The sequence below is a fragment of the Mus musculus genome, chromosome X (genome assembly GCF_000001635.26).
Source record: "Mus musculus strain C57BL/6J chromosome X, GRCm38.p6 C57BL/6J".
Lineage (NCBI taxonomy): Eukaryota > Metazoa > Chordata > Mammalia > Rodentia > Muridae > Mus > Mus musculus.
Genome location: NC_000086.7, coordinates 102781782 through 102852658, shown reverse-complemented (window position 1 = coordinate 102852658; position 70877 = coordinate 102781782). Strand labels below are relative to the sequence as shown.

Sequence of the window (70877 nt, the reverse complement as noted above, 5' to 3'; positions counted from 1 at the left end):
TGGGCTGCATCCTTTTGAGTATGGTGTCCTGGAGGGTGAGGGGGTCAGGTTCCCTTTGCACATGACTAGCAGGAGTCCTTCAAACCCCTATTGAAGGGACCACGGCGAGGCCCTGCTGGCTGTGGGTTCTGAGCAAAAGGGGTATAGTGCACGAGGAAAGAGACGCCAGATTCGACTACCAAGAACGACTCTCCCCCGCAAACCCTTCGATCAGGCCAAGAAGACCCCTACCAAAGGAAGAGGTCGCCGTGAGTGTCACTGGCTGGGGAGGGAGCCTGAGTTTGGTTGGAGAGAAGCAAGGCATGAGTAACCCTGTGACCAGCTCTGCCACAGAATTGCAGTGGGACCATGGGCAAGGGTAGCCTGGACCTCAGTGGGCCCAGGTAGGGGTTAAAAATAAAACCCAAAACATCCTATCAATGGTAGACAGCACTTGTTTGCAGGAGGCAGAGATCTGGGAAGGGGTGCATTCAAAAAGGTTTAAGGTGGGAAGTCCTCAAAATGGTGTTGAGTGTCTTCAGATGAGGCTGTTGGGCAGCCGAGTGGGAAAGAATTCTTGGTCTTTTACAGCTGCAAAGGAGAACCCTGTGTCCCAGCCTGAAGACCTGCCTCAAGCAAGCCCCCAGGAGGTAAGGAGAATCTGTTGCTAGAGTGGGAGGCTCCCACCAGTTACTGTTAAGACCCCTTTTAACTGTGTCTTCAAGTCAGGGCTCTCACCTCTGACAGGTCAGCACATTGTCTTGTGCGGACATTGGCAAATGGCACTTCCTCTTGAGCCTAAGTCTTCTCAGCAGCAGTTGAGCACGAGACTGGAGGGGAGGGGGTCTGGAGAGGTCCTCAGAGCCCTGACATTCTAGATTCCTGCCATCAGACTATCATTTGCCCATCCCTCCTCTCTTCCTGGGCCGGCCTGGAAGCCAATCCCCTACCTTCGCTCTCTGTCTCCTCAGGAGAGCCCCCACGGGTCTCAAGTGTATTGCTGGCCCCCAGCACTTTCACCTCTGCCTTACATGTCAGTGCCCCCAGAGCAGCAGTTGGTGGCTCCTCCTTCCACGGAGATTCACGGGGCTTTTGCTGAGTCCAACCCGTGAGTAGAAAGGGACCTTGCAGTTGACTGTGTCTTGTGTCTCTGTGAGTCAGGACATGGGCTTACTGCCACAGGAGCAGGAGGAGGGGGATGTTCGGAGGGAGGAGGACAAGTGGAGGTGGGAGGAGAAGGCTGCAGGTCAGACTGAGGGGCAAGGACAGAGGGCCTCTCCAGCTTTGGCCGTTCCCACTCCAGAGACTTGGTACAAGTGACTTTATTTTTTTCAAGTATCCATTTTCTAGAGGTCATTTTGGCAAGAGCACTCTATACCTGCCACGTTGTTAAAAGCACCAGCACGAAGGCCTGCTGCTACATAGTGGGCCTTCAACACGTGGGCACTGTTTCTCTACACACAGCAGATGAGTGCAATGGGAGGGTCCTGATGAAACCTAGGGTCATGGTGGACAGGGCCAGGGAGGCCCAGGGCAAAGTCCAGAGGTCAACAAAGAAAGCCTCCTAGAAGTGCTCCGGGCTTGTCCCTCATGATCCGTGGTGGCCTGGCAAAGTGCTGGCAAGAACCAGTCCCTGGAAATGGAAGGTCACTGTATCTCTTTAGGGACTTTGCAGTATATTAAAATGCAGATACCCGTTGTTTCCCGATACATTCTTCACTGCATATCTGGGAGAGAATTAAAAAGGAAAACAAACACTTGTATGGATTAATTTCTCAGGAAAAAAGTTGTGTTGCCGGGGAGGGAGTTGTTTAAAGGAAAACAGACTGTGCGGGACAACGGGCATGTCCAAGCCACAGGGCCTAAGGTCTCCACAGTCCTTTGAATGCCCACCTTCTGGTATTGCAAAACCCTGTCAGTCTCCCTCTGCAGGTGCTACCTACCCACCCAAGTGTTTAATTCCCTTACTACCTCTTGTTTCCAGATGCTCAAGTATGGTCCTCCTGCCACGTACCTCCACCGATCACCACCATCCACTGGAGTCACAGGTCCCCACAGAGAAGCAGGAGGGTTCTGGAAACGTGGGTGGGAGGAGCTAAGTTGATGTGTAGGGCAGACCGTCGGGTCATTGAGAGTGGGCCCTGGAGGCCGCTGGGTACTGAGCGGGCATTTGTGCTTCTGAGAAGAGGTGTTGGATGCACAGCTCCTGGTCTCCTCACACCTGTTTCTTTGCAGGGCTCCGGTGCCTCTGACCAGGCCTCGGTTCCTGCCTCCTTAGAGTGTCAGGAAATACTGGAGGCTGCTGAGGCCCTGATGACTCTGAAGAACTCTTCTTGGACCTGGCACCAGACCCACAGCTAAACAGGTAGCTGACTTCTTGAAAAGGAGCAAGGGATGGAGGTAGTTGGGAGATGGGAAGCTCTGTGGTAAGTTGGTCATGGCTGGGTACATGGGGCTAGTTTGTGCTTGGAATGACTTCGGGACTGGGTACACCAGTCTTCTGAGGCTGACTTCAGAGAGGGCACTTGGAGGCTTATTCAGAGAATGCTAAGCATCTCAAGTTTTAGCCTAGCAGTAATTGGCTAGTCGCCATGACATCAAAAGAGAAGGAGTCTGAGGCCCCCGGGGAGTTGCAGGGACTTGCTCTAGGGCAGGCCGCATATCAAGTGCAAGAAATAGAACCGGGCACCCTGATTCCCCACCCAGCCCCGTGTTCCCAGTCTATTGCTCACTGTTGTTGTGGAGTTTCTACCCTGCCTTTGACCATTTAGTTCCCAGACAAAAGACACACACAACCTTTATATTTACAAGAAGCCTTAAACAGCATAAGAATTGGACAGATATCTACCCCCTAGCCTATTAGAGAGTCTACTTTCCTGTCCTGTTGATAACCCCGAGTTATTACTACGTTTTATCTGGGCTGCTCTTAGCTCTAATTGACCAGCCCTCATGGCCACGATTTCATGACACTCACTCTTAACACATGACGGCTTCTCCTTCCTCCTTCACCTTCTTCTCCTCCTCATGGTTCTCCTCCAACTCCCAAGTCCAGGAATCCTAAACCCCACCTATGTCTCTTCTGCCCAGCTATTGGCTGTTGGCATGGCAACTTCATTTGCCAATCAGAAATAACTTGGGGGCAAGGTCACGCAGTGTCACTTGGTTCGACTTGCAGATTCTCTCCTCTCTGGGACAACCAGGTCTTGGAGGCCCTGTACGAGCATTAGAATACAAGCAGCATCCAGCCAACCCACTACACACTGTGATGGTCTGGGGAAGACAGAGAGATTTAGAATGAGGTTTAGAGCCCGATCTTAGGGCGATTTCAATTCAGATGTTCAGCCTGGATTCTCTCATGAGGTGTATTTTGCAACCAGATCTCAAATGACCCAGGGCAAGTGTTTATGAGCTGAGGAGGGAATTAAACTTCTAGTGTGTCTGGGCAGCAATGCTGGACCTTGTTGTGCACAGAGACAGATAGGGCCTAGGGTATATAGGAGGAAGCCACCCTGGAAAGAACTGCTGGAACACAACAGGCAGAATGAAGCTTGGGAGGTGGCTGATCACAGGGGTCTGGCAAGGGCGGGAGATGAATCCCAGGCCAGGGCTTCTTAATGTACAGATAATAAACTGTAAAGAAACTTACTTTAATACAAGTCTTTGGTATACATGTAACTTTACCATTTATTAAAGAAAAAACTGTGCATGACAAGGAACAGCATGTGTTTGTTTGTTTTTACTGCAAGAGTTAGATCTTGACTAAAGGTTTGGCACTGAGGAGCATGAAGCATCTTCCTTGCTTCTCAGGGTTGATCTGTCCTTCTGTTTATACTTCCAGTTCCAAGGGTGCTGCTCCAAATAAATACATAGTACAAGATGGCAGAAGTACGCTCAGGGTCATTTCCGAAATTGTTAGAATGACTGTACAAATCCCAAACCAAAATTCATCTGACAATTTTTCACAAGCCTCAACTCAGCAGCTCAAACAATAGTTTTTAAAGTCAAACATTTTACAACATGTTTAGGAGCGACAGACAGAAAATATTAAAAGGTTTTGATATCCACAGTTAAACCATCATGTTTCTTTTAGAGCTCTCAAAAAGGGCCCAAAACAACACTCAAACAATAAGGGAAAGACTGACACCTGAGGTTGTCTTCTGACTTTCACATACCTGCACATACTCACAAACACTGGTGTATAAGCACACATGACAGTGCACGGGCACTCCCCCCCCTCCCCCAGTGTGGGACTAGGCCAGGAGGAGCAGGTAGTGGAAGATCAAGGAACTTTCCTGAAATCGGGAAGGATATATTGAGAGATCATGAGCTTCATCACCACAGTAGGTTTGTGTGGATGATAGAGGAATGAGGGAAGGTGAGGCTGGAGGCAAGGAATTCCGACAGGAATAGGTCTGTCCACTGGTCTCAGTGACAGATGTTCACTTGTGGGAGACAAAGACATGGGGGAGAGTTGGGAAAGGGACTCGTGGTCATTAGTTGGTCCTCATACCATCCTTTCTGCCTTCAGGTCTTGCTTGAAGTTGGAGCAGTGAAGCCTCCCCGCCCATCCGTGTGATTCAGATCCACTGGCCAGCTCCACTTCACTTCCTGTTGAGTGCACCTTCTTCTTGGACTTAAGGGCCCAGAGGTGGGGGGTGCGGACTTCTTCAAGCACTGAGTTGATGTTATGTGTGGTTCCTGTCTGAAATGCTTAAATGTGCTTTGTAAGCCTTCGGGCATTTAATAAGCTTTCAGACTCTTCTCATAATGTAGATCTGTTCCTTAGCTTGCATAGTATGTTCTTGTACCCCCATCCCTTATTCCTTTGGAAGCTGATGCTATTCAATGTATCTTCTGTGGATAGCACTGTGCAATTTAATGTGACCAGTCTGTCGGTGGGGCTCTGAGTGGGTTAGTATACCATTGTTTGCATTTGTTCTGTGATTGCATATGTGCCCAGGCACCCCTGTACTTGTATGTGGAGAAGTTTCAACTTGTGTCTAGGCTTGTATATTTGAACAAATAATAAAGCATTGGTAGGAGACACTGCCCAGGTCTTCACTGTAACTGGCTACACCTTCCCCAGTGGTCTCTCTTCTGGGACTCTGAACCTGCCACATGTTCCAAACCTTAACCACGCTACCTCACTCCTTCATGTATTCAAAACCTGTACCACAATGGAGACTCTTACACCTTACCAAGCTGGACTGTCAGCATGAAATTTAGCCTTGGCATCCTCTGGACCACAGCTTCGGTGAGCTGGTCCTGAGGAAATAATCCCAGAAGATTTCACCTCTGTGAGGCTGCTCCCCTTGGTCACAGGTGCTTTTTCAGCCCCATCTGACCAGCATCAATTATTCTTGTAAAGCAAAAGTTTCACTTTAGTGGTACTTTTGTCTTGTAAAGTACAGTTCATTAATCAATTCCAAACGACTATATAAAGCCCATATTGTCAACTCAACATTTTGCCTATGCAGCCCCAATTGAGGGTTTCTGAAGAATCATGTTGGTTTAGAGGACCTTGTTTTCTTGGTGTGTACAGTACCTCTGTCTCTTACACTCTTTTTGCCTCCTTTTAAGCACAGTGCCCTGAGCTCTAAAAGGAGGAAATAGATAAAGACAGCCCATTTACATCTGAGTGTCCCAGGGTCTCTCATGCTGTGGATAATGTCTAGATGTGGGTCTCTGTACTTGTTCCCATTTGCTGCAGGAGGAAGCTTCTCTGATGATGGACAAGGAACTCACTGACCTATGAGTATAGCTAAATGTAACTAGGAGTCCATACACACACACACACACACACACACACACACACACACACACACACACACACATATGGCAATAGTATTTGGATTCCCCCTAGGTCCCTAGGCTATATAATCTCAGGCTCTTTTCGCCCAAGCAGTATCCAGTATGGGTTCCATCTCGAGGAGTCAGCCTTAAGTCAAATCAGATATTGGTTGGTTACTTCCACAAGATCTGTGCCACCATTGTCCTAGCATATCTTGCAGGCAGGACACTCTTACAGATCAAAGGGTCTGTGGCTGGGTTAGTGTTTACGTTTCTCCTTTGGTGTCATGGAGAGTACCTTCCTGTACCAAAGACACTAGAAAGTATGGGTAAAGGCTCTATGTGTTTTGATTCTCTGATTTCTTTCTCCATCCACTTTCAGGTGTAAGATCTCACCCGTGTACTTAGATTTTGTTTTTTAATATAGGTACTTAATGTCATGAACTTGCCTCTTAGAACCGCTCTCAGTGTGTCCCATTAGGTTGGGTATGTTGGTTATACATTCTTATTCAGTTCTAGAAAGTCTTTGTTTTCTTTCTTCATTTCTGCCTTGACCCATTTTTCAGTCAGTAGAGAGTTGTTCCATTTCCACAAGTTTGTAAGCTTTATGTTGTTTCTGTTGATACCAGTGGTGATCAGATAGGATGCAGGGTGTTATTTCCATTTTCTTGTATCTGTTGAGTCTTTGTTGGTGTTCCAGTATAGGGTCAGTTTTGGAGAAAGTTCCATGAGGTGCTGAGGAGAAGGTGTATTATTTTGTGTTTGGATATAATGATCTGAGGATATCCTTTTTATATCATAGGTCCTTTTGATTTATAACATCAGATAGATCCAACTTTTCTCTCTTTAGTTTCTGTCTGTATGATCTGTATGTTGTTCAGAATGGTTTATTCAAGTCTCCCAAACTCAGGGTGTGACTCCTGGAGGGAGGCCTTTCCTGTCTACTGGTGCTCACCGAAATGGTCCTGCCTGCACTGAGGGACAGACTGAGCTTTGGATCCTCCCGTGGTGGTTCCGCAACCGGCCTCCATTTGGAGGCGACATGGTGTGGGGTGCGGGGTGCACGGTGCACACACTCTCACCTACATCTACTTGCTAGGATCTAATGTGTCCTTTCAGAAACAAGCGACCCAGTTCGGCATGGACCACCCTCCATCCTCACATCGTGTTGTCTCATTCAGCAGCCATCTTAAACCCCACAGAACACTTGCCAATTTCTGGGAACACTGTGTTCCATCTTTTGGAGACTGGCTCTGACTTTTCTTTTCTATCTCAGGGATAAAAAGTCTCTCACTTTCTCTCACAGATCTACATTCCGTTATTTTATTTTTCTTTCCTTATTTATTGATTTATTATTTTCTTTTTTTATCTTTATTTTTGTCACTCCAAAGCAAGACGGACATGGTTTCTGCTAGGCAACATCTGTGAATCTTGTTTCTCAGACCCACATGTAAGTCGCCTGTCCCTTGTCTTTTGTCCTTCCATGTATATGTGAGAATCTGCATGCCAGTTCCTCAGTAAACTCGGTTTAAAACCAGTTTGGATTGGGTTATCATTGATTCGGGACATTGCCTATCAGAAAACCAGCTATCCACGGGATACCAGGCCTTCCTAGTGCTCAGCTCGGCATGTCTCTCTCCCTTTACATGGAGCTGACAGTTTGGTTGTTTCTGCATTTGCTTCTGGTTTCATGGTTTGTACCTTCCTACCCGTTGCACTGTGTGTCGTTTTTCTATAATCCCAGAACACCCTAGAGCCTTGTTGCCCTTGTGTCTGATATCTGCTTGGCAGTGGGGAGAGATGTTGGATGATTCACTTGCAGCTGACTTACAGAAACGCACATGACTCAACTGATGCACTGCTCCTTAATTCAGGCACCGTATTAAATCTCATTGTACTAGGTGATGCACACATAAGTTTGAGGCTTTTCTCTGCCTCTGAGTTCATTAAAAAACAATTTTGTGTTGTTTTTGCAGGGTATTCTCGGCTCCCAGAAGGCAGTCTAATAAGGACTGCCATTGAGGGGCTTCTTTTGAGTTGTTGCTGCTTTTAGTAAAGTCTCACCAACATTTTTAGATGAAATGCTCTTTTTTTCCCTTTTTGGCTTTCCCTCTCTGTAATCACTTTCGCCTTTCCTCCAACCCTTCATCCTCCCAGCCTACCTACTTTTTCCCCCTACCTACCTGTCTCCTTCTCTTCCTTGCTTCCAGCTCTCCTTCTTTTATTCTGTTCTTCTTCGTTCCTTCCTTGCCCATTTCTATTAAAAGAATAATAAACAACCCTTCTGTAGATTTCAAACATCTATTTCAAAAAAGAAATCACAAATATACTGTGCCTCCATGGAAGGACTTGTGGCTCTGTTCACTCCTTCGTAAACACAGTTCCTGGCATTTATAGATCCTTCCAGACATGGATAGCTAAGCCTACTTTTTCTTTTTTTTTTTTTTAAGGGTGTACCACCTGGAAGATAAGATATGTTTTGGCATATTCTAAAATTAAGTACACAATGCTGTTTACAAGTTAGATCATACAATTGAATGTGTTTCCAATGCAGACCTCTTCCTCAAGTCCCCCTTTTTCTCAGAATTCTAATATGAATTGAAGTTTGTTCTCCTGGCCAGGAATATTTCTTTACTCTATTTTTTACTTGTGGCAGATTATCTCTAAGTACCAGAACCTTTGTTCTACTCAACACCTGCCTAGCAGTTTTATATCATTCCCTCGTGGGGGCCCTGGCATGATGTCTCTTTCCCCCATGTTAACTTTACCTGACTCTAAAATATGGAATTCATGTAGATCTATTTCCAGCTTTATGAGGAACCTTCAGACTGAGTTCCAGAGTGCTTGTACCTGTTTACAATCCCGCCAGCAGTTGAGGAGTGTTCCTCTTTCTCCACATCCTCGCCAGCATCTGCTGTCACCTGAGGTTTTGATCTTAGCCAGTCTGACTGGTGTGAGGTGATGTCTTAGGGTCAGTTTGACTTGCAGTTCCGTGATCACTAAGGACTTTGAACATTTCTTTTTTCTTTCTTCCTTTGTTTCTCTCTTCCTTTGTCTCTGTCTGTCTGTCTGTCTGTCTTTCTTTCTTTCGATGGACCTTAAAATATCACAGTTTTTTTCTTTTTTTCAAAAACAATTTTTACTAGACATTTTCTTTATTTACATTTCAAATGCTATCCTGAGAGTTCCATTTACCCTCCCTGGTCCTGCTCCCAAACCCACCTACTCCCTCTTCCTGGCCCTGGCATTCCCCTGTACTGGGGCATATAATCTTCGCAAGAGAAAGGGCCTCTCATCCTATTGATGGCCTACTAGGACACTGCTACATATGCAACTAGAGACACAAGCTCGGGGGTTGGGGTGGGTACTGATTATTTCATATTGTTCTTCCTCCTATAGGGTTGTAGACCCATTCAGCTCCTTGGGTACTTTCTCTAGGTCCTTCATTAAGGGCCCTGGGTTCCATCCAATAAATGACTGTGAGCATCCACTTCTGTATTAGGTGCTTCTCAGCCATTTGAGATTTCCTTTGTTGTGAATTCTCTGTTTAGTCCAATACCCCATTTTTAATTGTTTTGTTTGGGTTTTTGGAGGTTATCTTCTTCAGTTCCTTATATATTTTGGATATTAGCTCCCTATCAGATGTGGGGTAAATGAAGATATGTTTCCCCAATCTGTAGATTGCTGATTTGTCCTATTGACTGTGTCCTATGAAGCTTTCCAGTTTCATAAGGTCTCATTTATCGATTCTTGATCTTAGAGCTTGAGCCATTAGAATTCTGTTTAGGAAATTCACTCACAGCCCCCCACCCCCGAACACTGAGCACATGAGTTCAAGACTCTTTCCTACTGTACTGGCTAGTTTTGTGTCAACTTGACACAGCTGGAGTTATCACAGAGAAAGAAGCTTCAGTTGAAGAAATACCTCCATGAAATCCAGCTGTAAGGTTTTGCTCAATTAGTGATCAAGGGGGAGAGGCCCCTTGTGGGTGGGACCATCTCTGGGCTGGTAGTCTTGGGTTCTATAAGAGAGCAGGCTGAGCAAGCCAGGGGAGGCAAGCCAATAAAGAACATCCCTCCATGGCCTCTGCATCAGCTCCTGCTTTCTGACCTGCTTGAGTTCCAGGCCTGACTTTCTTGGTGATGAACAGCAATATGGAAGTTTAAGCTGAATAAACCCTTTCCTCCCCAACTTGCTTCTTCGTCATGATGTTTGTGCAGGAATAGAAACCCTGACTAAGACAAATTGGTACCAGCATAGTGGGGTATTCCTGTGACAGCCTGATCATGTTTTGGGGAGGACTGGGGAAGGACTTTAGAACTTCGAGCCAGAAGATCAATTCGGTGTTAAGAGCTCTATCGAATGTTGTGTAGGAGCTTGGAAGACAATGTTGAGAACAGTGCAGAAGATGGAGGCCTGGCTTGTGAAATTTCAGAGGAAAAATTAAAGACCCTTTTCAGGGCCATTGCTATTTTGGAGTTTGATTATTCTGTAGTTCTGGTTAGCTGGGGCTGAAGAATCAGCTGTGATTAACAAGATACCAGAACTACTAAAGCAAAACCTTTGTATTACTGGGACTATTGATGCTGGTTAGCTGGAACTAAGAAATTAGCGGTGATTAAGAAGAGACCAGCATCGTTGAGGTGACATCTTCTGGGAAGTGTTTTCTGAAAGCACAAAGATGCTGCATTCAGAGATAGCCAAGGTTGTACTCCTGCTGCAGCGGGACTTGGTAATGTGTAAGGGTCACCCAGGTGGTACTGGTTTTGAAGGCATGAAGGGGTTATGCAGAGCACCTGAGGCTCGGCACTGTGAGAGGCCATGGAAGGCCATTGGTGAAGGTGCAGCCTCAGTTGCAATTGACGGCCCAGGACTGAAGGGGTCATGCAGTGTTTTGGAGATGCCAGTACCATGAGATGACCACCAAGAGCAGCAGCAGTGGAGTACAGGCATCTGGAGCCTAGAGGACGATGCATGTGCTACAAAGGGCATGGCTGGAGAAGTGACCCAAGCCCTTGGAGGAGCCCAGAAGATCGTGAGTTGGATTCCAAACATTGGATGGTTGGAGATTGATTTTTGCTTTTGATTGTGACTGTGCCCTGATATTTTCCCTCTTGAAGGAAGAAATTATTTTAGTGGAGCCCACAGTTAAGAGACTTTTAATTGTAAAAAGACTTTGGATTTTAAAAGAGATGGATATTTTAAAGAAATATGTAATTTTAAGAATATGTAAAATTTAAGAATATGTAAAGACTGTGGGACATTTAAAGTTATTTAGATCTTGGGGATGAATAAGATTTTAAGGGTTGAGGCTTATTAGTGATGTGTTTGTGTGTCAAGTTGACAAGGGGTCAATTGTACTGGCTAGTTTTGTGTCAACTTGACACAGCTGGAGTTATCACAGAGAAAGGAGCTTCAGTTGAGGAAATGCCTCCATGAGATACAACTGTAAGGCATTTTCTCAATTAGTGATCAAGGAGGAAAGGCCCCTTGTGGGTGGGACCATCTCTGGGCTGATAGTCTTAGTTATATAAGAGAGCAGGCTGAGCAAGCCAGGGAAAGCAAGCCAGTAAATAACATCCCTCCATGACCTCTGCATCAGCTCCTGCTCCCTGACCTGCTTGAGTTCCAGGCCTGACTTCCTTGGTGATGAACAGCAGTATGGAAGTTTAAGCTGAATAAACCCTTTCCTCCCCAACTTGCTTCTTGGTCATGATGTTTGTGTAGGAATAGAAACCCTGACTAAGAAACCTACTTTCTCCCCTATTAAATTCAGTGTATCTGGTTTTATGGTGAGGACCTTGATCCATTTGGACTTGAACTTTGCTCAGGGTGACAATTATGTATCTATATTCATTTTCCTACATAAAGACTGCCAGTTGGACCAGCAACATTTGTTGAAGATGCTTTCCTTTTTTTCCCATTATATATTTTTGGTTTCTTTGTCAAAGATCAAGTATCTGTAAGTGTGTGTGTTTTTATTTCTGGGCCTTCAGTTCTATTTGTAATACTACTCAGCTATTAAGAACGGGGACATCCTCAGTTTTGCAGACAAACGGATGGAACTAGAAAATATCATCGTGAGTGAGGTAACTCAGACCCAAAAGATCATGCATGGTATGTACTCGCTAATAAGTGGATATTAGCCAAAAAACGTACAGAATACCCAGGATACAATCCATAGAACTCAAGAAGGTTAACAATCCAAAGGGCCCAAGTGAAGATGCCTCAGTCCCACTTGGGAGGGAGAAGAAACCAATCACAGGGGAGGGGTAGAGGGAGGAAGGAATCTTGGTGGGAAAGGGGACAAGGATTGCAAGAGGGAGACAGAATCAGGTATTGGGTTAGGGGAACAACATTGAAGCCCTGAGGGCCAGCAAATAGAATGGAAACAGGAAACCTCGGGAGGTAGGAAATGGGGGGGGGGGCTTTAGAATGTACCAAAGAAAGGGGAGGTGAGTCTCAGAGCTCAAAGTATTGGGGGCCTTAGAGGAAATGCCCTACAGTGGGGAGAGGGAACTTGTAGAGTCCACCTCCAGTAGAAAGACATGAAGTGGAGGCATCAAGTTGTCATCCTCCAGTCAAAACTCTGACCCAGAATTGTTCCTGTCTGAAAGAATGCAGGGATGAAAATGGAGAAGAGCCTGAGGGAAAGGGTGTCCAGTGACAGGCCCAAATTGAGATCCAGCTCAAGGGGAGGCCCCAATGCCTGACACTATGTATCACCGGTGTGCTTACAGACAGGAGCCTGGCATGGCTGCCCTCTGGAGGCCCAACAAGGAGCAAAAAGAGTCAGATGCAGATCTTACTCCCAACAAATGGACTGAAGTCAGGGACCCCTGTGGTGGAATTAGGGAAAAAGCCTGGAAGAAGCTGAGGAGGAAGGTGAACCCATAGGAAGACAAGCAGTATCAACTAACCTGGACCCCAGAGATCTCTTACACACTGAAACACCAACCAGGCAGCCTACACCTGCTGATATTAGGCCCACAACACATGTACAGCAGAGGACTGCCTGGCCTGTCCTCTGTGAGAGAAGATACACCTAACCCTGGAGAGACATGAGGCCACAGGGAGTGGGGAGGCCTGGTGGAGAGCAAGGAAGGGAATGAGGAACAGTCAGAGAGCAGACCAGGAGAAGGATAAAAAGACTGGAGTGTAAAAAAGAGTTAATGAGTAAAACCACAGGAAAGAAAAAAATTACAACTAATACTGGCATGTATTTAGAGAGAAGCCTATTCAGTGTTTGGTAGGGGGCAGAAATGATACAGCCACTAAGGATATTATTGTGGCAGTTTCTCAAAGAGTTAAGAGAACATTTGTTTACTATCCAGCTATGCCACTGCTGTTCCTATACAATAAATTAACAAACACATAAATAATCAAACACATGAAAAACTGTGTTCAAAAACCTCTTCCACTCACAGGAACTGTGGCTTCCACCATCAATCACTTAAGGTCCTTCTATTGTGCCTGGAGAGCAGGCAAAGACAAGTGGGGGCAACAAAATTGGCCAGATGCCCTCATAGACCCCAGAGTATAGAGACAAGTTACTGTTGGGGATGAGTCTCCATATACTCGCTCCTTGTGCCTGACATCCTGCAGACGCTAGATACTACCATATTAGTTTAATTCTGGAGTGAGCTATTACTATCATTATGTCCCACTTTACTGGTGAGAAAATCAAAGCCTGGGTATCAAATAGGACTTCTGCTTACATGCTCAGTCTAGCCATTCTCTACAGTTCAGAAGGGGCAGTCAGGCATTCTAGGAAGTGTGTCAGTACTGGCACTTATTACAGAGTGATGCTTGTTTCATGCTCTGCAAATCAACTTTCTGGTGTAGACGTCAGGAAGATGGGAGTGCTCCCCGTCTCCTTCTAAAGTGCCCAAGTCCCTTTTTAGTAAAATCCCTGTCATCTAAGTTGGAGCCAAAGGAAAACATTTTTCCTTAAAAGTGTACCCACAGGATACTTTGTCTAAAACAGTACTGGATCCTTGACAATTCCGCACCTGGCAATTCCTCTAATAAGTACAGGCATTTATGCTTGGTACAACCTTTCCTCATTTCCTGGGGTTGGAAGCAGTACCATGTCAAGTACCTAAAATGCATTTTTTCCCATTGAGTACACATATATTCACTTGGAGATGTCTCCTCAAATTCACTGAGTCCCAACTGGTCTGGGGGTGGGGTTCCATAGCTAAACCACTTGAAAAGCAAGTAGGAGGATGTAAGTTTAACCACCTATATGCCACAGGTAAACAGGGCCTGGTGGCACGAGCTTCTAACTGCAAAACAGCCAATCTCTACTCCCCTTTGCCTGATTTTGTATTGTTTTGTTGGGGGGACTCTATGTTTGGGCTGTTAATTTATTTTTAGTGAATTTTTCTATAGGCTATACAGTGAACATAAATCTCCTTCCACTGAGTGAAAGTACAAACAGTCCCTCAGAATGTGCAGTGGTTCGTCTGTAACTTCAAATATGCACACATTCACGACATTTAGTGGGACATTGCATCAGCACTGAACACATACAGACTTTTGGGACCCATGTCCTTCACAACTTCCTAAATCCTTCTCTGATAAACAGAACTTTTTTTTTGTTTCTTCTTAATTTTTTTTTTAATTTTTAAAGTCAACAGCATCCAGTATTCCCAGGCAGTCTCCCATTCAAGTAGTGACCAGACCCCCTCTGATCAGATAGATTGAGCACATTCAGCCTAGGACTATAAGCACATTTGTGCACATAACTCATTCGTTTGTTTTCAAACATGTATTCAGGGCATTTGTCTATTTTCAAGTTAAGTAGTTTGGTGTTGTTCTTGTTCTTGCTGCTGCTGCTGCTGGTGCTGCTGCTGCTGCTATTGGTGCTGGTGCTGGTGCTGGTGGTGTTGTGATGTGGGCTCAGTTACATGTACATATATAATATGATCTATTACCGAATACATTGTCAGGAAATGTCTCCCTCTAGTGTAGACCTTGTCATGGCTCCTGGTTGATTATTCTCTTACTCACAATAGTACAGGATTCTCAGGTTCAAATGAAAACTATGCAGGCCTCTAACCATCATTGGCATCCAAACCCACCACCGTACAGTCAAAGACTGTTGCAGCAACAATTTCACCTGTACATTTCTATCCTCATATGTTTTCTGATACCTAAAACTGGGTAATTTGTGAATTAAAGACATTTATTTGGGCTTATGTCCAGGAGTCTATAAGACAAAGCATGGTCGGCAACCTCTGGATGGGGGCTGGTGCCACTTTTGGCACAGTTTAAAATGCAATTACAAAGGGACACAGATAGAAGGCACAAAGGCTCACTTCCCAGCAACCCACTCTGATAAGTTTGCCTATTTCTTTCTCCTCTCACTGAGCAATAATACAGGAGGCACAGAGCTTCAGAAACAAACAACAAACAACCAAACAACCAAGAATGGAAGCCACCCCCATGCCACAAACAAGAGGCAGGCCACAAGGGGGAGGCAATAGCATGGGAAAGAACCTCAGGCCTGGAGACTCTTGGTGACCTTGCTTTCTTTATGGTGGGCAGCACTGGCTCTGCGTTTCTTCAGAGCATCAGTAGAGGACTGAAGGTTTAGGACAAAACCATCTGATGGAGGGGGGGGAGACACTGTCTCCTCCCCAGGTTCACTGGAGCAGTCTTGGCAGGGCTAGAGCAGGTTCTTAGAGAGGCATCTCAGTGGTTGGTGCACTTATGACCACACAGAAGGACTGTGAGGCACTGCCCACAGCAACCATACTCCAGGGATTTTGCATTGGTACCTCTGACTTCTGATGCCACAAGCTTATTTGCACCAGAACTGTCCAGCACAGTTCCCCAAACAAGGTATTACTGCTACATGTTGTGTTAGGCCGTGTGACCACAACTGAAGACAGTATTCCTTAGTTTCTGTAAAAGATGAAAATCATGTGGTTTGCCATGTATTGGGTGATGTTGACCAGCAGACAGTACCTTGTGATGGGATTTTTGTAGTGAGTTCTGTTGCTGACTTCCTCTTTAGCTAGATTTGGGGGTTTGCTTTTTGGTTAGTTTGGTTTGGTTTGGTTTCTGGGTTTGTTTGTTTTTTTTCTCTGAAAACCTTAGGTTCAGGAAGGTTTTGAGTCACCTCAGGGTCTGGTCTTCCTCTGATTATGTGAATCCTGCTGGACAGGTTTCCCACCTGTCCTCTGGATACTTTCCTGGTCAGGCCTGGCTCCTTGGGGTTTCTGTATTTTAGGTTTCTCCTCTTTCTTAGCTTCAGAGGAGGCCATACACGTTCTCACCTCTCACCTGGATGAGAGTCATCTTGCTTTATGCAAGATGTTTCGAGTAAAAAGCTCCCTACATTACTTAATTTTTCTCAAGAAGCCAGGACACATGTGCAGGAAGCTATTCGAGATGCAGAATCCCGAAACATCTGCCTTCTTATAAGTTAAAATGCTGTTCCCAGAGATAATTCCCCTCCCAATTCCTGCAAAGACTGGCGATTTTACTGGTTAATACACCATCCTGCAAACCTAGTCCTTTCTGCTTGTGGTCAAACAGCTCTTGCAGTCATTTCTGACGCGCATTACCATATCATGACTTAACAATTTTTGTTTCTTGGGTTTCTGTGGCTCTTTGCTTCTTTGTTTGTTGTTTTGTTATTGTTTCTGTCCTTTCCTTAGTCATTTCAAAGAGGATGAAGCAGGTTCTGGGTGTCAGGGGGAAGCAAGCTTCTTTTCCATACCCTCCTCCTTTAAGCCAACTTAGACATAATATTGTATTGGAAGATATGTATGTGTAAAGGCTAGCAGTTTCCAGGAACTTTGTAGAAGAATTGATTTCTCTGATAGGACTTTATTTGTTCATGAGACACACGGTTCCTTCTAAAATTGAGGTTAAAATACTCTTGGCTGTGTTGGGTGTAAACAAATGGCTGCAAAAACACAGTGCCAAACAACATCTAAGCTGTGTGTGGTCAAAAGGTTTGCTGTTGTCACCCTAAAGTTGAAAAAGTTTTGAGTTTGGTGGTATATTAGCAGGGAAGTCTAGAATGATAATCAGTGTGCACATTGAAAACACAATGACATACGTAGCTGTGCATTAGTGGAATGTGATTCTTGCCACTATATGATTAGAGTTGCAGAAGGCTACATCCTAAGAGCAAAAGCAAGGTGTGGTTGCAAGTTTTGCAACACACCCTCAGACACAGTACTAACAGCTCTGAGGATGTGTTACTAGACACCCAGGCAGGAATGATATGCTTTCTGCCCAAGTCTCGACTGTCTCTGCTCACGCACGTAGTCAACACAGAAATGGCATGGCACAAGGAAAATCCCTTTTTGGAGGTCTCACAGGATCAAGTCAGTAAGCAAGGAAGGGGGCCATGCACGTCCAACAAAGCCTTCTACCCAAAGTCTGCCGCTCTTGGTGCCTTAATAACTAACACACTGAATAAATTATTAGCCAGCTTAGCGCCTGAGAAAGAAAAGCTCTCTCCCCAATATCTGGCCTACATTTTCAAAGAAGCAGCCAATACTTCTCAGTGTTATTCCACAGGGTTACTTTATTCAGGCTCTCATGTACAGTATCCGAGGCACGGGTGAGCATCCTGATGTATCTAAAGGCATGGCTACACACAAGAATAGCCACGTATGCAAACCATGATGAGACAAAAGAAAATAAAAAAATAGAGAAGAAAAGAAATGCTGCCTTAGGAATAAGCTCAGAATCTTGTGAACAGACAGTTCAAAATATGCTATGTGGTGCAGCAGTAATGACACCCAGAAAGATCCAAGTCTTCCAAGGAAAAAAATTAATGCAATGTTGAGAGCCACAGTTAGAACATTTTCCTACCTCGAGCTAAGGTGTTGAAGACCCTACAGTGCAAAAGCATGAAGGAGGAGTTTCTGATTTTGGCCAGGAACTACATTACAAGTTAAGAAACAGAAACAAAGCAGGCAGTCCTCCGTGAGGCCACCTTTTTGGCTCTCTTAGTGACAGCCTCGGTTGTGAACCTGAAGACCAGTTGTTGGTCAGTGAAGCTGAGCTTGTGGCCTGAGGTGACAAGGACAGGCAGGATAGTCTCAGTCTTCACTCTCCATCAGGACCTGCAGACAGTAATGCAAAGGCCATGTCAGATCACAGATATGTCCTTACATGGCTCTGCAGGGGTAACATTGTGTACCAAGCCAACTAAGATCTTCATTGTGACCAACGACCACACCTGATCCTACCTGAATTCCTTCTCTCTAATACTGGCTTCTCCAACAGTCCCAGCAATAAGTATCATTTTTTCAAGCCCAGGGTCCCTGAGTATGATAAAGGACTCTTTGCCTGGAGTCTGTTATTGTTTCACAATGGCAGGCACCACACGTTCTGGCATAGCATACATTCCCCACCCAGATAGACCCCTGAGAGAAGCAAGTTTCCTGGCTCCACTCAGCATCCTTTGAACCAGGATATCCAACCAGAGTGGCTTGTCACTCACACAGTGCTACTCCTTGGCTGTTTTTACCGAGCAGCCTTCCTTCCAGCCTCCCTAGCTATGAGATTCTCCCCATCAACTCACAAAGCCCTTCCTTGATGGAGACCTGAGATCTGCTTATAAGATTCAGCCTGGGAAGGCTTCACCATTCCACATTCACATGGAGAATGCCTTGAGCTGGCATGGAGATCTCTCTCCATCCCAGACCCTTTTGCCCTGTGCTTCTCCTCTGAGGCCTTCTCACTATGCTGAGGGCTGCTGCACACCTATGGGCTGGGAGTCATTTTACCTGGATCTCTCCATTTTCCTTCCACTTCATATGCTGCCCACCCTCCCACAATACTTTGCCAACTGGAGGGCCTCACAGTCTCCTGACTTCAGGGTACTTAATGGCCCACTGCTGTTGAGCAAAAGCCTTGAAAACTGAAGATAGACTGAGCAGTCCCTGGTTGCTGCTACTCAACCACACAGAAGAGCTGGAGGCTCTGGCCTCAGAGAAGAGAAAACCACCAAGAGCAGTCACTCCTCTGGCAGCACAAGCCCTCCTGTTTGCCCACCCTCTCCAGCACCCCACCCTTGCCCCTTGTTCCTCATCCAAGGATCCAGGTATGTACCTGGGGTGGTGCTAGTCTCTTGCAGTGCCTCCCGGGAGTTATGCAGAATCAGGAGAGCCTCAGCAGCATCCATGACCTTCTGCCTGTGTTCCTCAGCAGATGAGCTGCCCTGGGTGGAGGTAACTGGGCCCTGGGTGTAGACTTCAGGGACCTGGTTGAACGTGTTGTTACTCTGGGCCCAGATGACAGGAACCTGGTTAGCAGTGGCAGGGTTCTGGGAAGAGATGTTGGAGTCCTGAAAAGTAATAGAGTGAGAGACTGAATTCTAACAAAACACACTGCCCTCCCCCAAGATAACAGACCCTTCAGCCCCCATTTCTTCCCAACAAACACCCATCTCTAAGAGGTTCTTCTCTTTCCATCCCTTCCCTTCCAGAGACCTTGTCCCCGCTCATTTACCAGGACCTGTGCCAGCACAACAGGGGCGGCAGTGCTGGTGCTGGGCTTCATGATCACATTAGGGAACCTGAGAAAGAGGAGAGGAGAAGCCAGGGTGTTAAACATTATAGATGGCCACAACTGCAAGTACTCATGAAGAGCCGGGGTCCCTGCAAGACTAGGCTTGGGGCATGTGAATATCTGCAGACAGTAAGACAGATGGCACTGGCATTTTATGTTTGGAATGGATCCTCCCCTGGTTCGATCCCCATCTTCCTTCCAACCTCCTTCCGTATCCCTTCTCGAGACACTACTCTCGAGAGTGAACTCTTTTCCCCGGGTACAAGGAAGATGGCCAAGGGCTGCTGGAATGTGCAATGCACCAGGAGGGAAATGAAGCAGTCGTCTTCAGAGTCTGACTCTTGCCTCCACATTGCCACTGCCCACCAGTCATGAAGGATATGCTAAGCTCATGTGGCAGTACACACATTCTCCAAAGGCCTGGGACAGTTCCCTGGGTTGTGTGACCCTGACGGATGGATGTGCCTCCAGATCTTAACAGAACCTTTCCCCATGGCCATTCCCCTCAGAGTGGATCAATAGTTCAAAATGTTTGAAAGCCAACTGTGTGGTCTATGCACTGTGCTTGTCCTCTTTAAAGCCCCTGGGCAGACTATTTTCCACACATTCACACAGGGAGTGAATACCACAGAACAATATCTCCAAGTGTGTCACACAGGAAATAGTAAATGTCTGAGGCCTATTACCTTGCAAGATAGGGTGCAAGGCTACTCTGTTGTTCCACCATGATTTTCCTTTCCTTTCCCTTCCTTTCCCTTCCTTTCCCTTCCTTTCCTTTCCTTTCCTTTCCTTTCCTTTCCTTTCCTTTCCTTTCCTTTCCTTTCCTTCCCTTCCCTTCCCTTCCCTTCCCTTCCCTTCCCTTCCCTTCCCTTCCCTTCCCTTCCCTTCCCTTCCCTTCCCTTCCCTTCCCTTCCCTTCCCTTCCCTTCCCTTCCCTTCCCTTCCCTTCCCTTCCCTTCTTTTCCCTTCCCTTCCCTTCCCTTCCCTTTTCCTTTTTTCCTTTTCCTTTTTCCTTTTTCCTTTTGTCCTTTTTCCTTTTGTCCTTTTCCTTTTCTCTCCTCTCCTCCCCTCCCTTCCTCTGCCCTCCCCTCCCCTCCCCTCCCCTCCCCTCCCCTCCCCTCCCCTCCCCTCCCCTCCCCTCCCCTCCCCTCCCCTCCCCTCTCCTCTCCTCTCCTCTCCTCTCCTCTCCTCTCCTCTCCTCTCCTCTCCTCTCTTCTCCTCTCTTCTCCTTCCTTCCTTTTTTCTTTCATTCACCCATTTCTTCCATCATTATTTCTTTCCCTCCCCCTACTATACCTCTCTGTCCCCTTCAACTATTCTTCTCTTTTCTTGCCGCTACCCAGAGTTCTATAGGACCGGGAACAAGTGTTGACACACAGGGCCAGGGCCAAAGCCACAGCTGGCTCCATGGTCTTTATTTATTTATTTATTTATTTATTTATTTATTTATTTATTTTTACTCACAGGCAGGGAATAGTTTTGGGCTGGCTGGGACTCCATGAGAAAGAAGGGGTCATTTGAAGGTGTAGAATCTCCGGAATACAGGACATATTGATGACTGTTGTGGGCAAGCTCAACATCACAGGCACTTGGTAGATTCCCTACAAGGACAGACATCCCTGCTAAACATCAGATTTGATAACCGAGAAAGAAAGATGGGAATGTTTTTAGGACATTAAAGCCATGAACCACCACATAGCTCTCTAAAACTTGGTGACCACAATCTCACCGCTTTGGTGGTTTGTTTGTTGCTGCTTTTTGTTTTTCTTTTGGGGGGGTTATATATTTTTTTTGGTTCTATTTCTCCATTTGGTGTTACTGAGGCCCAAAAAGCAATGAAGCCTTTCCCACGCCTGCAATGCAAGTACCAGACAGGATTGTTGTTGAATCTCAGAGTTGAGGACAATTAAAACTCTCCAGGAAATGACTGCTGGCTTGGTGCCTCTAATGTAGCAACTAATTTTCCTTACCTGTTGGGGATCTGTGTGAAGCAGGACTTCAGGCTGGTCAAGAGGATACAGGTGCTGATCTGTAATAGAACATAGAGAGCTTGGCTGAAACTCCCTTCCCACCACTCTGCAAAGAGCACTGCTGCCATTTGAGGCCTCATGTTCCTGTCAATCTCTTTTCAATACCTCACACACAACATTTCTGTTTTCTGTAAACAGGAGACACTTCTCGCTGAAGGGACCTCTTATACCTTGGACAGGTTTAGGGGGAGGAAGGTTTGCCTAAGTTCAAGTGGCTATTCTGTGGTCCTAACCGTGCCAGAAACCCTTGGGCTTACCACACCAGAATTGATACAACCCCTACCTGGCCAGAGACACTCACCCATGACAGCTGAACTGGGGGGACACTGCTGGGCACTCATAGGAGTGCTGGAGGCGTCGGCCATTCTTCTTGGGCCTCAAGCTTGATGCCTCTTTCTAGGTGTCCACTGCTCTTCTTCCCAAAACTTTCAGTGCACTAGGCTCTACCAGATTCTCTTACAGAGGAGATTGAAGAATTCATGTTAGTCACACATATGAGAAGGTGGCTCTTGTACGTCTGGAAGATCTTGGCAGCAATGTGCTTCACCCCAGTTGTTTCTGATTCTCCCATCAGGGTGGCACTTTCAGAGCAAAGTACAGGTTCCCTGAGACCAAGTTTGCCCCCAACCCCACACCTGTCTTTGCTCATCTGGTCCCATAACCTCTATTCAGGTGGAGTCAGAATTCCAGTTCATATCTGTCTTTAGGTTTCAAATTCCATGTTTGTAGAGTTAGGGGCAGTGACCAAAATGGACACTGGAATTCCTTCCCCCAGTGTACTTACCCTACCGTCAGGCACCTCTATCTCTAGTGCCTACAAGTCTCCTGTGGTCCTTCCAGCACACTGACAGAATCACTTCTCTGGAACACAGCCTTCTCCTAAGGAGCTGCTCTCCTAAGCCCCACAACAATACCGCCTGATCCCGACTGTCCCTGCTCACCATCACCTGCTCTTTCACTCACTCACTCACTTGCTCACATCAAGTCCCCGGTGAGGAGCAGACAGGTGTCCCTGTATCTCCCTCAGCAATCACCACTCTCAGCTCTCTTGCATCATCCTGTGCTCTGCCAACGCCAAAGGCTAGTCCTGCTTTTTGTGTGAACTTCTACCTGTCTCCCTAAAGTCCTGTATTCAGTGACTGCCCCCGTAGAAGTGAGTGAACTTAGTCACTAGCTTCAGGGGAAACCATAAATCCCCATTCTAGCTGCATTAGCTTTTTTACTGAATAATTATGTTAATAATTCCGTTGATCCCCTTGGAAAGTGCTGACCACTTGCTCCTCCTCACACCATGCTGTCATCTCCCCAAGAAGCTTGGCCAATCCATGCCAGAAATACCAGTGCCTGGGAGGCTGAGGCAGGAAAGTGGTGAGGTGGACAACAGCTCATAGCTCTGGCACAGCCTGTCACCCATAATAACCACATCAAAGACAATAATATTAACAATAACAATAATAATCATAAAAGACTACACTACTCTAGAATCTTGGACCACTTACATTTATGTATCTTCCTGCATCCTACATTTTCCTCATTTCACCAACTACTCCAACTGAAAAAGGTTTTTTGGCTCCGGGTGAAACGCTATGCCCTGTTTGATCCAGGGGGCGATAGCTAGGAGATAGAGCCTCCTCTGGGGGCTGTTTGTCTCAGGACAAATGCTATGCCCTGTTCAAGTCACAAGGAGATAGCTCCTCCTCAGCAGGCTGTTGTTCTCAAGGCAAGTGCTGTGCCCTCCTTGTTCTAGCCAGGAGATAGCTAGGAGATAGCTCTTTCTCAGCAAGCCCTTTAAACTCTTTTTCTCACGTCTAAAGACTCCCCTCTGTTTTTGTCTATGTCTCTCTGTCTCTCTGTCTCGCTCTATCTGTCTTTGTCTCTGACACTGTCTCTCTTTCTCTCTCTATCTCTCTATGTCTCTGTCTCTCTGTCTCTCTCTGTCTCTCTCTGTCTCTCTCTGTCTCTCTCTCTGTCTCTCTCTCTGTCTGTCTGTCTCTCTCTGGTCTGGAGAGGTGGCTCAACTGTTAAGAGCTCTGGCTGCTCTTCCAGAACACCTGGGTTCAGTTCCCAACAACTCTATGTTGGCTCACAACTGTATTTATCTGAAGTTCCAAAGTTTCTGAAGCCATCACACATACATGCAGGCACAACGCCAATGCATGCAAAGTAACAATAAAAATAAACTTTTAAAAGTAGTCTGTCTTGTGTCATGAAAACAGGTGCCACAGCCTCTGGCCAAACTTTTACTTGGTTCCCCACACTTCACTAATGGCACCTGAGCACATGACTTCTCCTCTTTCTTGGTAGTCCCTCCTTGTGTCTGTAGTCCTGTGGCAGTTCAAAAGAGCACAGGTTCTCCTCAGGAAACCCAGTCATCCCTTTCTGCCCCACCAGAGCCCAAAATAGCAGTAGCTTCCCTCATGTGGCACAGCTGGGAACCCTTGGAGCCAGAGCACCAGTGAGGGGACAGGGTAGGCTAGGCAGTTCTGGGCTAAGGTGCATCTCTGGCCTCGCCCCTCTGGACCTGCTTGAGTAGGCTGAAGGATGAAGAAATTGGGTGCCCAGAGATGGGCGGTGGGGTGTGGTAAGGTGAGGCGGGAATCAGGACAGGGAATGTGCCGATCTTACTCTTGATGCCAATATTATTCTAATATAGTTACCTCAGTGTCCATCGGCTGAGAATCAAGAAGTTGAGTTGTGAGGGAAGATGCACTTCCTTCTGCTGCCACCTCAGTTCGACGCCAAGGAGCTGCCAGGGCTTCCTTTTCTCTCCCCTGCACCTGTTTCTAGACCAATGAGCTTGCTCCCCTCATACAACTTCCATAGCAACCTTGTGGCTCCTCTGTGACCCATACTGACACCCCAGTGACCCCTGTTCTTCCCTGTAATCACCCAGTGACTCCTGTGAGAGCAAAACCAAGATTGTGCTCTCTAGTGGCCTTTACGTGGATTTCCACCATTTTTGTGGTGCCAGGGTTTCCGGCTACCTACTTGCCAAGCCCTGCTTGACCTCTCCAAAGTGCAGCAGGTCAGGGCTAAGGCCAGTGCCTTACTATCACTTGTCTCTCATCCCAGCACTGGATAGACAGAAGCAGTTGAAGCCCCGATTTTGATGCAGCTAGCATATTCTACAGAGAGAGTTCCTGGACAGCCAGGGCTGCACAGAGAAACCCTGTCTGGAAAAAATGTCAGCAATAATCCAGGCTGTACATAATAACTGCGAGGACCAGAGTCAGAACCCCGGAACACGTATAAAACTTCCGGTTATAGGCAGGGTCTTGTAATCCAAACACTGGGGAGTCAGAGACATGAGTGTCCCTGTGGCTTGCTTGCCCATTTAAGCAAATCAGTGAGATCCAGGTTCAGGGAAATGGGGTACCTCAAGAAACCTGGAGAAGGCTGGGCATTGCTCGCTCATCATTTTAATCCCAGCACTTTTGAAGGCAGAGGCATGCGGATTTCTGAAATCGAGTCAGCCTAGTCTACAGAGTGAGTTCCAGGATAGCCAGTGCTACACAGAGAAACCCTGTCTGCAAAAACCAAAAACCAAAACAAAACAAAAAAAAAACAACAACAAAAAAAAGGTGAGTGGGTGGGTGGGTTGGTGGAGACGGATACAGCGACAGACTCAAAGTCCATCTCTGGCTCCATCAGAAATGTGCAGACAGGGGAGTGTGGATACACACACACACACACACACACACACACACACACACACACACACACCACTTTGCTCTGTTTGGCTTGATATCATGCAAGTATGAATAGTTGTTACGCAGACCCTATACAGAACCTGATGTTTCATTTCTGTAGAGCAGTGATACTGGAATATTGCCTAACCTCAGACTCACACATAGGTTTTTAGGTTTCTAATTTTTCCCATTCTTTTGTCATGTTTTCAAATTTATTTCAAGATTGACTGATTGATTTGTTGTGTCTAGGTGGTTTAAATGCATATGTGTCTGTGCACCACAGGTGTGCAATTCCCTCAGGAACCCAAAGGGCTTTTGGACCCCCGGGATTCAATTTATTGTAGATGGTTAGTAGCTGCCATGTGGGTGTTGGGAACCAAGCCCAGATCCTCGGGAACAGCAGCCTGTGCTCTTAGCTGCCTAGCCATCTCTCTAGACCATAAACATTGTATTGAAACATGGTCTTACTATGCAACTCTGGATGGTCTCCAATGCACGGGTGATGCCCAGGCTGTAGTTTAATCTCAGCTGTCTTCATGCCTCAGCCTTCTGTGTGCTGGGATTATAGAGAGGAGCCCCATGGCAAGCTCCCAGTGTTCTTTATTACACAGTGTTGAGCTCCATATTTGTAGTCTCAGATGAGGAGACCAGGCTTTGTTGCACCCACCTCGGCCGGCAAAGAAGACACAACATGGTTGGATTCTTCTCAACAGCCTTTATTGCAGGAATGCCTCGATGCTACTATGGGGACCCCGGGAACCCAGGGAGGTCTGCTTATATACTCTCAGCCCCCATCCACTCACGGCAGGCCATGCCAACTTACCAGGCACACAGCTTCAGCCAATCAGGGCGGCAGGGGCATGTCTCCACCAAATATGGACTTGTTTACACTGCCAGCATCATGGTGCACCTGCGCAGCTCTCACAATGGTCTTGGCTTATTTTCAGGTGTATGAGGAAGTCAGTTGCAAGTCATAAGACTTAGCTGCAGTCCCGGGCTCCATCTTGGGACTGCTGCCACACCTGTTCCTCATATCTCCCCCTTTTTTCTTTTTTGGCAGAGAGAATGTATGTCTTAGATTGCCCCCTGCGGCATTGCCCCTTACCTGTCCTTAGGAGACAAACAGCATTGGTTTGATCCCTGTCTTAGGTTGGTGACACGTCCAGGGAATCTTATCCGTCATTGACTACTTCTCTATCATGCCAATCCACACTTGAGGAGATTGTCCTGTCTGCATGCGGCAGGTGCACCAGAAGGTCAGGATGTTGGATTAATCTATGGCCCAATTTTGATTGCTGCAAGCAAGCCTCATGGGTGAAGGTAGAGGTCTGATCCCCCGTGTGCAAGCATAGGGGCCCTACACAAAACCATCCCTTGGGTTCATCACCCAGAGAGGTCTTGGCCAGCTCCTGTGTCGTTTTTTTCCTGGGGGAAGGGAACTAGGACACTGAAGCTTCATGCAATCAGACGTGCCTTCCACAGGATGCCAACAGCTAGCTATCCTCTGGTGCACTGCTTAGCCTTGCAACCCACGGCTTAACGCAGCATTATTTCTTTAGAGCAGCAAGCCAAATCTGAAGAGATTGTCCCGCCTCCACTGTGGCAAAGGCCTGTGCCACCATGGCAGAAGTGAGGGCCTGCACATGCTGCACCTGACACATACACCAAACACACAACACACACACTATTATAAGCATACATCCCAGGGCTCCCATCAGCCCTGAGGCTAGGGATCAGTGCAACTACCATTCACCCCACATAACAACCATACATATTAGGGGCACTGCCCAAGTTGGAAGGGAATCAGGAACACTCCTAAAAAAGGAAGGGGGGCCCATCTAGGTTGAGAGGGTATAGTGCCATTGCCCTTGGATATACTGGCAGGCCACACCCCTCGAATCCAGGTAGCATTAGCTTTAGTAAATACAGCTGAACACAATCACTCATCTGTGAAATATTTTGAATCATCTGAAAACACAACAATCCCTTTTGCTGAAGCAGCATAGAAAAAAGGCAATTGTAGTGAAGCATTAGATGTAAAGAATCCAGGAAACACTTGAATGCTTCAATGGCATGGGTTTCAGGAACACAGACATAATTCCCCAATGTAGCTCTTCACGAGTGGAAGCATTCCCAGCCACAGGAACATCCACGTCCTCATAGCTCTGCTTGTTAAAGTGGTTGCTAAATAAAGGAAAAAATGAGGAAAAGTATCATGGGCAGAACTTTCCTAAAAACTATGAAAATGAACTCTCAGGAGACAATAGAAGGTGAGAGAGCAAGAGGGAGAGATAGAGAGAGAGAGAGAGAGAGAGAGAGAGAGAGAGAGAGGTGTATAGAGGGGGAGGGGGAGGGAGAGGGAGAGAGGAGGGAGAGAGAGAAGATCCCTAGGCATTAAGGAGGTATTAACTGCTTTCCTAGAGAACTCAGGTCAATTACTAGCACTTACGTGCATCTAACCAATGTCTCAAACTTAAGTTCTTTTAGATCTGATAGCTTCGACTGCCTCCTGTGGACATACATGAAAGAAAAACATAAATACACATGAAATAAAACAGGCCATAGTATTTCCAATCTCTATGAAACAATTAATTGGAGCACCACGAAAACAAATTGTTGATATTAACAAAAGACTATGGGAATAGAGAGTGGTGCTATATATAGTTTTATATTGTGTAAGTGTGGTGTGTGTGTATGGTGTGTATGTGTGTAACATATTGTGCTTTTATATGTGTGTATTATCAACCCTACAAGATCTATAATCACCCGTGATATAAGCCTGTGAGGGAGTTTCTTGAGAAGCATATTTTTAATAGGAAAGCCCAACTTGAATGTGGACAGCTCCATCTACAAGCTGCCCAGATAGAAAGAAGGGAAAGGTTTGGCTTTCAGTTGGCTTGCCTTTGTGTTCCTGGCACGTTTCTAGTGCTGACACTGCTGGTGTGACCACTTATGTTATCATCATTCACTGACATTAGAACCCAGTTAATTCCACCTTTAGGAATCCTCCAGGCTTTCAGTATCACGTACCAGTGGCTGGGGGCACCATAAGTTGAGGAACTGCATTAAGGGGCCACAGTATTAGGAAAGTTGGGAACCACTGGTCCAGGGCTTTAGATAGTTTAATTTATGTCTAGTACTGAAAGTGAACCTCTATCAACATGAGCTAAATTCTGTTCAGTAAAACTATTACTTGCCCATGTGACACAAACATTAACATACCAATTCAAACATGTAATAAAGAAATGTTATAGATTGGAACTTTTAAAGGTCTGCCAAAATCTTATGACTTGAATGGCTTGGTCCTCAAGGCAGCTGCCATCAGCAGTGAAACCTTTGGCAGGTGAATGACTCGGGAGGTCTCTGACATTGTGAATGAATTATTGTAGATTCCTACACAGTTGGCTAATGTTATCAACTGGGCAGAATCTAAAATTCCTTGAGAAATGGCTTCTGGGCATGCCACTGAGGGATTATCTTGATTGTGTTAATAGAGAGGAAATGTTCTGCCAACTGTGGGCAGCACCTTCCCCTGGCTAGCACCCTGGACTATATAAAGAGAGAAAAGTAAATAAGCAAGAGCCACCTGTCTATGCTCCCTAATAATGGATGTGGTGTGGTCAACTGTCCCAGGCTCCTGCTGCTGCTTTGACTTCTGTATCCTTGAGCTTGGACGTGAAATAAATCCTTTCTCCCCTGAGTTTCTTTGATCAGGATATTGCAGCACAGCAACAGGAAAAGAAACCAAGGCAATACTTCGATGGTCTATAGGAACATAGTAGAAAGGGTTAAGGACGACTTGAGGGAAGTAGGCTATGAAAGGATGTCCTCAGCAGGTGCCTTGACTTTGCACCCTCTCCCTTCCTACCTACCATAATGAACCAGTTTGCTTCACTATGGGCTCCTCGCCATGATACTCAAATTAGAAAACCTGTTTTTAAATTACTTGTAGCTTAGTACCAGGAGCACACAGCAGACCTCAGAGCAGAGGTCCCTGGGCATGTCTACGAACACTGTTTGTTTGCCTTACTTAAATGTAAGAAGCTCCAGCTACCATAGCCTTCCTCGGCCTCCAAGATCTCAAACAAGTGTAGCGAGGCTGAGAAAAAGGGAATATCCAGTCTCCTCGATCCTTTTTAGCTATACTCTTTGCACTACAGTCAGTGGCACAGGAAGAAGTGTCCAGACGATAATCCATAAACAACACAGAAAACTAGAAGACAGAAGACTAGAAGAAGACAGGGACTAGAGAGATCGTTCAGCATTTAAGAACACTTGTTGCTCATGGAGAGGGCCCAGTACAGTTTGCAGCACACACATTGCAGTTTCCAATGATCTGTGACACCAATGATTCCTTTTACTAACCTTTGCAGGGACCAGGCATGCATGAGGTGCTCCTGTGCACATGCATATGCACACACACACACACACACACACACACACACACACACACACACTCAAGCAAATATTCATAGTAACTTCTGCCTGGAAACACAGCTGTTCTCAAGGTTCACTCAGCAGGATAACTATATTCTGGCCCTTTTAGGCCACATCACAACGTGTCGAGTCCTTTTTTAAAAAAGAAAATTCACATATCATCAGAATAAAAATCTTTCAAGAAAACAAGCTAGTTCTACCAGAAAAATGATTATTGATATATTTTTATATTCTGATGTAGGTAAATGTGTTTCCCTATGTCTGTTTGATGCATATCTAGCTCTCTTGGACTGTTTGCACACACCGGCTTCTCTATCCCAGCTCCTTGTCCCTCTCCCCACGTGTACACATATTGATCTCAAAACCCCCCTTCCACTTTCATGTCACAGATATTCTATTATCTTCTTTATCCTCGCCTTGAATATTCTTTTTCCCCCTCTCATGGGCTCTTTTTAATTTTCTTATCTCTGCCTAAACTCATGTGTGCATGTGTGTGTGTGTGTGTGTGTGTGTGTGTGTGTTTGTGTGTGTGTTAAAAGGATCCAATTATGAGATTAACCTGAAGTACTGTATATCTCACGTAGATTTCCTCAAAGTATAGTATCTTCCAATTCTTTCCATTTTCTGGTAAATTTCCCTTATAGCTGAACAAAATCTGATTTTATGTATTACTATATATTCACTACACATTAACCTGTTGATGGCCATCCACACTGGTTACATTTCCTCATTACTGTAGAATTGAGTAACAGTTAGCATAGACATCCAGTTCTCTTAGAGATAGGAGATGGTGGCTACACACCTAGAAGTGACACAGCTGCTGTTTGTCATATGCAAACTTATAGTTTGAACTCTTTGGGAAACCTGCACACTGATCCCCCACAGTGGCTGCATCAGCTTATATTTGCACTGACAGTGAGGGTGAGGTGATGCATAGATGGCAAGGTCTAGGTTTAGTGAGAGTCCCTTTAAAAAATAACATGGAGGGGCTGAAGACATGGCTCAGTGGATAACAGCACTGGCTGCTCTTGCAGAGGACCCAGGTTCTCTTCCTAGCACACAAGTTGTAGTTGGTCACATCCAAAACTCCAGTTCCAGAGCATCCTAATGCTACTTCTGACTTCCAAGGGCACCAGACACACACATGGTATATATATTCACACACACTTGCAAGCCAAACACTTATACACATAAAATACAATATTTTAAGGTAGTGTGTGATATAAGTAAACACTCAACATACTTCCCTGGCCTACATCCACACACATAAACACATAGCCAGGCAAGACCATCCGTACACATGCATACAACACATAAAGAGGCAAATATACTCCTCATACAATGCATGCAACACACACACACACACACACACACACACACACACACACACACACATACACACGAAAGCATCATCTTCTCGGTGCAGAGTTGGAAAGACTATGAAGACTTACATCACCGAAAGAACAGGATTTCTAGACAGTGGGTATTGTGGGTATTTCAGGCTTTGGTGGAAATTCATTAAAGGCATTAATATGAATCAGACATAAGCATCTTGGAGGCCTTCTCTGCATCATAGAAAGATTCCACAGTATCACCTGAAGGATTACTGAAAGAGTGAGTGAAGAAAAGAACAAGAGAGCAGGCCCAACAATGTCATCCTCACCAGAGACAAAAGCTCACACATACTGCATGTGTAGATCCTATAGTAGCAAACATGGGTTAGATTTTTTACCTTAACACTTCCTTTTCAAATGAACCCACTGTAACAATGCTCTGAAATGAAGGATATGTTCAGAGTAATCATTGAGGCCATGTAACATATGAGAGTAAAAATAGTACAGAGGTGAGGGTTTCAAACTGTGAACTGTGACTCTACTTGAAAATGGGAGACATATCAAAAAGCTTAACAGTGGACATTTTCAGATATACAAGGAGAACTAAAATATACCAGTCAGAGACTCATGAATTATGAGACACTTGAAATGGAGAATGTCAGGTCTGAAGACCCCTGATACAAAGGCACCTGGCCTCATGAAAATAGGGCCCAGGGGCCTTAGTCTCTTCCTTCCTCCAATGTCTGTTGTATTTCCCTCTTGTCTTTCTTCTTCTTCTTATGCCATGATCTTTATATAGTTGTTCATCCTTAGGGTTGCAGACACCTTCAGCTCTTTGGGTACTTGCTCTAGCTCATTCACTAGGGGCCCTGTGTTCCATCCAATAGATGACTGTGAGCATCCACTTCTGTATTTGCCAGGCACTTGCATAGCCTCACAAGAGACAACTATATAAGGGTCCTGTCAGCAAAATCTTGCTGGCATATGCAATAGTGTAGTCAAGGAAGTTGTGCACCTCCTCATACTCTTCCCCTAGATTTCAGTCCGGCCTACATCCCCAATTCTTCCAGACCTCTGTGACAAGCAAAGTCTCCACTTTCATTCATTGCTCTTTATTCCAGTATGTCTACCACCAAGTGGCTTCCCAGTAACACACTTCATGAGGTTGTACTTTGTTGTTGTTTTGTTTTACTTTTGTTTGGTTTTATTTGATTTTGTGGTATTTTGTCATCAGGGCCCAGCCTTCCTCTCCAGTATCTCCAGCTGTGGAATTCTCCTCTGAGCTCATGACTAGTAGGTACCCAAGCTCCAATCTATACAGACAAAGTTGCTGACGTCAACATCAAGCCCTCCATCCCTTTCAAACCATCCTTCCTATGCATGAGCTCCCAGGCCTCCTCAGTTGACAGTGAACTGGGGATGTTGACCTGTGATGGGAGTCATGACCAATTCCATTCCTTCTATGTGATATGCTCTTGCACTCAGGTAAAAACTGGCCACGTTGGAGGCCTCAGTCTACTGGGTTGTTGTTATTGTTGTTGTTGTTGTTGTGGCAATTGTAGTAGTTTTGTTCTGTTTTGTTTTGGGGTCAGACACTGTCCATTTGCTGTTGAGCAACTGTTGCTGACTGAAGATTCCCCTAGCAGCCCCTGGAATACCATCTCTTAAGTCAGAGTGAGGAAGTTAAGTGTCTGAGCCTAGACAGCTCAGTTTCAAAGTTCCCAGGTATAACTAAATTACAACTCCTCCAACTCCCCAACTCTCCCTACCTTGTGTTCCATAGATAGCTATTGGTCATTTTGCCATGCCTTTTTGGAGAGGCAGAAACAGGAGAAGGCAGAGGAGAGTTTCTCAGAGCCAACAGAGCCTCAGCAGCCTCCAGCTTCCTCTGCCACTCTACGGCAGCAGCAACAGAATCGTGCTTGGTGGCATTAGGGACCTGCAAAGGAAATGACATTAGAGAATGACACCTTGGAAGCAACACCTCCTCCCACCTGCACAGAGGCCCTTCAAGTGCCCAGCTCCTCCAAGCAACACCCACCCTCCCCCCAGCTTTCTGTTCTTCCCATCCACTAAACTCATTCCCTCCAGGGGACCTGGACCCACTACTTTGTCAGGACCTGTGGCTGCAGTAGAAGAGGCTGAGGGACTGTACACTTTTGCATGATAACACTTGAGTATCTGGAAACAAGGAGAGGAGTGGCCAGGGGATTAAACCCTCTGGTGGACAACTCCTACCAGAACACTTGGAGGACCAGAGCTTTGGAAATCAGGCTGGGGAAATCTGAATAGCTTGAAAATGTTGGTCTTTTTTTTTTATCTAGGCGCCCTCTTAGCCTGCTTCCTTGTCAAACTTCTATATTTTTCTTGAAATTCTTTCCTCCCAGGGCTACCTTGAAGATGATGAAGAATCCAAGGTGACTGTACTCTAGTCTGCAAAGCATCTGGAGAGATAAGAGTACCCTCCCTTCTCAGGGACTGACTCTTGCTTCCATTTTGCCCAGTCCTCACTGGTTATGAAGGACAAGCCAGGATCTTCTCTAGGAAGTTTTCTCTGCTGGCCTTCACCCTTCCTCTGGGTCTCTGTGGCCCATTCCCATCACGACTTCACATCCCAACAGGATCTTCTCCCATGTCCATCTATAGTCACATCGAATAAGAGGCCAAGCGTGATGAGGGCTTACTGTGTGGTAGGCCTTCTTCTAGTCCTGTTGTCAGTGTTGTAAATGTAACTGGTTTCCCAGAATGAGTACTGGAAACCATATTCTTGGGAAAATGAAATACTTATCCAAACTCTCAATATTAGGACACCTCAAGCACAGGAGTGGTCCTCCCTTCCCTTCTCCTTCTGAGGTGCTGCCTCTTTCACCTCTACATTTCTTCTTCCTTTTCCTCCTTCTTTCTCCTTCATCCACCTCCCGTGGCATCAACCATACCATAGTTTCAGCATAGAGTACTATGAGACCCATCTGGCTCTTAATCCTTACTCAACTCACCTTTTGGGCCTGGCAATGGGACCGAGGTTCTTTGCTGAATAAGAAATCACAGATTGCTGCTGCTGGGTCACTGGAGCATAAGGCAGAACGGAAGGTTCTTGTGGCTTGCTGCGCATCAGAGTGCCTTGGGAACTTCCCTGCAGGAGTAGAGACAACAGTAGGAATTTGGGTGTCAGGTCAAGCATGACTCAAGGAGAGATGGGAGTGTTGTAGGAGGAGCAGGGGAACCCAGGATGTCAGAACTTGAAGACCCTGAAGACCAGTGAGGCTTACCTTTAATTTTCAGTTCAAACTGAAAGGTAAGAAGATGTTAATCCCAAGGTCTTATGGGTAGTCATGGTAGATTTGGGGATGGAACTCATGTCATTAGGACACGGTACAGGGGGCCTGGGAAGTAGCTTCTCAAAGCAACTCCCATAAGCAACAGGGTCTTCTTATCTCCCGTGGGGTTTTGGGGGGCCTGGTCTCATGCTTGTGCATAGTGCTCTCTTTCCAATCTGTAAAACACCAGGTACAGTTTACATGAGCCTCACTGTCCCCATCTTTCCAAATATGATGCATATATGTGACAATGTACACTAAGAAAAATTAAAACAATCTTTAAATGCTGAAACACAATACTAAATATAAAGTCATTGAATAATATGTAAATGATTTAAGCTCTAAACACATTTATTTATGAGCAACAAAAAATTATCTCAGTAGTACATATATATGTATATATATGTGTGTGTGCGTACAAACATATATATACCTATATATGTGTGAAAATATATATATGTATATACACATATAATAAATACATATATGAATATGTATTAAATTTAAGCGTTTTAGTAGGAATTCAAATGGTACAGGAAAGTATGTAACAATGATGTAGGAAAAATATTTATGTATAAAATTCTCATTAAAATATTTTTCAAATAAAAATATTTTTCTAAAATGAAATGTTTGAACTCTATGTGCTAATATACAAGTTAAAACTTGTACAATCTGGAACAATATTTGTCTTTTTTCTGCTCTTGTTAAGAACATATATGTGTATATATGTAATCAAATTCAACTCTGTGTGTATGTAAGTTGGGTTTAACTCCATATGTGTATATTTGCATATGATTTGGATGCAACTCTCATTGTGGTGTGTGTGTGTGTGTGTGTGTGTGTGTGTGTATAAAATGTTAAGCCAGTGGAGGAATATATATATATATATATATATATATATATATATATATATATATATATATATATTTATATATCAAGCATGTCAGCTACATGGCTTGCAACCTGCCATGTGACTTCACCATCTTAATATGACCACATGGTATACAGCAACAATTATAAAACTTCTTAGATGTTGAAATTACATCTGATTCTTTGTCCCAGTCCTATGTTCCCAAAAATAAGGCTCAGACTCAAAATATATTTACAAATACCTTGCCCATATAGCTAAGCTCTTCTCTGACTAGAATCATAACTTAAAATAATCCATTTATTTTGATCTACATTCTGTCATGTGTCCGGTTACCCATGCTCAGGTACCATGCATCTGTCTTCTCACATTTCCCTGTGTGGATCTCCTGAATGGCTCTATCCCAGAATTCTGTCTGCCTTCTGGATGTTCTGTCTTCTATATTCTGCCTAAGCCATAGACTATCAGATTTATTATTGATGGGTGCCCTATCCATAAGACTAAGATATTCTCTCTACAATTCATTTTTAAGCCCAATAAAGGGCTCTTTTCTCAAATATTAACTGAATACAATAAAAAGCAATGGAGATAATTATGAAAATTTTGCAGAAGATTTACATTTATAATGTCCAGTCCATTTATATTTGGCAACTTAATGTATTCTTACATTAATCCCATCTTGGCGAGTTTAGAGTTCTGTATCTAAATCATTTTCTATAGTAACTTGTACTACCATTCTAAAAACAACTTCTTAGCCCAGAACTTCTGACAGACCTTAAGTGAAGCAGGATTATGAAGGATTTGCTTACACTGTCTTGGCACAGCTTGGCAGTCAAACTCACTGTCTCTGTTTGTCTTTTATGAACACCATTTTGTCTACAGATGAATTTAGGTGGTTAGCTTGCCACAGTTGAAGCAACTTCATATGGAGGCTTTTGATGCTCACTATCTTCTTTGAAGTACAATGTGGGTACTGTCAGGAGCAAATGTGTCTCATAGTCCAAATATATTTTAATAATGAAATAATTTGAAATGCCTTATTCTGTGGATCTCTGAGGTTCTTGAATGCTATCTATTTATCTATATAATATCTGAATTGTTATCTATCTAATATCTAAATTGTCAAACATTCTCTATTCTTATCTATTTACCTCCTGAATAACCTTTAAAATGTTTTATTGTAATTAACTAAACTAGTATTTAAATATGAATATGAGTTTGGCTATCTCACTGTTAATTTTTATTTACTAACCATCCCAAATAATTCATAACTTGAATTTTTAGCACCCCTAACAACTTACAATAGCATCTTTCAAAAGGACTTTTTCTATAACTTTATGTTGCATCTTTAAGAATTATATAAGTACAATACCTCAAACAAATGCTAAATATATATGTACATTACATTTATTTAAAATAAACTTAAATTTGTGTCTATATACAATAACCTACACCAATATATAAAAGTAACCTTATTTCTGTATCAATATACAAAATTCTGTCCCAATATAACAAAATAGAACCTCAATTCCACTTCAAAATACAAAGATTTCAACCAATGTAAGATTATGGCTATAAAATGTTTTTTTTGGGGGGGGTGGACAGAGAGCCATCTTGTATCCCGGGTCCCTCAGAGACCAGTCTGAACAGGAAAGCCTGCAGACTGCAGAAGCAACATAGCTTCTGGGACAGGCCTCGTTTCAGGCCTTCATCTTCAGCCAGGAAGCAGATCTGAGCTCCAGACATCTAAGCTCCTTCCCCGCCAAAGGAGACGTGGCCACCAGGGAGGGCTCTGACCACTGAAATTCAGGAGATAGTTAAGATGTTAAGAATTACAATGTTCTCTTGGTGGATTTTCTTTTCTTTGATGATTATGCAGTTTCCCTGCCTATATGTTTGACTTTGTTTTGCTTTTGCAGTGTGTTTTGTCAGATATTAACAGGGCTTCACCATTTCCCTTACCCACTGGCAGTAAACCTGGGGGTACCAAAAGAAATGAAATTGGTACGTGCACATGTTTCATTTGTAGGATTTGGAAAACTAAAGTTTGCACACAATATCATTGATTCTTGTTCAGGGCTTCATTGGGCAACTGCTTTGATTTTTGAAATGGCTGCTTTTGTAATTACATATTTACTGGAAGGCTATTATAGGTATACTTGTTCATATTAAGACTTAGACTGCCCTCATACAGTTCTCCAGCAAAATTAAACAGTTCTTTGTATACTATAATATATAATATATTATTGCATATTATAGTATAAAGTAATTACAAGTATACCATACAATCCTACAAGTACTAGCAATTGAAGCAATATCTAATCATACCTGAAAAAATGCTTTTCAAACAAAAGAAAGAATAAAGACCTCCAGGGTAAGATTAGTTGTCTGTTAACTTTACATTTTCTGAATGTTAATGAAAAAGGAACAACAGCAACTGAGAGACTGGATCATAGAAAAACAACTAATTAAATCAGTCTATATACTGTCAGGATGTGTTAACAGCCAAATAGAATCCTGCAAAAGTTTTGTTTGGGGCAATATATATTTGTTTATATTTCCACAAGAAATGAAAAGCTGTGAATATGATCAAACTGATAAAGATTAGAATCATGCAAAAGAGGTCTCCTGAAAACCCTTGCTACTGACCCCCAAAGTTCTTATTTCATTGAAGATGTCCCACTTACAATTAATTACCTGTTATACACAGCACAATTAATTGCTTAAAACAAAAATGTAGTGAGGATTATGGGATTCTTTAAAATTACAGAAATATTATAAGAATATGTTTTTTGTTTTAATCCCATGTATGGGATATGCAGGTGGTTTAGATTATCCACAGCAACTGACTATGATATGCATCCTGCCTAGGGGTATGATTTTGCCAGCTGCAGATAGTTTCTGTGACTGTCTGATGCTTGGAATTCTGGGAATTGTGAGAGAGTATATAAATGCTAGGGCCCTGAGAAAGGTGGTGGCTTGTTCATGGATATTTGTTGGTTGTTGGTTGTTGTTGGTCATGGTTTGTTAAGTAGTCATACACAAAGAAAAAAATAACAAGAAGAAAGTAGATTTTCTGCAGGTGAAGATCAAACTTGCCCCAAGAAACTTGACCCTCTCAATCAACAGGAAGTAGTCTAAGAATAACGTTGCCCTCTTTCTAATTTCTGACATTTTTCAGGGATCTCTTTCTTTTTCTCTCTACCCTTTCTTCTCTGTTATCTACTATTAGGGGTTTCAATTGTGGAAGAAAAAGTATGGAGAAGGGTGGAAGACAGAACACACAAAGTAGCCAAGTCTAGCTACAACATACCTCTCTATTTTACTTCCTACATTTCTAGAAAAAGAAACCCTATCTTTCAGCACAGATGTCTGGTCCTCTGGTTATTACAATTTTTACATCATATGCTCTGTTATGTTGTGTTGTAGATGTATAAATTGAGGACTGGAATCCCACAGTCAATTGTTTTCTGCATTTTTATCTAGTTTAGCATGTAAGGCATGCTCAATAGAAGGGAATTCATGCCTAATCATGTAAATTTAGACAACTTAGGCTTGACTGGTGAAGTTCATAGACCTTAGAGGAGAACCTGTATAATTGCCACATTTTAAAACTAGTTGTGTTTACAAACACATTCTAAATATGTATCCTTAAATCTATGCACAGATACGTGTAACTTCTCTCCTGTGAACAAAGAACCTTCTTTTTCATGAGACAGAGACCATTGTTAAAGTAACTTTTAATGGAGGACACAGTGTTATGCAGTGTTATAATCTTTGGGGCAAGTCAGAAAGTCATGTTTCTACAAGGGATCAGAGGTAGTTTCAATTCCTTTGACCAGGAGTAAATAGCTTTTCTCTAATAGGCTTCAACAAAGTCCCAATGTCTATCCTCAATGTTCTCCAAGACCACTGTAATATTATCCTTTCAAAAGTCCCTAAAATCATCTAGAAGATTAACTTAACTTGGGGACTAGATATAACCAATTTTCACCATGAGTGTTTAGAAAGCCAATTTTAAATCAGGACTGATGCCTAGATTGACTAGAGTTTCTGCCATCTCTCCATGTCCAGAGAGTGGTCGGTTATATAGGAAAAGAGATGGAATCCAAGCAACCAAACAAACAAAACAACCAGACCTTTTTTCTGGCTGGAGAACCAAGAATGATTCCTACTTCTGCCTAAGGACAAGGCTGAGACTTTGAACTTTCAGAATCCCTATTTCTGAACTGCATGGTCAGTTTCTGTCTCCAGTCTTCACTACCTCCTGGCTGAGGGCTCACTTCCTATTACAGTAATGGATAAGAGAGACTTTCAGGCTCTTGTGTGCTAAAACAAAGAACTAGACCAGAGACACATGGATAGTGAAATAAATAAGGTTTATTAATAAAGAGATATGCATTCCTGAGAAAGGAAGTGGTCTATAAAGATGTGACAGTTCTAATACTCAACAGCGTCAAGTCCCAGGTATTAGGCATCGTTATATGTGATTTACAAATCACCAGCCATTCCCCACATTTGTATAACCTGCATCCTTCTATCCAGGTATATGCTCTGTTTCCTTACTTATAGCCCTGGTTGGGCGTAGTTCTAGGCTTTTTCTGGTAACTGGCTAATTTCATGTTTATCTTAGTATCTCTTTTGCTTTTTCCTGTCCACGTGCCACAAAATCATAGTTCTCTTACATGACTAAAGTAAGTGTTGGTAGAGTTTGGAGAAAGAGACACAGATGGGATAAAATACATATATATTTGATACCTACACTGTGGGACCATGAAAGGCAGCCTGTTTTCTGGTTGAGCTATGTTTAAACTCCAGAGACACAGCAGGTGTTCGTGCAAGAGATGGAAGGAGTTTGCCATGTCCCCAGTCACTAGGCTCCTGACACAAAGCCTCAGCTCCATAATTCTGTGGCCATCAGTCCCACAGGGCAAGGCCCCAAGCTCCTGGTATTCTGTCTGAATTCAACCCCCACAGTTACCTGGCAACACCCAGGTAGGCCTGGTCAACTATAAAAGGGGCTGCTTGACCCCTCCTCCTTCTCTTACTCTTGCTTCTCTCTCTTGTCCTCTTGCTTCCCCTCTTTCTGAATTCCCTTCCCCCCTCTCTCCACGTGGTCATGGCCTGCCTCTTCTTATCTACTCGCTCCAGCTCTCTGCCTTTCTCTGCCTGTACTACCCTCTTAGCTCTCCTTCCCTAACATCAGGCCTGCCCTGAAAAAAAGGGGGTACTGTTTCACTCATCACACCTCTTCGCCATAACAGTAAATGCTATAAAACGATGGACTGCCTCTTCACAAACCATGAAACCAGAAGCAAATGCAGAAACAACCAAACTGTCAGCTCCATGTAAAGGGAGAGAGACATGCCGAGCTGAGCACTAGGAAGGCCTGGTATCCCGTGGATAGCTGGTTTTCTGATAGGCAATGTCCCGAATCAATGATAACCCAATCCAAACTGGTTTTAAACCGAGTTTACTGAGGAACTGGCATGCAGATTCTCACATATACATGGAAGGACAAAAGACAAGGGACAGGCGACTTACATGTGGGTCTGAGAAACAAGATTCACAGATGTTGCCTAGCAGAAACCATGTCCGTCTTGCTTTGGAGTGACAAAAATAAAGATAAAAAAAGAAAATAATAAATCAATAAATAAGGAAAGAAAAATAAAATAACGGAATGTAGATCTGTGAGAGAAAGTGAGAGACTTTTTATCCCTGAGATAGAAAAGAAAAGTCAGAGCCAGTCTCCAAAAGATGGAACACAGTGTTCCCAGAAATTGGCAAGTGTTCTGTGGGGTTTAAGATGGCTGCTGAATGAGACAACACGATGTGAGGATGGAGGGTGGTCCATGCCGAACTGGGTCGCTTGTTTCTGAAAGGACACATTAGATCCTAGCAAGTAGATGTAGGTGAGAGTGTGTGCACCGTGCACCCCACACCCCACACCATGTCGCCTCCAAATGGAGGCCGGTTGCGGAACCACCACGGGAGGATCCAAAGCTCAGTCTGTCCCTCAGTGCAGGCAGGACCATTTCGGTGAGCACCAGTAGACAGGAAAGGCCTCCCTCCAGGAGTCACACCCTGAGTTTGGGAGACTTGAATAAACCATTCTGAACAACATACAGATCATACAGACAGAAACTAAAGAGAGAAAAGTTGGATCTATCTGATGTTATAAATCAAAAGGACCTATGATATAAAAAGGATATCCTCAGATCATTATATCCAAACACAAAATAATACACCTTCTCCTCAGCACCTCATGGAACTTTCTCCAAAACTGACCCTATACTGGAACACCAACAAAGACTCAACAGATACAAGAAAATGGAAATAACACCCTGCATCCTATCTGATCACCACTGGTATCAACAGAAACAACATAAAGCTTACAAACTTGTGGAAATGGAACAACTCTCTACTGACTGAAAAATGGGTCAAGGCAGAAATGAAGAAAGAAAACAAAGACTTTCTAGAACTGAATAAGAATGTATAACCAACATACCCAACCTAATGGGACACACTGAGAACGGTTCTAAGAGGCAAGTTCATGACATTAAGTACCTATATTAAAAAACAAAATCTAAGTACACGGGTGAGATCTTACACCTGAAAGTGGATGGAGAAAGAAATCAGAGAATCAAAACACATAGAGCCTTTACCCATACTTTCTAGTGTCTTTGGTACAGGAAGGTACTCTCCATGACACCAAAGGAGAAACGTAAACACTAACCCAGCCACAGACCCTTTGATCTGTAAGAGTGTCCTGCCTGCAAGATATGCTAGGACAATGGTGGCACAGATCTTGTGGAAGTAACCAACCAATATCTGATTTGACTTAAGGCTGACTCCTCGAGATGGAACCCATACTGGATACTGCTTGGGCGAAAAGAGCCTGAGATTATATAGCCTAGGGACCTAGGGGGAATCCAAATACTATTGCCATATGTGTGTGTGTGTGTGTGTGTGTGTGTGTGTGTGTATGGACTCCTAGTTACATTTAGCTATACTCATAGGTCAGTGAGTTCCTTGTCCATCATCAGAGAAGCTTCCTCCTGCAGCAAATGGGAACAAGTACAGAGACCCACATCTAGACATTATCCACAGCATGAGAGACCCTGGGACACTCAGATGTAAATGGGCTGTCTTTATCTATTTCCTCCTTTTAGAGCTCAGGGCACTGTGCTTAAAAGGAGGCAAAAAGAGTGTAAGAGACAGAGGTACTGTACACACCAAGAAAACAAGGTCCTCTAAACCAACATGATTCTTCAGAAACCCTCAATTGGGGCTGCATAGGCAAAATGTTGAGTTGACAATATGGGCTTTATATAGTCGTTTGGAATTGATTAATGAACTGTACTTTACAAGACAAAAGTACCACTAAAGTGAAACTTTTGCTTTACAAGAATAATTGATGCTGGTCAGATGGGGCTGAAAAAGCACCTGTGACCAAGGGGAGCAGCCTCACAGAGGTGAAATCTTCTGGGATTATTTCCTCAGGACCAGCTCACCGAAGCTGTGGTCCAGAGGATGCCAAGGCTAAATTTCATGCTGACAGTCCAGCTTGGTAAGGTGTAAGAGTCTCCATTGTGGTACAGGTTTTGAATACATGAAGGAGTGAGGTAGCGTGGTTAAGGTTTGGAACATGTGGCAGGTTCAGAGTCCCAGAAGAGAGACCACTGGGGAAGGTGTAGCCAGTTACAGTGAAGACCTGGGCAGTGTCTCCTACCAATGCTTTATTATTTGTTCAAATATACAAGCCTAGACACAAGTTGAAACTTCTCCACATACAAGTACAGGGGTGCCTGGGCACATATGCAATCACAGAACAAATGCAAACAATGGTATACTAACCCACTCAGAGCCCCACCGACAGACTGGTCACATTAAATTGCACAGTGCTATCCACAGAAGATACATTGAATAGCATCAGCTTCCAAAGGAATAAGGGATGGGGGTACAAGAACATACTATGCAAGCTAAGGAACAGATCTACATTATGAGAAGAGTCTGAAAGCTTATTAAATGCCCGAAGGCTTACAAAGCACATTTAAGCATTTCAGACAGGAACCACACATAACATCAACTCAGTGCTTGAAGAAGTCCGCACCCCCCACCTCTGGGCCCTTAAGTCCAAGAAGAAGGTGCACTCAACAGGAAGTGAAGTGGAGCTGGCCAGTGGATCTGAATCACACGGATGGGCGGGGAGGCTTCACTGCTCCAACTTCAAGCAAGACCTGAAGGCAGAAAGGATGGTATGAGGACCAACTAATGACCACGAGTCCCTTTCCCAACTCTCCCCCATGTCTTTGTCTCCCACAAGTGAACATCTGTCACTGAGACCAGTGGACAGACCTATTCCTGTCGGAATTCCTTGCCTCCAGCCTCACCTTCCCTCATTCCTCTATCATCCACACAAACCTACTGTGGTGATGAAGCTCATGATCTCTCAATATATCCTTCCCGATTTCAGGAAAGTTCCTTGATCTTCCACTACCTGCTCCTCCTGGCCTAGTCCCACACTGGGGGAGGGGGGGGGGAGTGCCCGTGCACTGTCATGTGTGCTTATACACCAGTGTTTGTGAGTATGTGCAGGTATGTGAAAGTCAGAAGACAACCTCAGGTGTCAGTCTTTCCCTTATTGTTTGAGTGTTGTTTTGGGCCCTTTTTGAGAGCTCTAAAAGAAACATGATGGTTTAACTGTGGATATCAAAACCTTTTAATATTTTCTGTCTGTCGCTCCTAAACATGTTGTAAAATGTTTGACTTTAAAAACTATTGTTTGAGCTGCTGAGTTGAGGCTTGTGAAAAATTGTCAGATGAATTTTGGTTTGGGATTTGTACAGTCATTCTAACAATTTCGGAAATGACCCTGAGCGTACTTCTGCCATCTTGTACTATGTATTTATTTGGAGCAGCACCCTTGGAACTGGAAGTATAAACAGAAGGACAGATCAACCCTGAGAAGCAAGGAAGATGCTTCATGCTCCTCAGTGCCAAACCTTTAGTCAAGATCTAACTCTTGCAGTAAAAACAAACAAACACATGCTGTTCCTTGTCATGCACAGTTTTTTCTTTAATAAATGGTAAAGTTACATGTATACCAAAGACTTGTATTAAAGTAAGTTTCTTTACAGTTTATTATCTGTACATTAAGAAGCCCTGGCCTGGGATTCATCTCCCGCCCTTGCCAGACCCCTGTGATCAGCCACCTCCCAAGCTTCATTCTGCCTGTTGTGTTCCAGCAGTTCTTTCCAGGGTGGCTTCCTCCTATATACCCTAGGCCCTATCTGTCTCTGTGCACAACAAGGTCCAGCATTGCTGCCCAGACACACTAGAAGTTTAATTCCCTCCTCAGCTCATAAACACTTGCCCTGGGTCATTTGAGATCTGGTTGCAAAATACACCTCATGAGAGAATCCAGGCTGAACATCTGAATTGAAATCGCCCTAAGATCGGGCTCTAAACCTCATTCTAAATCTCTCTGTCTTCCCCAGACCATCACAGTGTGTAGTGGGTTGGCTGGATGCTGCTTGTATTCTAATGCTCGTACAGGGCCTCCAAGACCTGGTTGTCCCAGAGAGGAGAGAATCTGCAAGTCGAACCAAGTGACACTGCGTGACCTTGCCCCCAAGTTATTTCTGATTGGCAAATGAAGTTGCCATGCCAACAGCCAATAGCTGGGCAGAAGAGACATAGGTGGGGTTTAGGATTCCTGGACTTGGGAGTTGGAGGAGAACCATGAGGAGGAGAAGAAGGTGAAGGAGGAAGGAGAAGCCGTCATGTGTTAAGAGTGAGTGTCATGAAATCGTGGCCATGAGGGCTGGTCAATTAGAGCTAAGAGCAGCCCAGATAAAACGTAGTAATAACTCGGGGTTATCAACAGGACAGGAAAGTAGACTCTCTAATAGGCTAGGGGGTAGATATCTGTCCAATTCTTATGCTGTTTAAGGCTTCTTGTAAATATAAAGGTTGTGTGTGTCTTTTGTCTGGGAACTAAATGGTCAAAGGCAGGGTAGAAACTCCACAACAACAGTGAGCAATAGACTGGGAACACGGGGCTGGGTGGGGAATCAGGGTGCCCGGTTCTATTTCTTGCACTTGATATGCGGCCTGCCCTAGAGCAAGTCCCTGCAACTCCCCGGGGGCCTCAGACTCCTTCTCTTTTGATGTCATGGCGACTAGCCAATTACTGCTAGGCTAAAACTTGAGATGCTTAGCATTCTCTGAATAAGCCTCCAAGTGCCCTCTCTGAAGTCAGCCTCAGAAGACTGGTGTACCCAGTCCCGAAGTCATTCCAAGCACAAACTAGCCCCATGTACCCAGCCATGACCAACTTACCACAGAGCTTCCCATCTCCCAACTACCTCCATCCCTTGCTCCTTTTCAAGAAGTCAGCTACCTGTTTAGCTGTGGGTCTGGTGCCAGGTCCAAGAAGAGTTCTTCAGAGTCATCAGGGCCTCAGCAGCCTCCAGTATTTCCTGACACTCTAAGGAGGCAGGAACCGAGGCCTGGTCAGAGGCACCGGAGCCCTGCAAAGAAACAGGTGTGAGGAGACCAGGAGCTGTGCATCCAACACCTCTTCTCAGAAGCACAAATGCCCGCTCAGTACCCAGCGGCCTCCAGGGCCCACTCTCAATGACCCGACGGTCTGCCCTACACATCAACTTAGCTCCTCCCACCCACGTTTCCAGAACCCTCCTGCTTCTCTGTGGGGACCTGTGACTCCAGTGGATGGTGGTGATCGGTGGAGGTACGTGGCAGGAGGACCATACTTGAGCATCTGGAAACAAGAGGTAGTAAGGGAATTAAACACTTGGGTGGGTAGGTAGCACCTGCAGAGGGAGACTGACAGGGTTTTGCAATACCAGAAGGTGGGCATTCAAAGGACTGTGGAGACCTTAGGCCCTGTGGCTTGGACATGCCCGTTGTCCCGCACAGTCTGTTTTCCTTTAAACAACTCCCTCCCCGGCAACACAACTTTTTTCCTGAGAAATTAATCCATACAAGTGTTTGTTTTCCTTTTTAATTCTCTCCCAGATATGCAGTGAAGAATGTATCGGGAAACAACGGGTATCTGCATTTTAATATACTGCAAAGTCCCTAAAGAGATACAGTGACCTTCCATTTCCAGGGACTGGTTCTTGCCAGCACTTTGCCAGGCCACCACGGATCATGAGGGACAAGCCCGGAGCACTTCTAGGAGGCTTTCTTTGTTGACCTCTGGACTTTGCCCTGGGCCTCCCTGGCCCTGTCCACCATGACCCTAGGTTTCATCAGGACCCTCCCATTGCACTCATCTGCTGTGTGTAGAGAAACAGTGCCCACGTGTTGAAGGCCCACTATGTAGCAGCAGGCCTTCGTGCTGGTGCTTTTAACAACGTGGCAGGTATAGAGTGCTCTTGCCAAAATGACCTCTAGAAAATGGATACTTGAAAAAAATAAAGTCACTTGTACCAAGTCTCTGGAGTGGGAACGGCCAAAGCTGGAGAGGCCCTCTGTCCTTGCCCCTCAGTCTGACCTGCAGCCTTCTCCTCCCACCTCCACTTGTCCTCCTCCCTCCGAACATCCCCCTCCTCCTGCTCCTGTGGCAGTAAGCCCATGTCCTGACTCACAGAGACACAAGACACAGTCAACTGCAAGGTCCCTTTCTACTCACGGGTTGGACTCAGCAAAAGCCCCGTGAATCTCCGTGGAAGGAGGAGCCACCAACTGCTGCTCTGGGGGCACTGACATGTAAGGCAGAGGTGAAAGTGCTGGGGGCCAGCAATACACTTGAGACCCGTGGGGGCTCTCCTGAGGAGACAGAGAGCGAAGGTAGGGGATTGGCTTCCAGGCCGGCCCAGGAAGAGAGGAGGGATGGGCAAATGATAGTCTGATGGCAGGAATCTAGAATGTCAGGGCTCTGAGGACCTCTCCAGACCCCCTCCCCTCCAGTCTCGTGCTCAACTGCTGCTGAGAAGACTTAGGCTCAAGAGGAAGTGCCATTTGCCAATGTCCGCACAAGACAATGTGCTGACCTGTCAGAGGTGAGAGCCCTGACTTGAAGACACAGTTAAAAGGGGTCTTAACAGTAACTGGTGGGAGCCTCCCACTCTAGCAACAGATTCTCCTTACCTCCTGGGGGCTTGCTTGAGGCAGGTCTTCAGGCTGGGACACAGGGTTCTCCTTTGCAGCTGTAAAAGACCAAGAATTCTTTCCCACTCGGCTGCCCAACAGCCTCATCTGAAGACACTCAACACCATTTTGAGGACTTCCCACCTTAAACCTTTTTGAATGCACCCCTTCCCAGATCTCTGCCTCCTGCAAACAAGTGCTGTCTACCATTGATAGGATGTTTTGGGTTTTATTTTTAACCCCTACCTGGGCCCACTGAGGTCCAGGCTACCCTTGCCCATGGTCCCACTGCAATTCTGTGGCAGAGCTGGTCACAGGGTTACTCATGCCTTGCTTCTCTCCAACCAAACTCAGGCTCCCTCCCCAGCCAGTGACACTCACGGCGACCTCTTCCTTTGGTAGGGGTCTTCTTGGCCTGATCGAAGGGTTTGCGGGGGAGAGTCGTTCTTGGTAGTCGAATCTGGCGTCTCTTTCCTCGTGCACTATACCCCTTTTGCTCAGAACCCACAGCCAGCAGGGCCTCGCCGTGGTCCCTTCAATAGGGGTTTGAAGGACTCCTGCTAGTCATGTGCAAAGGGAACCTGACCCCCTCACCCTCCAGGACACCATACTCAAAAGGATGCAGCCCAACTGGGACACCAGCAGACCGAGAGAGTGGGAAGAATGGGTTTCCAACCTGACTTGGGTCCGGGTGCCACAACTGTGGCCTCTGCCAGGGTGATTTGCACGTCCTCTGAGGATAGGTTCCATTACAGGTGCTGCTGCTCCAGTCTTGTTCCCCATGTTACATTCCGAGGTGGAGGGCCGGCAGGAAACAGCTGCTTTGTCTTTTGGTCCCATGGTTCTTAGGCTGAGAGCAGAAACAACACTGTATCCCCATGGCCCTAAAGTAACTCTTCTTTCCTGAGCAGAACCAAAGGAATGAACAAAAACAAAGAACAAACAAACAAAAACCCAAACAAACAGAAACAAGACAATAAAACAGAAATCAAACAAACAATAATAAAATAATAAACAAAAACAAAAAGCAACAAAAAACAAAACAAAACCCAATGAAACATACAAAGCAAAAACAACCCCTTCCCAGACACCAAACAAAACAAGCAAGCAAACAAGCAAAGAAAACTAGCTCTGGGAATGAGAATTTTCTCCAACATGGTCACCACCAGCATCAGGTTTATCCTCTCCTGGTTTTCTTCTGCCTTCATCTCCCATTTGTACTCACATAATCTCAGGTTCCTCGTGTTGTCTCAATCACCCAGTACCTCCCACCAACCGCCTCTTGGCACTGGCTCCATTACCCAATCGATCTGCTCAGACTCACTCCACACATCCCATTTCCAGGAGGAATACACCAGCAGCCTCGGGCCTGCCTGGACAATCACGAGACAGCCTGGACACTGGAAGACAACCTTCTTCCTCGTGCCTCACATTCCTTCTCTCCCCACATGGGAAAAATCATATGCACCAAGCACTCAGTAGTCTCAGGGACGACCGGTGCTCAGTTGTTTCTTTCACCACCACCCCTACCCCCATTCAAGTTTTCCTCACACCACAGACTTAATTATTCCCTTGCTCCGCCTTTCCACCGATTTCCTTTGTGTTCCCCACCTGCTAGCCTCCACTCCTCCACCCACGAAATCATATTGATCTTCTGAAGGCAGTGGACACTAGAATCATACCTAAAAACCTTCCACCCAAGAACCTGGGGTAGGGAGACCACGACTGAGGCCAACCGGGGCTAACTAGTGACAAGGTGGGCTTCCAACAAGCAGTTTGCTCATGAGATCCATCCGGATTTCTCTCAGTCATCTTTTTTTAATTTTTCAGATTTTCATTCTTCTTCTTCTTCCATTTCCTCCCTTCCCAGCTTTCTACACCTGACAGATGTTTGTTGACACCCATGTGGAATGGCGGCCCCTGACCTAGCCCAAAGGCAGACTATCCTGTGGGCTCAGCTTTCTGTTGCCTCACATGGCCCATTTTCATCCAACCCCCACATCTACTCCCCAGTTGTCCACCCATCTTCCAGAGTCATCGCAACCTTGTGACTGTTGGCACTGGGACAGGAATGGCTCCCTGGTCCTTCTCACCCTCTACCTGCCTCATCTGCTCTCTGGCGAGGCCCAGGCCCAGACCCGCAGGCAGCGGGGAGACGGTTGCTCCCTGAAGGGGCTGGGGCAGGGCCCGCGGGGACTGGACGGAGCCTGTGGAGGAGGCCAAAGTCCCAGGCGGGCTCGACGCGCCCTCCTCTGTCCCGTTTCCTATCACCAGCGGGCTTCCCTTGAGGAGGCCTAGAAATGAAGGAAACGGGCACTGGAGCAGGACAGAAGGAAGGAGAAAGGCTCAGGAGAAGATGGAGGTCACCTTCCTCGCGCCACCAGGGGTCAGTTACCCAGGACTCCAGCCCTTCAGAGTCAGCGCCCAAGCTGAGCCTCAAAAGAAGCAGCAGGCAGGCGGGCAGGCCAGCGGTTCTGGTGCTCTGGGCTCCTTGTGCCTTGGCCTTCGACTCCACTTCCTGCTTTGCCTCAGAGGCCCTGAGCTTCCTGCACTCGGCCCTCAGAAGGGCGTCCCTGGTGGCTGCTCTGAGACCCACTTCCGCCTACGCTGTGTCCTGGCTCCTGGAGGGAGGCCTTTCCTGTCTACTGGTGCTCACCGAAATGGTCCTGCCTGCACTGAGGGACAGACTGAGCTTTGGATCCTCCCGTGGTGGTTCCGCAACCGGCCTCCATTTGGAGGCGACATGGTGTGGGGTGCGGGGTGCACGGTGCACACACTCTCACTTACATCTACTTGCTAGGCTCTAATGTGTCCTTTCAGAAACAAGCGATCCAGTTCGGCATGGACCACCCTCCATCCTCACATCCTGTTGTCTCACTCAGCAGCCATCTTAAACCCCACAGAACACTTGCCAATGACTGGGAACACTGTGTTCCATCTTGTTGGAGACTGGCTCTGACTTTTCTATCTCAAGAATAAAAAGTCCCTCACATCTCTCACAGCTCTACATTCCGGGGTTTTTTTTTTTTTTCTTTCCTTATTTATTGATTTATTATTTTCTATTTTTTTAATCTTTATTTTTGTCACTCCAAAGCAAGACAGACATGGTGTCTGCTAGGAAACAAGTGGGGGCAGCAAAATTGGCCAGATGCCCTCGTAGACCCCAGAGTATAGAGACAAGTTACTGTTGGGGATGAGTCTCCATATACTCGCTCCTTGTGCCTGACATCCTGCAGACGCTAGATACTACCATATTAGTTTAATTCTGGAGTGAGCTATTACTATCATTATGTCCCACTTTACTGGTGAGAAAATCAAAGCCTGGGTATCAAATAGGACTTCTGCTTACATGCTCAGTCTAGCCATTCTCTACAGTTCAGAAGGGGCAGTCAGGCATTCTAGGAAGTGTGTCAGTACTGGCACTTATTACAGAGTGATGCTTGTTTCATGCTCTGCAAATCAACTTTCTGGTGTAGACGTCAGGAAGATGGGAGTGCTCCCCGTCTCCTTCTAAAGTGCCCAAGTCCCTTTTTAGTAAAATCCCTGTCATCTAAGTTGGAGCCAAAGGAAAACATTTTTCCTTAAAAGCTTACCCACAGGATACTTTGTCTAAAACAGTACTGGATCCTTGACAATTCCGCACCTGGCAATTCCTCTAATAAGTACAGGCATTTATGTCTGGTACAACCTTTCCTCATTTCCTGGGGTTGGAAGCAGTACCATGTCAAGTACCTAAAATGCATTTTTTCCCATTGAGTACACATATATTCACTTGGAGATGTCTCCTCAAATTCACTGAGTCCCAACTGGTCTGGGGGTGGGGTTCCATAGCTAAACCACTTGAAAAGCAAGTAGGAGGATGTAAGTTTAACCACCTATATGCCACAGGTAAACAGGGCCTGGTGGCACGAGCTTCTAACTGCAAAACAGCCAATCTCTACTCCCCTTTGCCTGATTTTGTATTGTTTTGTTGGGGGGACTCTATGTTTGGGCTGTTAATTTATTTTTAGTGAATTTTTCTATAGGCTATACAGTGAACATAAATCTCCTTCCACTGAGTGAAAGTACAAACAGTCCCTCAGAATGTGCAGTGGTTCGTCTGTAACTTCAAATATGCACACATTCACGACATTTAGTGGGACATTGCATCAGCACTGAACACATACAGACTTTTGGGACCCATGTCCTTCACAACTTCCTAAATCCTTCTCTGAAAAACAGAACTTTTTTTTGTTTCTTTTTAATTTTTTTTTTTTAATTTTTAAAGTCAACAGCATCCAGTATTCCCAGGCAGTCTCCCATTCAAGTAGTGACCAGACCCCCTCTGATCAGATAGATTGAGCACATTCAGCCTAGGACTATAAGCACATTTGTGCACATAACTCATTCGTTTGTTTTCAAACATGTATTCAGGGCATTTGTCTATTTTCAAGTTAAGTAGTTTGGTGTTGTTCTTGTTCTTGCTGCTGCTGCTGCTGGTGCTGCTGCTGCTGCTATTGGTGCTGGTGCTGGTGCTGGTGGTGTTGTGATGTGGGCTCAGTTACATGTACATATATAATATGATCTATTACAGAATACATTGTCAGGAAATGTCTCCCTCTAGTGTAGACCTTGTCATGGCTCCTGGTTGATTATTCTCTTACTCACAATAGTACAGGATTCTCAGGTTCAAATGAAAACTATGCAGGCCTCTAACCATCATTGGCATCCAAACCCACCACCGTACAGTCAAAGACTGTTGCAGCAACAATTTCACCTGTACATTTCTATCCTCATATGTTTTCTGATACCTAAAACTGGGTAATTTGTGAATTAAAGACATTTATTTGGGCTTATGTCCAGGAGTCTATAAGACAAAGCATGGTCGGCAACCTCTGGATGGGGGCTGGTGCCACTTTTGCCACAGTTTAAAATGCAATTACAAAGGGACACAGATAGAAGGCACAAAGGCTCACTTCCCAGCAACCCACTCTGATAAGTTTGCCTATTTCTTTCTCCTCTCACTGAGCAATAATACAGGAGGCACAGAGCTTCAGAAACAAACAACAAACAACCAAACAACCAGGAATGGAAGCCACCCCCATGCCACAAACAAGAGGCAGGCCACAAGGGGGAGGCAATAGCATGGGAAAGAACCTCAGGCCTGGAGACTCTTGGTGACCTTGCTTTCTTTATGGTGGGCAGCACTGGCTCTGCGTTTCTTCAGAGCATCAGTAGAGGACTGAAGGTTTAGGACAAAACCATCTGATGGGGGGGGGGAGACACTGTCTCCTCCCCAGGTTCACTGGAGCAGTCTTGGCAGGGCTAGAGCAGGTTCTTAGAGAGGCATCTCAGTGGTTGGTGCACTTATGACCACACAGAAGGACTGTGAGGCACTGCCCACAGCAACCATACTCCAGGGATTTTGCATTGGTACCTCTGACTTCTGATACCACAAGCTTATTTGGACCAGAACTGTCCAGCACAGTTCCCCAAACAAGGTATTACTGCTACATGTTGTGGTAGGCCGTGTGACCACAACTGAAGACAGTATTCCTTGGTTTCTGTAAAAGATGAAAATCATGTTGTTTGCCATGTATTGGGTGATGTTGACCAGCAGACAGTACCTTGTGATGGGATTTTCGTGGTGAGTTCTGTTGCTGACTTCCTCTTTAGCTAGATTTGGGGGTTTGCTTTTTGGTTAGTTTGGTTTGGTTTGGTTTCTGGGTTTGTTTGGTTTTTTTCTCTGAAAACCTTAGGTTCAGGAAGGTTTTGAGTCACCTCAGGGTCTGGTCTTCCTCTGATTATGTGAATCCTGCTGGACAGGTTTCCCACCTGTCCTCTGGATACTTTCCTGGTCAGGCCTGGCTCCTTGGGGTTCTGTATTTTAGGTTTCTCCTCTTTCTTAGCTTCAGAGGAGGCCATACACGTTCTCACCTCTCACCTGGATGAGAGTCATCTTGCTTTATGCAAGATGTTTCGAGTAAAAAGCTCCCTACATTACTTAATTTTTCTCAAGAAGCCAGGACACATGTGCAGGAAGCTATTCGAGATGCAGAATCCCGAAACATCTGCCTTCTTATAAGTTAAAATGCTGTTCCCAGAGATAATTCCCCTCCCAATTCCTGCAAAGACTGGCGATTTTACTGGTTAATACACCATCCTGCAAACCGAGTCCTTTCTGCTTGTGGTCAAACAGCTCTTGCAGTCATTTCTGACGCGCATTACCGTATCATGACTTAACAATTTTTGTTTCTTGGGTTTCTGTGGCTTTTTGCTTCTTTGTTTGTTGTTTTGTTATTGTTGCTGTCCTTTCCTTAGTCATTTCAAAGAGGATGAAGCAGGTTCTGGGTGTCAGGGGGAATCAAGCTTCTTTTCCATACCCTCCTCCTTTAAGCCAACTTAGACATAAAATTGTATTGGAAGATATGTATGTGTAAAGGCTAGCAGTTTCCAGGAACTTTGTAGAAGGATTGATTTCTTTGATAGGACTGTACTTGTTCATGAGACACACGGTTCCTTCTAAAATTGAGGTTAAAATACACTTGGCTGTGTTGGGTGTAAACAAATGGCTTCAAAAACACAGTGCCAAACAACTTCTAAGCTGTGTGTGGTCAAAAGGTTTGCTGTTGTCACCCTAAAGTTGAAAAAGGTTTGCATTTGGTGGTGTATAGCAGGGAAGTCTAGAATGATAATCAGTGTGCACATTGAAAACCCAGTGACATACATAGCTGTGCATTAGTGGAATGTGATTCTTGCCACCATATGATTAGAGTTGCAGAAGGCTACATCCTAAGAGCAAAAGCAAGGTGTGGTTGCAAGTTTTGCAACACACCCTCAGACACAGTACCAACAGCTCTGAGGATGTGTTACTAGACACCCAGGCAGGAATGATATGCTTTCTGCCCAAGTCTCGACTGACTCTGCTCACGCATGTAGTCAACACAGAAATAGCATGGCACAAGGAAAATCCCTTTTTTGGAGGTCTCACAGGATCGAGTCAGTAAGCAAGGAAGGGGGCCATGCACGTCCACAAAGCCTTCTACCCAAAGTCTGCTGCTTTTGGTGCCTTAATAACTAACACACTGAATATATTATTAGCCAGCTTAGGGCCAGAGAAAGAAAAGCTCTCTCCCCAATATCTGGCCTACATTTTCAAAGAAGCAGCCAATACTTCTAAATGCTTTACCACAGGGATACTTTATTCAGGCTCTCATGTCCAGTATCCGAGGCACGGGTGAGCATCCTGATGTAGGTAAAGGCATGGGTACACACAAGATTAGCCACGTGTGCAAACCATGATGAGACAAAAGAAAATGAAAAATAGAGAAGAAAAGAAATGCTGCCTTAGGAATAACCTCAGAACATTGTGAACAGACAAATATATGCTACATGGTGCACCATTAATGACACCCAGAAAGACCCAAGTCCTCCAAAGGAAAAAAAAAATTAATGCAAGGTTGAGAGCATACAGCCACAGTTAGAAAATTTTCCTAACCTCGCGCTAAGGTGTTGAAGACCCTACAATGCAAAAGCATGAAGGAGGAGCTTCTGATTTTGGCCAGGAACTACATTACAAGTTAAGAAACAGAAACAACACAGGCAGTCCTCCATGAGGCCACCTTTTTACCTCTCTTAGTGACAGACTGAGGTGCGAACCTGATGACCAGTTGTCAGTCAGTGAAGCTGAGCTTGTGGCCTGAGGTGACAAGGACAGGCAGGATAGTCTCAGTCTTCACTCTCCATCAGGACCTGCAGACCGTAATGAAAAGGCCATGTCAGATCACAGATATGTCCTTACATGGCTCTGCAGGGGTAACATTGTGTACCAAGCCAACTAAGATCTTCATTGTGACCAACGACCACACCTGATCCTACCTGAATTCTTTCTCTCTAATACTGGCTTCTCCAACAGTCCCAGCCTTAAGTACCATTTTTTCAGCCCAGGGTCCCTGAGTATGATAAAGGACTCTTTGCCTGGAGTCTGTTATTGTTTCACAATGGCAGGCACCACACGTTCTGGCATAGCATACATTCCCCACCCAGATAGACCCCTGAGAGAAGCAAGATTCCTGGCTCCACTCAGTATCCTTTGAACCAGCATATCCAACCAGAGTGGCTTGTCACTCACACAGTGCTACTCCTTGGCTGTTTTGACTCAGCAGCCTTCTGTCAAGCCTCCCTAGCTTTGAGAATCTCCCCATCAACTCACAAAGCCCTTCCTTGATGGAGACCTGAGATCTGCTTATAAGATTCAGCCTGGGAAGGCTTCACCATTCCACATTCACATGGAGAATGCCTTGAGCTGGCATGGAGATCTCTCTCCATCCCAGACCCTTTTGCCCTGTGCTTCTCCTCTGAGGCCTTCTCACTATGCTGAGGGCTGCTGCACACCTATGGGCTGGGAGTCATTTTACCTGGATCTCTCCATTTTCCTTCCACTTCATATGCTGCCCACCCTCCCACAATACTTTGCCAACTGGAGGGCCTCACAGTCTCCTGACTTCAGGGTACTTAATGGCCCACTGCTGTTGGGCAAAAGCCTTGAAAACTGAAGATAGACTGAGCAGTCCCTGGTTGCTGCTACTCAACCACACAGAAGAGCTGGAGGCTCTGGCCTCAGAGAAGAGAAAACCACCAACAGCAGTCACTCCTCTGGCAGCACAAGCCCTCCTGTTTGCCCACAATCTCCATCACCCCCTTGCCCCTTTTTCCTCATCCAAGGATCCAGGTATGTACCTGGGGTGGTGCTAGTCTCTTGCAGTGCCTCCCGGGAGTTATGCAGAATCAGGAGAGCCTCGGCAGCATCCATGACCTTCTGCCTGTGTTCCTCAGCAGATGAGCTGCCCTGGGTGGAGGTAACTGGGCCCTGGGTGTAGACTTCAGGGACCTGGTTGAACGTGTTGTTACTCTGGGCCCAGATGACAGGAACCTGGTTAGCAGTGGCAGGGTTCTGGGAAGAGATGTTGGAGTCCTGAAAAGTAATAGAGTGAGAGACTGAATTCTAACAAAACACACTGCCCTCCCCCAAGATAACAGACCCTTCAGCCCCCATTTCTTCCCAACAAACACCCATCTCTAAGAGGTTCTTCTCTTTCCATCCCTTCCCTTCCAGAGACCTAGTCCCCGCTCATTTACCAGGACCTGTGCCAGCATGACAGGGGCAGCAGTGTTGGTACTGGGCTGCATGATCACATTAGGGAACCTGAGAAAGAGGAGAGGAGAAGCCAGGGTGTTAAACATTATAGATGGCCACAACTGCAAGTACTCATGAAGATCCGGGGTCCCTGCAAGACCAGGCTCGGGGCATGTGAATATTTGCAGACAGTAGGACAGATGGCACTGGCCTTTTGCGTTTGGAATGGATCCTCCCCTGGTTCGATCCCCATCTTCCTTCCAACCTCCTTCCATATCTCTTCTTGAGACACTACTCTAGAGAGTGAACTCTATTCCCCCGGTACAAGGAAGATGGGCAAGGGCTGTTGGAATGTGCAATGCACCAGGAGAGAAATGAAGCAGTCCTCTTCAGAGTCTGACACTTGCCTCCACATTGCCACTGCCCACCAGTCATGAAGGATATGCTAAGCTCATGTGGCAGTAGACATATTCTCCAAAGGCCTGGAACAGTTCCTGGGCCTCTGTGACCCTTCTGGTTGATCCTTCCAGATCTCAGCAGAACCTTTCCCCATCGCCATTCCCCTCAGAGTGGATCAATAGTTCAAAATGTTTGAAAGCCAACTGTGTGGTCTATGCACTGTGCTTGTCCTCTTTAAAGCCCCTGGGCAGACTACTTTCCACACATTCACACAGTGAGTGAACACCACAGAACGATATCTCCAAGTGTGTCACACAGGAAATAGTAAATGTCTGAGGCCTATGTCCTTGCAAGGTAGGGTGCAAGGCTACTCTGTTGTTCCACCATGATTTTCCTTTCCTTTCCTTTCCTTTCCTTTCCTTTCCTTTCCTTTCCTTTCCTTTCCTTTCCTTTCCTTTCCTTTCCTTTCCTCTCCTCTCCTCTCCTCTCCTCCCCTCCCCTCCCCTCCCCTCTCCCTCTCCCTCTCCCTCTCCCTCTCCCTCTCCCTCTCCCTCTCCCTCGCCCTCTCCCTCTCCCTCTCCCTCTCCCTCTCCCTCTCCCTCTCCCTCTCCCTCTCTCTCTGCCTCTCCCTCTCCCTCTCTCTCTGCCTCTCCCTCTCCCTCTCTCTCTGCCTCTCCCTCTCCCTCTCCCTCTCCTCTCCTCTCCTCTCCTCTCCCTCTCCTACTCTCCCTCTCCTCTCCATCTTCTCCTCTCTCTCCTCCTCCTCTCCCTCTCCTCTCCATTTCTCCTCTCCCTCTCCTTCTCCTCTCCCTCTCCTCCTCTCTCTCCTCCTCTCCCTCTCCTCTCCATCTCCTCCTCTCTCCTCCTCCTCCTCCTCCTCTCCCTCTCTTTCTCTCCCTCTCCTCCTCTCCCTCTCCTCTCCCTCTCCTCCTCTCCTCTCCTCTCTTCTCTTCTCCTTCCTTCCTTTTTTCCTTCCATTACTCATTTCTTCCATCATTCTTTCTCCCTCCCCCTGCTTTATCTCTCTGTCCCTTTATACTATTCTTCCTTTTTCTTGCTGCTGCCCAGAGTTCTACAGTACCAGGAACAAGTGTTGACACATAGGGCCAGGGCCATAAGCCACAGCTGGCTCATGGTCTTTCATATAGGTATATGTATATACTCACAGGCAGGGAATAGTCATGGGCTGCCTGGGATTCCATGAGAAAGAATGGGTCATTTGAAGGTTCAGAGTCACCGGAATACAGGATATATTGATGACTGGTGTGGGCAAGCTCAACATCAGAGGCCCTTGGAAGATTCCCTGAAAGGACAGACATCTCTGTTAAACATCATATCTGACAATGGAGATAGAAAGATGTGTATGTTTTAAGGACATGAAAGCCATGAACCACCACAGAGCTCTCTAAAACTTGGTGAACAAAATCTCGCCGCCTTGTTTGTTTGTTGCTGCTGTTTGTTTTTTTTGGGGGGGGGTATTATTATTTTTTTGGTTCTTTTTCTGCATTTGGTGTTACTGAGGCCCAAATAGAAGTGAAGACTTTCCAAAGCCTACAATGCAAGTACCAGACAGGATTGTTGTTGAATCTCAGTGTTGAAGACAATTAAAACTATCCAGGAAATGACTGCTGGCTTGGTGCCTCTCCATGTAGCAACTAATTTTCCTTACCTGTTGGGGACCTGTGTGAAGCAGGACTTCAGGCTGGTCAAGAGGATACAGGTGCTGATCTGTAATAGAACATAGAGAGACCTCTTATACCTTGGACAGGTTAAGGGGGAGGAAGGTTTGCCTAAGTTCTAGTGGCAATTCTGTGGTCCTAATGGTGCCAGAAACCCTTGGGCTTACCACACCAGTATTGATACAACCCCTACCTGGCCAGAGACACTCACGCATGACAGCTGAACTGAGGGGACACTGCTGGGCACTCATAGGAGTACTGAAGGCGTCAGCCATTCTTCTTGGGCCTCAAGCCTGATGCCGCTTTCTAGGTGTCCACTGCTCTTCTTCCCAAAACTTTCAGTGCACAAGGCTCTACCAGATTCTCTAACAGAGGAGATTGAAGGACTCATGTTAGTCACACATATGAGAAAGTGGCTCTTGTAGGTCTGGAAGATCTTGGCAGGAATGTGCTTCACCCCAGTTGTTTCTGATTCTCCCATCGGTGTGGCACTTTCAGAGCAAAGTACAGGTTCCCTGAGACCAAGTTTGCGCACAACCCCACACCTGTCTTTGCTCATCTGGTCCCATACCCTCTATTCAGTGGAGTCACAATTCCAGGAGAAACAGATCATATCTGTCTTTAGGTTTCAAATTCCATGGTTGTAGAGTTAGGGGCAGTGACCAAAATGGCCGCTGGAATTCCTTCCCCCAATGTACTTACCCTACCGTCAGGCATCTATATCTCTAGTGCCTACAAGTCTCCTGTGGTCCTTCCAGCACACTGACAGAATCACTTCTCTGGAACACAGCCTTCTCCTAAGGAGCTGCTCTCCTAAGACCCACAACAATTCCGCCTGATCCCGACTGTCCCTGCTCACCATCACCTGCTCTTTCACTCACTCACTCACTTGCTCACATCAAGTCCCAGGTGAGGAGCCAACAGATGTCCCTTTATCTCCCTCAGCAATCACCACTCTCAGCTATCTTGCATCATCCTGTGCTCTGCCAACGCCAAAGGCTAGTCCTGCTTTTTCTGTGAACTTCTACCTGTCTCCCTAAAGTCCTGTATTCAGTGACTGCCCCCGTAGAAGTGAGTGAACTTAGTTGCTAGCTTCAGGGGAAACCATAAATCCCCATTCTAGCTGCATTAGTTTTATACTCAAGCCCAGCCTTAATCTTAATAATTCCGTTGATCCCCTTGGAAAGCGCTGACCACTTGCTCCTCCTCAGACCATGCTGTCATCTCCCCAAGAAGCTTGGCCAATCCATGCCAGAAATACCAGTGCCTGGGAGGCTAAGGCAGGACAGTGGTGAGGTGGACAACAGCTCATAGCTCTGGCACAGCCTGTCACCCATAATAACCACATCAAAGACAATAATAATAATAATAATAATAATAATAATAATAATTATTATTATAATAAGACTACACTACTCTAGAATCTTGGACCACTTACATTTAGGTATCTTCCTGCATCCTACATTTTCCTCATTTCACCAACTTCTCCAACTGAAAAAGGATTTTTGTCCCCGGGTTAATGTTATGCCCTGTTTGAGCCAGGGGGGCCATAGCTAGGAGATAGAGCCTCCTCTGGGGGCTGTTTGTCTCAGGACAAATGCTATGCCCTGTTCAAGTCATGAGGAGATAGCTAGGAGATAGCTCCTCCTCAGCAGGCTGTTGTTCTCAGGGCAATTGCTATGCCCTCCTTTTTCTAGCCAGGAGATAGCTAGGAGATAGCTTTTCCTCCGCAAGCCCTTTAAGTTCTTTTTCTCAGGCCTAAAGTCTCCCCTCTGTTTCTGTTTCTGTTTCTGTCTCTCTGTCTCTGTCTCTGTCTCTGTCTCTCTGTCTCTCTCTCTCTATCTCTCAGTCTCTGTCTATGTCTATGTCTCTGTCTCTCTCTTCTCTCTCTCTCTCTCTCTCTCTCTCTCTCTCTGGTCTGGAGAGGTGGCTCAACTGTTAAGAGCATTGGCTGCTCTTCCAGAACACCTGGGTTCAGTTCCCAACAACTCTATGTTGGCTCACAACTGTATTTATCTGAAGTTCCAAAGTTTCTGAAGCCATCACACATATAGGCAGGGAAAACAACAATGCATGTAAAATAACAATAAAAATAAACTTAAAAATGTATTCTGTCTGGGTGCATGAAAACAGGTGCCACAGCCTCTGGCTAACCTTTTAGATGGTTCCGCACACTTCACTAATGGTTTCTCCACTTTCTTGGTAGTCCCTCCTTGTGTCCATCGTACTGTGGCAGTTCAAAAAGCACAGGTTCTCCTCATGAAACCCAGTCATCCCTTTATGCCCCATCTGAGCCAAAAACAGCAGTAGCTTCCCTCATGTTCGTGAAGCTCAGAACCCTTGTTGGTCCCGGGCTAAGCTGCATCTTTGGCCTCGCCCCTCTGGACCTGCTTGAGGAGGCTGAAGGATGAAGGAATTGGGTTCCCATAGATGGGGGATGGGGTGTGGTAAGGTGAGGCAGGAATCAGGACAGGGAATGTGCAGATCATATTTTGATGCCAATATTATTCTAATATAGTTACCTCAGTGTCCAGCGGCTGAGAATCAGGAAGTTGAGTTGTGAGGGAAGATGTACTTCCTCCCGCTGCCACCTCAGTTTGCTGCCAAGGAGCTGCCAGGGATTCCTTTTCTCTCCCCTGCACCTGTTTCTAGACCAATGAGCTTTGTCCCCTCATACAACATCCATAGCAACCTTGTGGCTCCTCTGTGACCCATACTGACCCCCCAGTGACCCCTGTTCTTCCCTGGATTCACACAGTGACTCCTGCCAGAACAAAACCAAGATTGTGCTCTCTAGTGGCCTTTACGTGAGTTGCCACCGTTTTTGTGGTGCCAGTATTTTCAAGCTACCTATTTCCCAAGCCTTGAAGCCCGAGCCCCAGTGAAGGGGTAGGGTAGGCTAGGTGGTCGCAGGCTAACCTGCATCTCTGGCCGTGCCCCTGTAAACCTGCTTGAGGAGGATGAAGGATGAAGGAATTGGGTGCCCAGAGATAGGGGTGGCGTGTGGTACAAGAGGCGGGAATCAGGACAGGGAATGGGCAGATCTTATTCTTGATGCCAATATTATTCTAATATAGTTACCTCAGTGTCCAGCGGCTGAGAATCAAGAAGTTGAGTTTTGAGGAAAGATGCACTTCCTCCCGCTGCCACCTCAGTTTGACACCAAGGAGCTTCGAGGGCTTTCTTTTCTCTTCCCTGCTCCTGTTTCTAGACCAATGAGCTTGGTCCCCTCATACGACTTCCATGGCAACCTTGTGGCTCCTCTGTGACCCATACTGACCCCCCCAGTGACCCCTATTCTTCCCTGTAATCAGCCAGTGACTCCCGCGAGAATAAAACCAAGATTGCGCTCTCTAGTGGCCTTTACGTGAGTTGCCACCGTTTTTGTGGTGCCAGCATTTTCAGGCTACCTACTTGCCAAGCCTTGAAGCCCGAGCCCCAGTGTAGGGGTAGGGTAGGCTAGGTGGTTGCAGGCTAACCTGCATTGCCATCTTGTGGTTCTTCTTTGACCCATACTGACCCCCCTGTGACCCCTTTTTTCCCCTGTAAGCACCCAGTGACTCCTACTAGAGCAAAACCAAGATTGTGCTCTCTAGTGGCCTTTACCTGGGTTTCCGCCATTTTTGTGGTGCCTGCATTTTCAGGCCACCTACTTGCCAAGCCCTGCTTGACCTCTCCAAAGTGCAGCAGTTCAGAGCTAAGGCCAGTGCCTTGCTATCACTTGTCTCTCATCCCAGTACTGGGTAGATAGAGGCAGTTGGAGCCCCACTGTTTGATGCCGCCTGCATGCTCTACAGAGAGAGTTCCAGGACAGCCAGGGATGCACAGAGAAACCCTGTCTGCAAGAAAAGTCAGCAATATCTCAGGCTGTACATAATAACCCGAGGACCAGAGTCAGAACCCCAGAACACAGACAAAACTGCCTGTTGTGTAGGCAGAGACGTGTAATCCCAACAATAGGGAGGCAGTGACATGAGGGTTCCTGGGGCTTGCTTGCCCATTTAAAAAAAAATCAGTGTGATCCAGGTTCAGGGAAATGGTGTGCCTCAAGAAACCTGGAGAGGGCCGGGCAGTGGTGGCTCATCCCTTTAATCCCAGCACTTGGGAAGTCAGAGGCATGCAGATTTCTGAATTCGAGGCAAGCCTAGTCTACAGAGTGAGTTCCAGGATAGCCAGTGCTACATAGAGAAAAAAAAAAGGTGGGTGGGTGGGTAGAAAGGGATACAGCGACAGACTCAAAGTCCACCTCTGACTCCATCAGAAATATGCAGAGAGGGGAGTGTGGATACACACACACACACACACAGAGAGAGAGAGACACACACAGACAGACATACACACAGACACACAGACAAACAAACCACTTTCCTCTGTTTGGCGTGATATTATGCAAGTATGAATAGGTGTTACGCAGGCCCTATAAAGAATCTGATATTTCATTTCTGTAGAACAGTGATCCTGGAATATTGCCTAACCTCAGACTGATGCTTGCAGATTTTTAGGTTTCTGATTTTTCCTTTTCTTTTGTCATGTTTTCAAATTTATTTCAAGATTGACTGATTGATTTGTTGTGTCTAGGTGGTTTAAATGCATATGTGTCTGTGCACCACAGGTGTGCAATTCCCTCAGGAACCCAAAGGGCTTTTGGACCCCCGGGATTCAATTTATTGTAGATGGTTAGTAGCTGTCATGTGGGTGTTGGGAACCAAGCCCAGATCCTCGGGAACAGCAGCCTGTGCTCTTAGCTGCCTAGCCATCTCTCTAGACCATAAACATTGTACTGAAACATGGTCTTACTATGTAACTCTGGATGGTCTCCAATGCACGGGTGATGCCCAGGCTGTACTTTAATCCCAGCTGTCTTCATGCCTCAGCCTTCTGTGTGCTGGGATTATAGACAGGAGCCCCATGGCAAGCTCCCAGTGTTCTTTATTACACAGTGTTGAGCTCCATATTTGTAGTCTCAGATGAGAAGATCAGGCTTCAGATTCAGAATTTGACATTGGGAGGCTCTGTTCTCTCTACTGATGGTGGTGGTGTTTGTCGGTGGGGACGTCCTTACTGATCCAGTGGAAGAGAAAGGACAGTAGTTACCCACTTTCTGCTGCCTTAATACCTCGGGCAAATCTCCTTTCATGTATGCCTGTGCTCACCTTATTTCCCAGATGATTTCCAAGCACATTTCATTAAGAATGGTCATGTACAGCTTTAAATAAGAGCAACAGTCTGTCACCTTCACCTTCTTTAGCCTGAGAAAACACGGCTGATGACAAATACAGTGACCATCCCTTTATCTAAATCATGTACATGCATTGCTTTGTCTGTCTGGGTTATTACAGGAGTTGAAGCCTCACCTTGCCTTTTCAGAGTTTCAAGGACTTGCCTTCAATTGCCTTGGCATGTATCTTCTACAGACTGTATCCCATTCCTAGGAAAACACAATAACGTGATCTCACCAAGAAAGTCTGTTAAACTCAAGTAGCATCTAGGTTGCCAGACAGTCTGTATTTAAATTCTCTTACCTGCCCTGTTATATTTTCAGAGGCCAATTTTACCCTACTCCCTCTTTGTAGTTTTTAATGGGATCCTCCATAATGTTGCAAAGAATTTTGCTCCTTGTGGTCAGTAGCAGCAAGTCTTTGATTATTTCTTAATCCTATAATTCTTCCATAATGCTACAATTAAACATCAGTTTAGTTCCAGAAAATCAGCTAACATTTTTTTCATGTCCTCCATTCAAGTAAATCTGTTAGAGAAGAAATTCAGACCAAGATGGAAAGTGAGCCAAGTAGAAAAGCCACGGCTACATATGGATGGACAATCTCTCCTTGGAGTTCATCAAAATTTAGGCTCTGAAAATTCTGATCTGGTATCCACACAAATACATTTTTTTGGTGCACTATAAATACTGACTTGCCAGGCATGATGGTGCACACCTTTAATCCCAGCACTTGGGAGGCAGAGGCAGGCAGATTTCTGAGTTTGAGGCCAGCCTGGTCTAAAGAGTGAGTTCCAGGATAGACAGGGCTACACAGAGATACCTTACCCCAAAAAAACAAAGAAAAACAAACAAACAAACAAATAAATAAACACTGAGCAAAAGTCCATAATTGTCTATAACAACAACAAAAAAGTTCAGTTTGACAACAACAAACAAGATGACACATAACCTGGCCTAATGGTAAAAGTCTAGCAGATGCTCAAGAGATGGCAAATTCCAGGCCTACTTAGGATACATAGTGATTTCCTGACTTGCAAGCTTCATTTAGAAATACTTTGCGCCTCAATGAAATAAACATTGATGTGGATTGTGTTCTGAATTACAGTGCTTATCTTGCATGGGTACAGCTCTGCTGTTGAAATACACAATCTCTCTGGTCCTCTAAAAATGTGTCCTTTCCAGAAACAGGTGACAGCAACTGTTTGTGTTTATACAGTAGGCAGTACATATTCCTGTAGTGTTTTCTAGTATTTTATAAGTAGTTATCATTTATTGTGCTCTCATTGTGAACAATAAATATTTCCCTAAGAGCTATTCATATTATTCATGGGATTATGCCCTTGAAAGGCTTGAACATCTCACATCTTTTTTTTCAGTTTGGAAAGTCCTCAAGATCTGAGTGCCTGTCATTCCTGCAGCCTTAATGTTCTCAGATTCAACACGGGTAGCTTGACTCTCTCTTTTCTGCACAAAGGCGTTTATACCAAAGCACAAGTAGTGGCAGCTGTCCTTCACCCGATGCAACAGTTAATATTTCCCACCAACTTGATTACATTAAGAAGTGCCTAGGATGTGAACAGCTCATCCATGAATGTGTCTGTGAGGATGCTTCCAGAGAGGCTTCACTTAGGTTACAACATCTGTCCAGAACCTGGGTGTTCCCACCCCAAGGTCTGTGGTGACAGACATTAAAACAGCGGGAGTAGGGACAAAGTCATCAGAAAGGTACTCTCTTTTCCCTATACCCTGGTCAGAGCCACAGACCAAGTTCAGTGCCAGTCCCAGTGCTGGGCATGATGGAATATATTCCTTCAAACTCTCACCCCAAATAAACTGTTACACCCTCAAGTCATTTTTTGTCAGTTATTTGAAAAAAAATTACCAATAAAGTATATAGCAGGAAAACTCCCTTTTTCCCATAAGAATGCAAGCTATCCCTGTTTGAGACTGTGCACTGAGTGACAGTGACTACCCAGCTCCCTTGCACAGGCCCTGGGCTGCCTGGAACTTTTCTCCGCAGAATGTCTGAAGTCCTGCTCCAGCTCACACCCACACTGAGGGGGGGACTAGCTGGGTGTCCAGGGAAGACACACAGAGAGGCCAGTGAACTTAGGTCTTCAGTAAGAGACTTGAGCCAGGATCCATAGGGGGGCAGGAGCTGGCGTGGGTGGATTCTGTCACTAGACATTGGTTTTCTTCTAGCTAAGGGCTAACACTCTCTCACCTCCACAGGTGGGTGTGTACCTTCCTCCTAGTCCTTGGAGGTTGATTATTCTGCGACCTAACACCAAAGTGTGCACCAGTGCCGAGCTACATGTAAACCTCATCCACAGAGCTCTGATTGGAGGAACAACTCAAATGCACCCTCGTTCGTGCAGGAGCATAGAATTTGATGTGCCACACACCTCCAGAACTCATAAGGTGCCATTCCTAATAATATGTACAGAGGTTAATCTAGGTGTCAGCAAAGTAATAAAGTAGCATAAATCATATTCTATTTTGAGTTTAAAAATGATTTGGAATGGTGTCAGCGTTTGGATGCTGATTATGGGGTGGATCCCTGGCTATGGCAGTCTCTACATGGTCCATCCTTTCATCTCAGCTCCAAACTCCGTCTCTGTAACTCCTTCCATGGGTGTTTTGTTCCCAAATCTAAGGAGGGGCATAGTGTCCACACTTCAGTCTTCATTCTCCTTGAGTTTCATGTGTTTAGCAAATTATATCTTATATCTTGGGTATCCTAGGTTTGGGGCTAATATCCACTTATCAGTGAATACATATTGTGTGAGTTTCTTTGTGAATGTGTTACCTCACTCAGGATGATGCCCTCCAGGTCCATCCATTTGGCTAGGAATTTCATAAATTCATTCTTTTTAATAGCTGAGTAGTACTCCATTGTGTAGATGTACCACATTTTCTGTATCCATTCCTCTGTTGAGGGGCATCTAGGTTCTTTCCAGCTTCTGGCTATTATAAATAAGGCTGCTATGAACATAGTGGAGCATGTGTCCTTCTTACCTGTTGGGGCATCTTCTGGATATATGCCCAGGAGAGGTATTGCTGGATCCTCCGGTAGTACTATGTCCAGTTTTCTGAGGAACCGCCAGACTGATTTCCAGAGTGGTTGTACAAGCCTGCACTCCCACCAACAATGGAGGAGTGTTCCTCTTTCTCCACATCCTCGCCAGCATCTGCTGTCACCTGAATTTTTGATCTTAGCCATTCTGACTGGTGTGAGGTGGAATCTCAGGGTTGTTTTGATTTGCATTTCCCTGATGATTAAGGATGTTGAACATTTTTTCAAGTGCTTCTCTGCCATTCGGTATTCCTCAGGTGAGAATTCTTTGTTCAGTTCTGAGCCCCATTTTTTAATGGGGTTATTTGATTTTCTGAAGTCCACCTTCTTGAGTTCTTTATATATGTTGGATATTAGTCCCCTATCTGATTTAGGATAGGTAAAGATCCTTTCCCAATCTGTTGGTGGTCTTTTTGTCTTATTGACGGTGTCTTTTGCCTTGCAGAAACTTTGGAGTTTCATTAGGTCCCATTTGTCGATTCTCGATCTTACAGCACAAGCCATTGCTGTTCTGTTCAGGAATTTTTCCCCTGTGCCCATATTGCATACACTAGCAAGATTTTATTGAAAGGACGCAGATGTAGCTGTCTCTTGTGAGACTATGCCGGGGCCCAGCAAACACAGAAGTGGATGCTCACAGTCAGCTAATGGATGGATCATAGGGCTCCCAATGGAGGAGCTAGAGAAAGTAGCCAAGGAGCTAAAGGGATCTGCAACCCTATAGGTGGAACAACATTATGAGCTAACCAGTACCCCGGAGCTCTTGACTCTAGCTGCATATATATCAAAAGATGGCCTAGTCGGCCATCACTGGAAAGAGAGGCCCATTGGACTTGCAAACTTTATATGCCCCAGTACAGGGGAATACCAGGGCCAAAAAGGGGGAGTGGGTGGGCAGGGGAGTGGGGGTGGGTGGATATGGGGGACTTTTGGTATAGCATTGGAAATGTAAATGAGTTAAATACCTAATAAAAAATGGAAAAAAAATGATTTGGAGTTAAAGTAGTTGCTTAATAAAGGAAAAATGAGGAAAAGTATCATGGGCAGAACTTTCCTACAAAAATATGAAAAGGAACTCTCAAGAAACAATAGGAGAGAGAGAGAGAGGGGAGAGAGAGAGAGAGACATATATATGTATAGAGGGGGGAGGGGGAGGGAGAGGGAGAGAGGAGGGAGAGAGAGAAGATCCCAAGACATTAAGGAGGCATTAACTGCTTTACTGAAGAACTCAAGTCAATTACTAGCACTTACATGCATCTAGCCAATGTCTCAAACTCAAGTTCTTTTAGATCTGATAGCTTAGACTGCCTCCTGTGGACATACATGAAAGAAAAACATGAATACACATGCAATAAAACAGGCCATAGTATTTCAAATCTCCATGAAACAATTAATTGGAGAACCACTAAAACAAATTGTTGATATTAACAAAAAACTATGTGAATAGAGAGTAGTGCTTAAAATAATTGTTAATATTAACAAAAGACTATGGAAATAGAGAGTGGTGCTATATATAGTTTTATATTATGTAAGTGTGGTGTGTGTGTGTGTGTGTGTGTGTGTGTGTGGTGTATGTGTGTAACATATTGTGCTTTTATATGTGTGTATTATCAACACTACAAGATCTAAAATCACCCGTGATATAAGCCTGTGAGGGAGTTTCTTGAGAAGCATATTTTTAATAGGAAAGCCCAACTTGAATATGGACAGCTCCGTCTACAAGCTGCCCAGATAGAAAGAAGGGAAAGGTTTGGCTTTCAGTTGGCTTGCCTTTGTGTTCCTGGCATGTTTCTAGTGCTGGTACTGCTGTTATGACCACTTATGTTATCATCATTCACCGACATTAGAACCCAGTTAATTCCACCTTTAGAAGTCCTCCAGGCTTTCAGTATCAAGTATCAGTGGCTGGGGGCACCATAAGTTGAGGAACTGCATTAAGGGGCCACAGTATTAGGAAAGTTGGGGAACCACTGGTCCAGGGCTTTACAAAGTTTAATTTATGTCTAATACTGAAAGTGAACCTCTATCAACATGAGCTAAATTCTGTTCAGTAAAACTATTACTTGCCCATGTGACACAAACATTAACATACCAATTCAAACATGTAATAAAGAAATGTTATAGATTGGAACTTTTAAAGGTCTGCCAAAATCTCATGACTTGAATGGCTTGGTCCTCAAGGCAGCTGCCATCAGCAGTGAAACCTTTGGCAGGTGAATGACTCGGGAGGTCTCTGACATTGTGAATGAATTATTGTAGATTCCTACACAGTTGGCTAATGTTATCAACTGGACAGAATCTAAAATTCCCTGAGAAATGGCTTCTGGGCATGCCTCTGAGGGATTATCTTGATTGTGTTAATAGAGAGGAAATGTTCTGCCAACTGTGGGCAGCACCTTTCCCTGGCTAGCACCCTGGACTATATAAAGAGAGAAAAGTAAGTAAGCAAGAGCCACCTGTCTATGCTCCCTGATAGTGGATGTGGTGTGGTCAACTGTCCCAGGCTCCTGCTGCTGCTTTGACTTCTGTATCCTTGAGCTTGGACGTGAAATAAATCCTTTCTCCCCTGAGTTTCTTTGATCAGGATATTGCAGCACAGCAACAGGAAAAAGAAACCAAGGCAATACTTCAATGGTCTATAGGAACGTAGTAGAAAGGGTTAAGGACGACTTGAGGGAAGTAGGCTATGAAAGGATGTCCTCAGCAGGTGCCTTGACTTTGCACCCTCTCCCTTCCTACCTACCATAATGAACCAGTTTGCTTCACTATGGGCTCCTCAGCATGATACTCAAATTAGAAAACCTGTTTTTAAATTACTTGTAGCTTAGTACCAGGAGCACACAGCAGACCTCAGAGCAGAGGTCCCTGGGCATGTCTACGAACACTGTTTGTTTACCTTACTTAAATGTAAGAAGCTCCAGCTACCATAGCCTTCCTCGGCCATCAAGATCTCAAACAAGTGTAGCGAGGCTGAGAAAAAAGGAATATCCAGTCTCCTCGATCCTTTTTAGCTATACTCTTTGCACTACAGTCAGTGGCACAGGAAGAAGTGTCCAGACGACAATCCATAAACAACACAGAAAACTAGAAGACAGAAGACTAGAAGAAGACATGGACTAGAGAGATCTTTCAGCATTTAAGAACATTTGTTGCTCATGGAGAGGGCCCAGTGCAGTTCTCAGCACACACATTGCAGTTTCCAATGATCTGTGACTCCAATTCCTGGGGCCCGCATTCCTTTTTCTAGCCTTTGCATGGACCAGGCATGCATGAGGTGCTCCTGTGCACATGCATAGGCACACACGCGCACACGCGCGCACACACACACACACACACTTAGGCAAATATTCATAGTAACGTCTGCCTGGAAACACAGTTGTTCTAAAGGTTCACTCAGCAGGATAACTATATTCTGGCCCTTTTAGGCCACATCACAATGTGTCGAGTCCTTTTTTAAAAATGAAAGTTCACATCTCATCAGAATAATAATTTTGAAGAACAACAATCTAGTTCTACCAGAAAAATGATTATTGATATATTTTTATAATCTGATGCAGGTAGATGGGTTTCCATATGTCTGTTTCATGCATATCTAGCTCTCTTGGACTCTTTGCACACACCGGCTTCTCTATCACAGCTCCTTGTCCCTCTCGCCACCTGTACACATGTCAATCTCAGAATCCCCCTTCCACTTTCATGTCACAGATATGCTATTACCTTCTTTATCCTCTCCTTGAATATTCTTTTTCCACCTCTCATGGGCTCTTTTCCAATTGTATTATCTCTGCCTACACTCATGTATGCGTATGTGTGTTTGTGTGTGTGTGTCTCTCTGTGTGTGTCTGTGTTAAAAAAAATTAAACTTATGAGATTAACCTGAAGTACTGTATATCTGACGTAGATTTCCTCAAAGTATAGTATTTTCCAATTCTTTCCATTTTCTGGTAAATTTCATTTTTCCTTATAGCTGAACAAAATCTGATTTTGTGTATTACTATATTCTCACTACACATTAACCTGTTGATGGCCATCCACACTGGTTACATTACAATTATTCTGTTGCTTCACTCCTGGGATCCTATGACTTGAGATGTGTAGTGAAGCCAGTCCCTGATTTGCTCCAGTGCCCTCTGCATCTCTGCCAGGGCTCTCCCTCTAGTCACCCATCTATCCCCCTTCAACCACATTTTCCTTCTCCTCCCAGGGGTGTGCAAGTGTCTCAGGAATTTCCTGGCAGGGGTGCTGTTCCTGCTTTTGTGAACTCTGCATTACATGATG

General features: G+C 45.3%; 2 protein-coding genes and 3 pseudogenes across 18 annotated transcripts in view; 1 reads left to right on the top strand and 4 right to left on the bottom strand.

The window, feature by feature from the left end:
• Dmrtc1c2 (DMRT-like family C1c2) overlaps positions 1-5028 on the top strand; it is a 9577-nt gene extending 4549 nt beyond the window's left edge. For all 8 annotated transcript variants that reach the window (XM_006528259.3, NM_001142690.2, XM_006528256.4 and 5 more), the window contains 6 exons: positions 97-248; positions 571-629; positions 951-1087; positions 1964-2027; positions 2215-2344; positions 4508-5028. In XM_006528259.3, coding sequence (XP_006528322.1) covers positions 97-248; positions 571-629; positions 951-1087; positions 1964-2027; positions 2215-2340 — 538 coding nt within the window. In that variant the 3' untranslated portion in view covers positions 2341-2344; positions 4508-5028. The remainder of the gene's footprint in view (positions 1-96; positions 249-570; positions 630-950; positions 1088-1963; positions 2028-2214; positions 2345-4507) is intronic.
• On the bottom strand, positions 17309-21801 carry Gm16511 (predicted gene 16511; annotated as a pseudogene).
• On the bottom strand, positions 32586-34287 carry Gm9126 (predicted pseudogene 9126; annotated as a pseudogene).
• On the bottom strand, positions 42709-54779 carry Dmrtc1c1 (DMRT-like family C1c1). Of its 9 annotated transcripts, NM_001142691.2 has the most exons (9): positions 49505-49696; positions 49214-49403; positions 47786-47959; positions 47491-47642; positions 47110-47168; positions 46652-46788; positions 45712-45775; positions 45395-45524; positions 42709-43229 (listed from the first exon to the last, which is right to left on the bottom strand). In NM_001142691.2, the coding sequence occupies exons 2-8, from the start codon at positions 49216-49218 to the stop codon at positions 45399-45401; spliced, it is 717 nt and encodes a 238-aa protein (NP_001136163.1). In that variant the 5' UTR covers positions 49219-49403; positions 49505-49696; the 3' UTR covers positions 42709-43229; positions 45395-45398. The 9 variants fall into 9 exon arrangements, with proteins under 9 accessions (NP_001136163.1, XP_006528355.1, XP_006528356.1 ...); XM_006528292.3 differs by lacking the exons at positions 49214-49403; positions 49505-49696 and adding an exon at positions 54719-54779; XM_006528293.3 differs by lacking the exons at positions 49214-49403; positions 49505-49696 and adding an exon at positions 52246-52291.
• Gm5166 (predicted pseudogene 5166) lies at positions 54270-61463 on the bottom strand (annotated as a pseudogene). Its single transcript, NR_027707.2, has 8 exons — positions 61384-61463; positions 58514-58667; positions 58293-58351; positions 57790-57926; positions 56227-56293; positions 55828-56062; positions 54748-54840; positions 54270-54334 (listed from the first exon to the last, which is right to left on the bottom strand). The product of NR_027707.2 is annotated as a predicted pseudogene 5166 (transcript).
• Positions 61464-70877: the final 9414 nt, after the last annotated feature.

What these genes read in the sequence shown, in the direction of transcription:
- Dmrtc1c1 (XM_006528285.3), bottom strand. Translation starts at nt 48,317, where the DNA reads ATGAAGGCAGAAGAAAACCAGGAGAGGATAAACCTGATGCTGGTGGTG. An exon ending in CTCAAGCAAGCCCCCAGGAG is followed by an intron (nt 46,789 to 47,109) that starts GTAAGGAGAATC and finishes CTGTCTCCTCAG; the next exon opens with GAGAGCCCCCACGGGTCTCA. An exon ending in GCTTTTGCTGAGTCCAACCC is followed by an intron (nt 45,776 to 46,651) that starts GTGAGTAGAAAG and finishes TCTTGTTTCCAG; the next exon opens with ATGCTCAAGTATGGTCCTCC.